We start from the raw sequence: 72,089 nt of genomic DNA, 5'->3' as shown, positions 1-72,089 counted from the left end.
ACATCTTGGAGAACTAACCCCAGTTCTTCTGTGGATTTAGGCACCCTCAGTTGCTTCTCTCTCTTCATGTAATCCCAGACAGACTCGATGATGTTGAGATCAGGGCTCTGTGGGGGCCATACCATCACTTCCAGGACTCCTTGTTCTTCTTTACACTGAAGATAGTTCTTAATGATGTTCGCTGTATGTTTGGGGTCATTGTCATGCTGCAGAATAAATTTGGGGCCAATCAGATGCCTCCCTGATGGTATTGCATGATGGATAAGTATCTGCCTGTACTTCTCAGCATTGAGGAGACCATTCATTCTGACCAAATCCCCAACATTTGCAGAAATGCAGCCCCAAACTTGCAAGGAACCTCCACCGTGCTTCACTGTTGCCTGCAGACACTCATTCGTGTACCGCTCTCCAGCCCTTCAGCGAACAAAATGCCTTCTGCTACAAACTTTGACTCATCAGTCCAGAGCACCTGCTGCCATTTTTCTGCACCCCAGTTCCTGTGTTTTCGTGCATAGTTGAGTCGCTTGGCCTTGTTTCCACGTTGGAGGTATGGCTTTTTGGCCGCAAGTCTTCCATGAAGGCCACTTCTGACCAGACTTCTCCGGACAGTAGATGGGTGTACCAGGGTCCCACTGTATGATGCGTCTTTCATCTCCTGCAGTAAGTTTCCTTGGCCGACCACTGTGTCTACGGTCCTCAACGTTGCCTGTTTCTTTGTGCTTCTTCAAAAGAGCTTGGACAGCACATCTGGAAACCCCTGTGTGACTTGAAATGTCTGCCTGGGAGAGACCTTGCTGATGCAGTATAACTGCCTTGTGTCTTGTTGCTGTGCTGAGTCTTGCCATGGTGTATGACTTTTGACCGTAAACTGTCTTCAGCAGCCTCACCTTGTTATCTAGGTTTGGCTGTTCCTCACCCAGTTTTCTTCCTCCTACACAGCTGTTTCTGTTTCAGTTAATGATTGTGTTTCAACCTACATATTGAATTGATGATCATTAGCACCTGTCTGGTATAATTGTTTAATCATACACCTGACTATGTGCCTACAAAATCCCTGACTGTGTGCAAGTGAACCTAGAAGAATTGATGCTGTTTTGAAGGCAAAGGGTGGTCACACAAATATGGATTTAATGTAGATTTTTCTTCTGTTCACTGTTGCTGGTGGTCTGAGTATTTCACAATCTGCTCAATTATTGGGATTTTCACGCACAACCATTTCTAGGGTTTACAAAGAATGGTGTGAAAAGGGAAAAACATCCAGTATGCGGCAGTCCTGTGGGCGAAAATGCCTTGTTGATGCTAGAGGTCAGAGGAGAATGGGCCGACTGATTCAAGCTGATAGAAGAGCAACTTTGACTGAAATAACCACTCGTTACAACCGAGGTATGCAGCAAAGCATTTGTGAAGCCACAACACGTACAACCTTGAGGCGGATGGGCTACAACAGCAGAAGACCCCACCGGGTACCACTCATCTCCACTACAAATAGGAAAAAGAGGCTACAATTTGCACAAGCTCACCAAAATTGGACAGTTGAAGACTGGAAAAATGTTGCCTGGTCTGATGAGTCTCGATTTCTGTTGAGACATTCAGATGGTAGAGTCAGAATTTGGCGTAAACAGAATGAGAACATGGATCCATCATGCCTTGTTACCACTGTGCAGGCTGGTGGTGGTGGTGTAATGGTGTGGGGGATGTTTTCTTGGCACACTTTAGGCCCCTTAGTGCCAATTGGGCATCGTTTAAATGCCACGGCCTACCTGAGCATTGTTTCTGACCATGTCCATCCCTTTATGACCACCATGTACCCATCCTCTGATGGCTACTTCCAGCAGGATAATGCACCATGTCACAAAGGTCGAATCATTTCAAATTGGTTTCTTGAACATGACAATGAGTTCACTGTACTAAACTGGCCCCCACAGTCACCAGATCTCAACCCAATAGAGCATCTTTGGGATGTGGTGGAACGGGAGCTTGGTGCCCTGGATGTGCATCCCACAAATCTCCATCAACTGCAAGATGCTATCCTATCAATATGGGCCAACATTTCTAAAGAATGCTTTCAGCACCTTGTTGAATCAATGCCACGTAGAATTAAGGCAGTTCTGAAGGCGAAAGGGGGTCAAACACAGTATTAGTATGGTGTTCCTAATAATCCTTTAGCTGAGTGTATATATATATATATATATATATATATGGTGCCAATAGGAAGTATTCACCCACAAGAGACTTTTTCTGCATTTTGTTGTCTTAAAATCTGAACTTTTGATGCATTTTTTTCCCTTTGATTAACACAACCTACTCAATACTTTGCAGAGACAAGATCATTTTTAATGTGTTCATGAAAAAAATGAATTGAAGTGTCTAGTTTAGATAAGTATTCACCTTAAAGTAAAAAATGTAAGAACATACGAAAGTTTACAAACAAGAGGTGGCCATTCAGCCCATCGTGCTCGTTTGGTGTCTATTAATAACTAAGTGATCCAAGGATCCTATCGAGTCTATTTTTGAATGCTCCCAAATTGTCACTTCAACCACATCACTGGGGAGTTTGTTCCAGATTGTGTCTCCTTTGAACCACCTTTGGTAAAAATTTAAATTGTGAGTTTTGTACATATTGATTGTGTGACTCTCAGTGCAATTAACAATTTTTCTTGTCGACATTGTTCTGGATGGTTCTGTAACTTCCACTTCTTAATGATTGACCTGACTATGCTCCAAGGGATATTCAGTGTCTTGGAAATATCTGTATATTCCTGAGTATTTTTATACATGATCTGTGCCTTTGTACAACTTTATCACAGAGTTGTTTTGAAAGCTCCTTGGTCTTCATGGTAGTATCTTTGATTTGAATGCAATGTGTTTAATCTGAAATCATGTGAACCACTTTAATTGCACACAGATGGACTCAATTTAACTTATCGTGTCAATTCGGATGGCAATCGGTTTCACCTGAGCTTATTTAGGAGTGTCATATCAAAAGGGGTGAATACTTATCTAATAAAGATTTTCAGTTTCAGAATTTATGCATCTTTTCACCCCCCCATTTTTCCAACACTGAAAGTGTGGAGTAGGTTGTGTAAACCAAATGGGAAAAACAATTCAGGTTGTAACACAACAAATGTGAAAAACTCCAAGGGATTGAATACATACACACACACACACACACACACACACACATCATTTACAGCATTACATTTAAGTGTCATGCTAATATCTAGTTTAGCTTTATACTAAGGTTCTATATTCTTTCCTCTGACAAATGTGGAGCAATACACTTCATTCTGTCCTGACTTTTTGTTTTTCTGTACCTTTGGTCATGGATGGATATCTGCAATAGAAGAGAAAAACAAAAATGCATTTTGAAAGAACCGCAAAGAACTTCTATATATGAATGATCATTAGCAATTATTTTGCTTGTGCACAGGATCGTTCTCTGTCTCTCTTGGAGCTAAAGCTGCACAGAGGTTTAATCATCCATACAGTAAATCACCACCCATTCAGTAGCTCGTGCATTTCATAGGATAACTGCCAGCGACAGCTTGGTTTATTATGTCACCCACATAACACTTTGGTACATATGTATTTTCATTATATACTGGTCTTCCACATTAACCGGAAAGGAATGTGGTATGTGGTCTTGACTAGAAAGAACACAATAATTATAATGTTTAGAAAAATAGGAGAACATATTGCTTTCATTAACTATCTCAGTTAAATTGATTTAGACTAAATAAACACTGGATGTTCTATTTTGCTTATGAATGATTGGTTTTACATTCAATTGTATGTATTCACAGTCAATTTACATAACAACACATATATCTACCGTCTTTCTGTAGTTTTCACTTATTCTTTGTGTTTAACTTGCTGTTATCATTTTGCTAATATAATAGAGTCACTGTCCAAAATTAATTGCCAGTCTAATCACTCCTGGGCAAATAAATAGTAAAAAGGGATTTAGTTTGGGGCCATATCAGCACAAAAACAGTGTCCACTGTTGTTATCATGAAAAGACATTTATTTTATTGAAAGATGTACATTTATTGTGTAGAAGCTGTAAGTGGACACTGGGAAACCTATGCAGATAGCGGGCTAAATAAGCCTGCTAGCATCCTCCCTTCTCCCTCAATTGAAACTGTAACTGAGCTGCCAGGGAGCGGCCATCAATCCCAAACACGACAGCTTAAGGGCCCTTCACAAATAACCGCATACGGCGAGGGCACTGACAGCTGTGGCAGAAGAATATGACAATAATGATTTTATCTACTGCAGTGAAAATAAAACTGTCAAACCTATTAGGATTTAATAGAGAGGGAGAGGACACAATGAGAGAGAGGGAAAGAGTGGAAAGCATCACAGAGGCTATGGGCTTTGAGAATTATTGATGATGCAAAAACAAAAGTGGATATAAAATAATCATTTGAGAAAAGCAGATTACTTACACACACACACACATACGCACAAATACCAACACACACACACTTACTAAAGCAGAGGAATTATAAAAAGCCAACCTGGCCTGTCTCATCAATGGTACACACCTGAAAAGTGAAGGGGCTGTAAAAACAGTGCGGCACACTACAGCGTCTACAGCTGGGTGACCAAATTGACTGCTGACACCTTTTCCCACTGACTGCAAATCAGTTAAAAGGAAGGAAAACCAGGCCCTTTCAGATTGCCAATCACAGTGATGAAGATACTGCAACGAAGCTGTTACTTTGCAGACCCATGATGGAAGCTATTGAGGGCTGATTTAATAAAAATGTTGGAGAATGAGTGCCATTCGACTGGCTGAACTTAGGCTGACTTTCGCAGCTCCGGTATGCAAATATTTACATCACACATTCATGAGTGTGTGCCTGCATCTGTAGTGTTGTCTGGAGCATATGCGTTAAGTCATGTTTTTGACAAGAACACAGTTCAGAGTGCTATGTTATTAATTGCACATGTTTTTGAGCATTAGGCTTTGCATTTTATTCCATTTCACTGCAAAAACTCTGGAACGTTAGTAGTGGGTTTATAGCTGAGAAATGGCAATAATCAGTTGCAAAGAAATATATTCAATTGAGTTTATTCCTCATTTTATAGCTACACCAGGAAGATGAAGACAGGTTAAAAATGTTACTGTGTTTTAAATCTGCTTTTGTATTAGAAGTGGAACACATGCCAACAGCCAAATAAAAAGTGAATTCATCAATTTTTTAAAAACAAGAACACAGTATTACTAGGAGAACAATAATAAATATCTACTGGCATTGTCTCCTTCTTTACAATGTTGAAATGAATGAAAGCACTGAGGAAAAAAAAAAACATCCCCTCAGATTCTTGACTTCTCTAAAATAATTCATAGAAAGAGAAAATGTCTTGGATTTTAATCCTTAGCTCAACAGGGTAGCCGGCAAATCTGTACTGCTATCTCCAAAGCTCTGTGTTGTCTAAATATCTTCAAATGCTTCTGTGGTTTCCATCACTATGGGAAGTTCTGCCATAACGTATTGTTAGAATTCCTTTAAGACAATAACCTTGAGCTTTCCAGAAATTGACTGTTTTCATACCACAATAAAAAACAAAATTCTGAAATCCACCCGAGAGACTCGAGCCTTGTGTTTCCTCATATATCTTTAGAAGTATTTTAGCATTTTAAACAACTATTAAACATGATGTATTCAAGAAAATCAGTAAATGACCTCCCACCCAACGAGCCCACCCCACTCCCACCCGTTCTGACACAGTGGAAATAAGTGGAAATGTCATAAACATTAAATAGATAATAGAAAATAGAGCTTCTGGCCATTTTATGAATCTTGTGTCTTCTATCAGCCTACACTGATAGAAGAAACAGGGAGAGGGTGTCCAATTAGTGCAAGCACATTCGGTTGAAGTTGAACTATACCACACCTTCTAATTAAATCAATACAATATAATTTTGTTCAACAAAATCCCCAAAGCTATGATTATATAATGGGCCAAAACAAACACAACACACACACACACACACCCACACAACAAAGTGTATATACTATAGTTTTTCAGATTCAGTGCTTTTCTCTGTATCCACTTTTCCTTTTTTGTATGGACACAGTAAATTACTCTGTCTGCCATATATGCATTTTAAAATGTTATTTTCTTCAAATCAAACACAAGATGGAATGTTTTCCTTTTTAGGTTAATACACACTGTCAGTTTGTAATAAAATTGCCCAAAGCGTATCATACATTTTTAAGAAAACAAAACAAAATGCTTTGCATATTTCATTACTCCGTTATGGGCTATTACTCTGTTTTGATCAACGCTGCGTTTTTAAACTAGAGAAATCATTAAAAGCCTCTCACTTCTAATACAGCATTTTTACATAATTCATGGATACCCTTTATCCACATCACCGAGTTTGTATTTCCATGCACAGCATTTCTTGAGCTCTTTAAAATGCAAAAATTGCTTGCCTGATTCAGTATGAGATGGTTTAGTATTGACAACTGAAACTTTGGATATTTAAATCCTCTAGGAATCTGCTTAATTCATTGCACTATTTAGTGTTAATGTCTGTGTATTATGTTTTTTTTTCATGGTAAATCACAAAATATTTATAACAAATGACAGCTGCAGGATACATGGACACACTGAAGAATGTATCGGTTTGGACTCTGGACAGTACTTTTCACAACTCTTTCAGTGTTTGCAGCTCTCTCTCTATAAGTGCAAATCTCAATGATAGATGAATGTCAGCCGAGTGGAAAAACATTACCAATACCTCATACGTTACATAAGCAAGATTAAAAGTCTTAAATGGGACATGGTATCAGAGAACCGTCAGAACTGTATTTGTCAGCTCCGTCTTTCATCTTCTGTGTTAAACTCTCCCACCAAAAACACACGCCATATCACTGGGTTTTATTTTCCAGCATCAAATGATATATCCCTTTACGACTGTGATACAGAAAACATTGCTTTAAGAGATTGTGTGTGATGTAGCTTTCTTATTACAGGCAATATGGTTGCGCGTTGTGAAGTGCCAGTTCAAATGGATGCTGATGGGTATTCAAGCCTCTTTGGGCTGTGAACATTAGTACAACTGAATCTTTTAAAACCAGTTTTAAAGCCACCTATCTGTAGCTGGATTACACAGGGACAAAGTTATTATTCTTTTGAAAAAGTGCCCTGGGATACTATGGTAAAGATTTCTATGAAAGAATGTGAAGTGTTGTGTGGTGTTGTATAACATCATTCTAAAGCACAGAAATTGTTTGTCTGGGTGAGACGAGAGGTAACTTTAACCGCACAATGCAGTGTTACCTTGGATACTTTACAATGCACCTGCATGCAGAAAAGAAAAAAAAGGACTTATGATCCTATTGTACAACCTGTGAAGTTATTCAAAACAAATTAAAATATGCATTTGGAGATTGTTGCGAGTTAGTCAATTGAAATAGGCATATATGACATTTTCCCTCAACAGAAAGATCATTTTCTGTACACAGGAGGAAATGTTCACTTGCCCCTTAGAGTTAGAGGAATTATTATAGAGTAATCTTTCTCTCTGATGTGTCGTTAAAGGTTGAAACCACACAGATAGATTTCAGTAGCAGGGTAAACTAATACAAATTCTAATGTGTGTTTGCTCTTGAGATTGAGGCCAATATAATCTGCCAGTCCCCCTCCCCACTCTAGCAAACGCACGCACACACAAACACACACACACATAGAAAAAAAGACATCAGTTGAGAGAGGAGCTTAAAATGTTTAAAGTTTAATAATCCCTGGATCCAGTGCAATAACACAAACATAAACATCCATTCCAGCTAATTTACAGCTATTAGATACATTCATCATTTCAGAAAATGGCAGTGCCTCTTGGATGCGTGCCAAGAAAGGGCTAAAAGCAAAACAGGGAGGCACAGTTTAATCATTTTATGTTTTTTGCTGAGGATAAACAATGGAGTGTTGCAGAGGAAGATAAATACATACAAAAGGTTTCTTAAAAAAAAAAAACGTCACATCTGCAACATAGTTAACCCTTCTTTTTAGGAATGCGTTTCAACAGTATAATTTACACACAGTGTTCCATTATTATAATTACTGTCAGTCAACAGATTTTACAACATGTCTATCAATTCTAAATATATCCTGAAAATGTTTTATACATTCCTATTCTGTGGAGGTTACCAATAAAATACACTTTTCTGAGATTTATTTTCAGAATTTGTATCTTTCTTCAACAGTTGCATATTTTAATTTGCTACATTAACCTTCAATGCCGAACCAACAGTAGAAAAATGACACTGAAGCTTTATAGTATAGATAACAGGGAAATAAATATATATTATGATTTAAAACAGACCATATAAACTACAACTTCTATGGAAAGGTGTATCATCACATATGTTAAATGCATCACTTGATTTACTGATAACTTCGTTAGGCAGTAATGAGGATATGGAAGTATTCTTGTGCTGCTGTTTCACTGAGAGCATCAGTACAATTTTATGCAACATTATTAATTTAAATGCAGTTGTATTAAACTAATTTATGGCATCTTAAAATGCCAATGTTTAAAATTCCAAAGGGATTTTTTAGGTTTAAAAGCTGCCGGGCTTTCATGATGATGCATGATTGTACAGTATAATTTGTTTGTTATTCCCTGAATTTACTATGAAACTCTATATGATAGCCTTCAGCATACCCCCTTTACTTGAAATCTATATTATTATTATTTTTTCTTCTGTAGATTTTCCCTATCTCCTGGAAGCCACGCAAGTCTTTAGTTTTAATTTATTTCCAACACTGAAATTTAGTTATTTAGAAAAGGAAACTCATGTGTACCATCATATTTTATAAAATTAATACAATTATTAGTAAAAACAATGGTTATATACACAATACATATACAGTTGTAGTCCAAAGTATTCACATCCGATTCATTTAGTTTATTTATATTCTTATCAATTATATATTAATTTCAATCAGCTGGAATTTTCTCAAGCTTTAAATACATAAATGATACATACGTATAGTGTCATGAACAATGATTTTGAATGGCCAACATATATTGTTTCAAAGGAGGGTTGTCAACAATTTTAACAACTGTACATGTATGTATGAGTATCGTGTGGCTTTCTGCCCTTCAATCTGAACATGCTTTAGTCGTGTCAAACCTGGAAAAATTGAGATCATACCAGCAGACCTCCACCTGACCTCATTCAGTTCTCACTCAGCTGGAGTTCATGGTTCAGACAGAAGCCATTCCACACAGCCCTTGGGATTACATAGGCCTTCCCCAAACTGTGGATCCTCAGATATGACTCAAGATATTTGATTTATCTAATGTAACGTTACCCTGATTGTCATGTATTGAATGCAGTCAATAGTAGACCACACGATTAATACTGCAATGGCTTAAATCCAAAGTAAATAAAGTATTAACCTATATGTTTTTTATTGAACTACTTCAATAGACTCTTAGAATTCACTTATATATATAAATATATATTGAATATAACGAGAAACTTCCTGGCATGTACAAGCCAGAAATTAATCTTCTGATGCAAAAGGAATCCTGAAACCAACGCACAAACTGACAGAACAACAGAGGCAGCTTGTTTTTGCCACCGCTCATTTTATTGGGGTTTTGCCTGGGCACTATCTGCATGCTAACTGCTGCAGGTTGGGTGTGTGAAGGATTTGTACGAACAGGCTTTAATCTTTATCCAGTGCAAACACAGCACTCTGACACATTAATGGAGTTTGCCCATTCCCCCCGAGACTCCCAGCACTCCAGTGTGGGAGTTTAACATTCACTCTGATCAGAAGAAAACAATTAGAGATTAGAAAAGTACAGGAAACAGCAGGGAGAATTATACGGGATGAGGAGCTGAACACCTCCATTAGGAAATGCTAGCAGCATCAGTAATGGGGAGAATCCAGAGGACACCGATGGCTCTGCTCTTCTAAGTGAAAATTGGGTCTATAGCCATTACAGGAAATGTTGATGATTTGATGAAACTGTACAATTTGTCCTTCTCTTTCCTTTACAGCTTTTGCATAATAAAAAGAAAGGAACTGGACACATTTAACTTCAATCTGTCAGCTTTTACATTGTGTTAAAGCCCAGAATTCAGTATTAAAATAGAGACACGGATGAAAATATAGAAGTAAAATGATCTTGCTGTATAGAGAGATATTCAGATATAAAAATCAGTATCTGAACAACTCATACGTGAGACTGAAAAATTATTTGTACGGTTGTTTTGGCAGGTTTTTTGCTACAGTTTCTCCACAACAACAACAAACAAAAATCTTAAAGAAGACCACATGGGTTTCCACCTGCATGCCAGAGAGAACCCCGCCTGGCACCCTGTGTCTATCGGTTAGACTTCGTTTGACCGTGACCCTGGACTGGATGAAGCCCTTGTTGAAAACAGATAGATGGATGGAATTCTACAGAACAATTTGAAAATGTTACTAAACCCAGCAGAGGGAAGAAAACTCCAGATACATCAAAGTGATATACTGTTCCTTGCCTTTTCTATTGTACCACACAGATATATAAATATACTGACTGTGATATATGGCAATGTAGTGTTCTACAATTCTCCACTATACGAGATGTTATTGATCTCAACAAGGCCCCCATGCACTTAATGAATCAAGCCCTTTTCCGCCTAATATGATTCATGACTAATTTCCGCAGTATCATCAAGTTGTAGGCTGTATAAAACAGGATTAACTGTTTCAGAAATAACTAAAACACACAGGCCTAAGTTACAACCTTTAAGCATCAACAAAACGTTTTCCTTAGCGCAATTGAGCCCCCGTTTCAAGATTTATCAGGATCTATTAAAGTAAGACCCAGTTACTCACGTAGTTCACATTTAAAAAATACTTTCCAGATTAAAACTCATTGAAACAGAACTTCCAGTTTGTACCTGAAATAAATTTGAATGGTTTTCCTTTTAGAATACTTAAGAGACAGACACCAAGATGCTCTTCTGGGATGCGATCATTTTACCCATTTGCAATCACGCTATAATGGAATATGAAGTTTCCTCTTTTTCCTCACAAGTATGGATGTGAGTGAAGCCCACAGGGAGTTGGTGCATCAGTGTTTTTCTTAATTGAACCACATTTCTGTAGTCTGCATGAAGAGCTCCATTAGATCTAAGTGGCTGTTTTCCGCTGAACCCATCTAGCTCTACTCAACCCCATGCTTCTGAAGGAACGGGCGCTGGAGGTTTGCACATTGCACAGTGTCAGAGGATCCCTTACCAGAGGAATAACACGCATGTTGTCTGGCATGACCCAGGCATACCACTTAGGAGAACTGTGGGGTGATCTGTATAAAGGTCTTGCTTTCCAACTGAGAAAATAACCCACTCACGTATACATACAACGATAGAACTACACATCAAATTTACTCTTAGTGAACCTGAGGTCCTATATCTGTCTGACAGACATCGAACGTGTGCATACACTCAATGAAAAAGCATGCAACATTTCTTTAAAAAAATGCATATTTATTAGTTGGTGTAGCAAATAGTTAAGTAAAGCCATGTGTTTTTAAACAGAATACTTTGTTAACACCAAGAAGAACACCTATAATAACAATAAAACTATTTTTAAGTTCTGATGTTGATTTGTATTGTTATTTTCCCCTGACCAATACATTTTCTGCATTCCTGTATACCTATATCACACCCTCCCCTGGGACCATGCTCAACTGAACATTTAGTAATAAGATTACCAGGGAAAAGCATGAAAAGTGATGCTTTGAAACTATACACCAGTCTAGAAAACGTCACATTTGCTGTTGAAAATAGCATTTGTTTTTTCTTATTTTTACACAGTGTAAATGCTTTACTGATAAAGAAGAGATGACCGGTTGTCTTGCACCAAAATGTTTAATAAGAAAATGGGAAGACAAAGCAAGTGTTAAGAAAGCAATAAAGTATTTTACAGGAAAGCAAACCGCAGTAAGAAAAAGCCTGGCTTCAAATGTGGGAAAAAAATGAAATAAAATACTGCTGAAAATAAAATGCTAGACATGACAATAATGAACTGTAAAGCATTCGTTGTCAAAAACAGACCAGCAGATCTCTAAGACACTTTATATTCTCTCCATGTTCGTGTCCTTTTACTTTTGGATGAACCTGCTCCAAGCCTACTGTGTACTAAAACAATAAAGCCATCGCAGAGATATTGAACTGCATTAATCACTGAAAACGCTCGAGTACAACCTTTCATTTTATCTTCATTAATGCCACCAGGAGCGAGATTATCTTTCACATAATCATCTTAACCTGTAGACTTGCATGTCCTTTCATTAAAGTTTGCTGTCAGAGTCCATCTAATCTGTCTAAATTAAATAAAATCTAGCAAAGCAAAGATCTCATTAATGGGCTCCCAGGATTGTGCGCAATAATCTGTATTAATATTTTAAAATGTCATACATTATTCATAAAAGGCTACACTTTGTACATTTTTTTGTGTGTGCGCTCTTGGACAGTCATTCAAAATAACTTTTTTCCTCATAATAGTGCCACATGAGTTCTGGGTAAATATTTAAACATACTTGTGATATTTATATGTAATTCATTAACTATGAAACCCAAAGAGAACAATGAAATCCCCCCTTTTATGAAAGGGGAATCAATCTCAAATTGTAGCTGTATATTCCAAAGGAGTCTGTACCTTCAAGGGTTTTTTATTAACTTCCTTATTAAATCAGGACATCAGTGCCATCACTAAGGTTTAGTTTTATGTTTGTTTGTATTGTTTTGTTTTGGCAGTTTATACATGAATAAAATATCCCATTTATTCTGTTTAACCAGATGGATACCCTTGTTTATACTCTAATTAAGACCGTAACAGTAACTATGGAAACTATTTCAAGGGACACATTGAAGGCATTCTGTGCCTCATCTGAATGATGAAAAAAGGGTAAAATAAAAGGGCATATATATATATATATACATACACACACACACACACACCTTCATACAGAGGCTGTCAGAATGTAAATCTTTCTGAAATAGAACTATGGAAGGAAAAAAACTAAAATTAAGTACAGTTAATACTGTCAAAATGCTTATGTTTATCTGAAATTTTAATACAAATAGTTCTTATCAATATATCCCACCATGCCTGACACAAAAGGGGAGAATTGTGTATCAAATTTTTAACACCTGTAGGTTGCCTTTCCTTCCTGATTTTGATTACGAGTTAGTCTGGCTGTTTGTTCAGTTTCTTATCTGGAGGCATGAGGCTGAAGAATAAAACTTTAGAGTGTCTTTAGAGTAATTCTAAAGCATTTTACACCGTATAACATTGATGCCACATTTACAAATGTCTGCCCAAATTTCAGGCCAGCATGGAAACTGTGGTAATACATAACACATCCTAAACTGACAAATACTCATGAATCTTATTTGAAAAAAATCATGATGCAGAAGCCACAGTGAAAAGTAAATAAATAAGCTAGAAAGTTTTTACCTGTTAGTAAATACTTCCTACAATGCACTGGTGTTAATAGGTTTTTGTTTTATATTTGGTCAAGTAGATTTGAGCCATAGTAAAATCTGTGAAGAGTAAACAACACATAAAACTTGCAGAAACCTTATTTTAAATGGTCTTTCATTTTAACATTCTGCTGTTTTGTCCATGGACACGGATGCAGATTTACATTTGAAGTTGAGTAGCTTGCGGTTGTGCAGTTATGTGTAAGGGGTGCATTATGGTAGTTTTATTCATGAGAGAGTCACTCCCCGGCCCCCTCTCTTTTCTTTTGATCTGTACCATTTTGGATAGGTCTCTGCTGTCTTAAAACCAGTTAAAAATGTATGTCTTCTCCAAGGCAAAAATGCTTTTCAAAGCACAGTTGGTAATTTCAACAGTATTTTTTTTTTTTTTTAATGGAAAATCTTCCTTTCCATTTCACTACCTAAGCATGTGAGGCAGCCAGTTTTAATCAATGACAACACGATTTACTAAAAACAGTAGCCATCGCTGACATAACGAGTGAAATGATCTGTTCCCAGTCAAGAACATTCAAGTCAGTGAAGAACATTTCTAAGGGGAAAAAAAGCCCAACACATCATAACTTATTTTCTTGGAAGTGTGGTTTTAAAGATAATGTACTAAATTTAGCCTCTTATGCATTCAAAATTACCAGTAGCAGTAGAACACTGCAAAAAATGTAAATGTCCAAAATACATGTGAAGCTTCATACTGGAAAAGAAAATCCTTCTGGTCTTACCACACTTCATTGTGTCAAAACTGTTTCCAAGTTTTACTTATATTGATTCTGTATAGTAATTTATAATCAGTGATTCAAAATCCACATAGTGCAGCTGACTAAACTGAAGACACTTTAAAATAGAGAAACCTTCTGTAGCACTGGAATTATTTAATCTTTAAAGACATGAATGATGTGAACATGGGTATAAAAAAAATGACAAACTGCTAAATAAACTGCAGATTGTTAAACCCCACACATAGAGCAACAGTAAGTATATGGTTTTAAAATGTTCATTTATTGCAGACTGCTGACCATCTGTCACAACAGAGCAGCTTGGGAACTGTACGTGTTGAATTTGCGGAATTGTGCTAAAACTCAAATAAACAATAAAGAGAATACCTTTGATTTATAAATATATTTGTCCCAGTGATTCTATTCCCCACATTTATGATGTACTTCCAAATGAAAATAGCCTGTTTAATTTTGTTTAGTGTTTTCATAATGTGCGTTGTTGGACTATCAGCTTAATTTGTTTCTGGTGGCTGTTACATGTACAGTATGTTGTAAGGTTTTAGACATGGAAATGTCTGTGAGATCAGATGGCACATACAACCTTGTGACCCTATCATATATCACAACAGGAAGGACCTGAAGAACGCAGACTGCGCACTGTCATTACTATGAAAATGATAACAATTGCTCTTTTGTCTCTGGTAGGATGTTTACACAGTTAAAACATAATTCAATTATTGGTGGTGGAAAGCTGTTTCTTTCTTGTTTCACCATATGTTGCAAAAAGACAAGTTTCTTTCATTCTATTGTTTCTTTCCAAATAGTCTGCCATCTACATGCAGTGTACAGCAGCCTTTAGAAATATTTTCTTGATATTTTTGCAATTGTGGAAATTTGATTTAGTATTAAACTACATCCGCTCATCCTACAGGAATCCAATCTATGGATAATTATATTTCACCTTCAAATAAATACTCACCCTGTTTAACTAATTTTGATGTTCACTTACATCCAGGAACTTAAAATAAAAAATGCAATGAAATGAGAGGTGCCGACCCTAAAGACAATGCATGTGTAAAGGCATGTCAACAAGTTCACTAATCTAAACTCTTAGGGTCCAGCTTTAAGCTCAACCACAGCGTGTGCCAACCTTCACTGCAGTCTCCACAGAAAGACAATGGAGGCATGAAACTAGCTGTCCCCTTAAGGGTCAAAAGTTACAAAATACAAGTAGATAGGGAAAAGATACCAATTTTTACCAGCAGGATTCTAGATCAGGGTGAAACTTAAATGTGGATATTGCATAGGTTTGATCATTATTGAAGTGGTCAGCTTAGTTTGAAATAGTTATCACTGATGTTGATTCACAAGAGACTTATTATTATTATCATCATCATCATCTTCATCATCATGATAAAAGTCCCTAGGCATACAGAGAATATAAATATACTCTGCAAATTTGTGTAAGCTTGCATGACAGGAGACTTCTGATATTATATTAAACTCTTTTACAGGATTAGGGGATTCAGCACATTTCACTGAAATAATTATATTTTTATTCACCTCGCTGTGAATAGAAAGAGGTTTCCAAATCAGCGTCAGTGTTGAAGAGTTTATGGCCCTAAATAAGTTGTACAAACTAAATGTAACTGAAGTAAATGATGCATCACACAACTGAAAAAAGTGACAGACTGACAACATAACTTTGCAGCCCCGAGCCTGGAATGAGCATTGTAGTAAAATCACAGAGAAATAAAACCACAGAACCATGAATGCCATAGAGCGGTGGTTATCAAATGCTTTTGTTTACAGGTGACCTGAATCCTGAGCGAGATGACACAAACTGCATAATATTCTAAATATCCACATGCTTACCGTTATATAGTTTAATCTGCTGGGTGAAGTTTTAAACAATGGTTTTATATATATATATATATATATATATATATATATATATATATATATATATATATATATATATATATATATAGAGAGAGAGAGAGAGAGAGAGAGAGAGAGAGAGAAAGAGGTAACACTTTACAATAAGTCTCCCTAGTTAGTGTATTTAAGAATTAAAATGCATAATTACATAACATTGTAATCATGCATTATTACAATGTACTTAATGTGTAAGATTGATTAACAGTGTATGTAAGTACACAGTTGTAAATACATTTTTAACTACGTTTTTTGTTTTGTTTTTTCTAATTAGCCTACATGTAAAACTGTTCTCAATTTTCCATTTCAAAATAGCTAAATATGTTTTGAGAATGAGTGACTATGGTTGTGCAGGGGTTACAAACATAGTTATAAATGTAGCTACAATTGTGTACCTACATATACATTAATCATTTTTAAACAGTAAGTACATTGTAATAATTCATAATAACACTGTACTCATGAGTAACTACAGATGTAGATTTAGTTACTGAGTACCTACTATGTAAACTAGTGAGACTTTTTGTGTTACCTAAATATAATATAAATACACTATAATTAGGAAGACTTATTGTAAATCTTTACCTACACACACACACCCTCAACCTGTGTTTATCAAAAATAACACCATACCAAAGCCCAAGCCCAAGCTGACTTCTATAGATTCAAAATTCTGTATGAAGTTTCAAAAGTTGATCAATTTGGCGTATAACAATCTTATGCCATATGAACACCCAGATGGCACATAGATGATAATGAATATACAAAAAAAATAAGATTAATATATATGTTGTTGTTTTTTATGTGGAGGTGGCAGTAAATCTTTGAATTCCCCAAACCATGTCACACTGAATATTTTTCTAAGAATTCTGAACTCAGACGGAAAGTAGAAAACAGCTCTTGTGTTGGATTAGCTTCTGGTTTGGTGTATAAGGCTTTAATCACTCCAGCGTCTGACTTTCAATACACCTCTGGCTCTGCTTCTCCTATTGATCAGCCTGCTGTACAGCCAATAAGGCCATTTTTTTTTGTCTTTAACACAATTTTAATTAACGCCTTTTGCAAGTTACGCATTACGTGAACTGACTTATAAGGAAACCAGAAACCAGACCCCGGTTTTGATTCCTGTATTTAGTGGATGGTGACCTTTAGGAAGTCTTTGTTCTAAGGTGTGCATGAAAACCATGTGTAAACGCAGTGCAAGTCAGCTGTCCCTCTGTATCACTGCAGATTTGTTAAGTGGTTTCCATTAACATCTGGCCATTCATATTCATGTGGCAGCAAATCAAATCGAATTTTTTTTAATACAGAGGAGCAAATGTTTATAGAAGTAAAAAAATGTATATTATTCATGAGCTCTGCTCCCTATTATGCCCTAAATGTATTTGTTATTTAGAAATAAGAAATGGATGCAGAATTCTAAAATATATTTGCTGTCATCTTTGGATTCAAACACACAAAACGTTGCTCTTTGCACCTTAGAGATCTTTTCACCTTATACTTTGCTTTCCAGAAATACAAAATACACAATACAAATAATCCACAAATAATTCACTCACTCTTTTGTACAATAAAGGAAAAACAAAAACATAAAATGCAAAATTTTTAGTTGTTAGGTTTGAGGACAGACCTGAAAAATGGTTTGTTTCTTTTGTTTTGTGCTCTTAAGATACACATTTGAAAAGTTTTGTCAGAACAAGTAATCAGAAATAACTCAATGAAACAGTACCATACATTTAAACTGTCTGAATGGAAATCTAGAGCTTACTAGACATGAAAGAGTAATCATCCACGGTTTGTATTACTAACTTGCATCCAAAAGTATAATTAGTAACAGCTCTTAAACTGTATCACTATGTAAATAGATGTAATTTCATGTTATTGCAGTTTTAATACACATAAATATATGGTCATTTTAGCAGATTTGGACTACCATTTACATCAGCTACACTAGGTATATGGCCAAATAATATGATAACACAATAAAACGATTCCTTAATGTAATTATAATTGCAGTATATATCTACAGAGATTGCATTACAAGCCGAATTGTATTGCAAACTCAATATAAACTAATTATTTTCCAATTTCTAAATGAATGTAGTGATCTAAGGAAATGTTTTATTTATCCTTCTGATTCAGTCTTTTAAAATGGCGTGACAATGCTGCTCAGTTATAATTTAGTGACACAGAAGCAAACAGAGCACAATTCCCAGCTTGTTAGACAGTCATCATAATAAACCGATCCTTAAAGCTGTAATAGCTTAAAGAAGGCAATAGCAGATTCTTGTTAACATGTCTGAATTCACTATACAGGGAATGCATCAAGACATTAACTCATATGCAGAATACTGTCAATAGTGTAACAGTTATACAGTGAGGGAAAAAAGTATTTGATCCCCTGCTGATTTTGTACGTTTGCCATTGACAAAGAAATGATCAGTCTATAATTTTAATGGTAGGTGTATTTTAACAGTGAGAGACAGAATAACAACAAACAAATCCAGAAAAACACATTTCAAAAAAGGTGATTTGCATGTTAATGAGGGAAATAAGTATTTGACCCCTTCGACTTAGTACTTGGTGGCAAAACCCTTGTTGGCAATCACAGAGGTCAGACGTTTCCTGTAGTTGGCCACCAGGTTTGCACACATCTCAGGAGGGATTTTGTCCCACTCCTCTTTGCAGATCCTCTCCAAGTCATTAAGGTTTCGAGGCTGACGTTTGGCAACTCGAACCTTCAGCTCCCTCCACAGATTTTCTATGGGATTAAGGTCTGGAGACTGGCTAGGCCACTCCAGGACCTTAATGTGCTTCTTCTTGAGCCACTCCTTTGTTGCCTTGGCTGTGTGTTTTGGGTCATTGTCATGCTGGAATACCCATCCACGACCCATTTTCAATGCCCTGGCTGAGGGAAGGAGGTTCTCACCCAAGATTTGACGGTACATGGCCCCGTCCATCGTCCCTTTGATGCGGTGCAGTTGTCCTGTCCCCTTAGCAGAAAAACACCCCCAAAGCATAATGTTTCCACCTCCATGTTTGACGGTGGGGATGGTGTTCTTGGGGTCATTCCTCGTCCTCCAAACACGGCGAGTTGAGTTGATGCCAAAGAGCTCGATTTTGGTCTCATCTGACCACAACACTTTCACCCAGTTCTCCTCTGAATCATTCAGATGTTCATTGGCAAACTTCAGACGGGCCTGTACATGTGCTTTCTTGAGCAGGGGGACCTTGCGGGCGCTGCAGGATTTCAGTCCTTCACGGCATAGTGTGTTACCAATTGTTTTCTTGGTGACTATGGTCCCAGCTGCCTTGAGATCATTAACAAGATCCTCCCGTGTAGTTCTGGGCTGATTCCTCACCGTTCTCATGATCATTGAAACTCCACGAGGTGAGATCTTGCATGGAGCCCCAGACCGAGGGAGACTGACAGTTATTTTGTGTTTCTTCCATTTGCGAATAATCGCACCAACTGTTGTCACCTTCTCATCAAGCTGCTTGGCGATGGTCTTGTAGCCCATTCCAGCCTTGTGTAGGTCTACAATCTTGTACCTGACATCCTTGGACAGCTCTTTGGTCTTGGCCATGGTGGAGAGTTTGGAATCTGATTGATTGATTGCTTCTGTGGACAGGTGTCTTTTATACAGGTAACGAGCTGAGATTAGGAGCACTCCCTTTAAGAGAGTCCTCCTAATCTCAGCTCGTTACCTGTATAAAAGACACCTGGGAGCCAGAAATCTTGATGATTGATAGGGGATCAAATACTTATTTCCCTCATTAATATGCAAATCAATTTATAACTTTTTTGAAATGCGTTTTTCTGTTTTTTTTGTTGTTATTCTGTCTCTCACATCTAAAATACACCTACCATTAAAATTATAGACTGATCATTTCTTTGTCAGTGGGCAAACGTACAAAATCAGCAGGGGATCAAATACTTTTTTCCCTCACTGTAAGTCACTAAAAACCATCCTAGCATCTAGCATCTTGAGCATTTAGTTCTATAAATGAAGACGTAGAGGAAATTAGAAGTGAACGTTGGCCTTGTGTCCCAGTGTGCTGAGCATTGTAGACTGAAAGAGGTTGTGAAACACTCTCACTCTTTCTCTATATACACACACACACACACACACACACTATATGATTATGTATATTATGATAACTTCAGATGAAATCTATATCTGTGGCTAAATCTGCGCTACAAGAATGAGACCACTATCTCTCAGAATATATGTGAAACTGTGTTAGATTAACTGTTTTGGGAACTTGGAAAATTGGTTCTTGTTTATTGAATTATTGCATATCAAGTAACGGTAATTGTTGGGTAGCATCTGTGAAAGCCGCTTCTTGGTAGTTTCATTATGGAAAAATAAATACATACAAATAAACTGCATGTCCAAAATGTCACAGAGTTGTGGGAAAATCTCAACAGGAATCTGTGCTGCAATATTTTGGAATCGGCAGTAACAAGAATAGAAAGAAAATGACTGTAGTTTGTGTACTTCAGGGAAAGGTGCGAGTCAATGATGGTAGTCTGTGTACCTGTGTCAGCCTGAGTGCCTTGAAGTGGCTGATGTTTCCCCAGGGCTGAGTTATCAACCAAAGGGTCAATTTTGGCTTGTCTTTTGGAAATACCACACTTACAGTCTAGGTTCATCATATTCGAGCAGCTTCCATCTGTTAGTCACATTTTCCCTTTAGATTTGAAAAGATAAAAACCACTCGCATGACCAAGTTATTTTGGGCTGGAGAACAAGAAATGTGAAATAGATGACAATACATGTTTCACTAATGAGTAAGAAAAAGTGATGGTAAAGTGAATGTCTCCTTTGTTTTCCCTGCCAATTAAAAAATAATAACTACTTACATCGTTTCAGGGCAACATTTTGACAAACTCTTACAGAAGAAAGGGAGAAAATTAAATAAATCATCCCCTCTTTCTTCTCTCCCACTTGAGCCCAGAGTACTGGCCTAGATTAGTTTATTGATGGTGGTTTTGGCACTCCTCCGAAACCCCCAGTTCAGAAAAAGCAGTCTGTGATTGTTCCCCTAAATTAGTTGGAAGAGAAGCTGACACAGCTAGAAAGTGTGTGAATGGGAAAGATGGCTGAGAGAAAAGCAAGTGCATAGCACAGGGATGTGTGGAGGGAATGTTTAGTTGTGTATTTGTTGAAAACTGGTGAAGAAACTACAGATGTCTACAGAAACTACAGAGTCTTTCTTTTCAGACATATTTGTGTTGTTCTTGATTTGCTTTTTTGTATATGATTGTGAAGGAAATTAAAAATAAAAACTGACTTGCAGTGCAAGAGTGCAGATGGGGGGCATTCACAGATACAAACAATGTATTTTAAACTGAAGAAGTGCATCTGTCACAACTGGAAACATTAGATAGGTGTCAGCTACATTAAACAATATTTAATAATGGTGCATTGGCAACTTTTATTCTCTAACAAAAAAGAAAGGAATTAATATATATTTCCATCAACCTTTTTCAATATGTCGCTCTTTAACATTATGAATAAAAGGAAGCTGAGCAAACTTTTGTGTGTTCAACAGCAGTGTTTATAAGATTTCTCCAATTAAAAAGAAATATATTATAATTAGTCTCCAAACAAAACAGAACCATTTACAGAACTGCAACTTGTGCATATTTGACTGGAAGTTGCACATATTGAGTTTGGGCTTCAAATCGCTTGAACCCCTGATGACAACCCAACAACTTTCCAACTGCTCTCCAACTCTGCAACTACAGAGAAATCATTTTGTCACTCATGTCACATATCACCATCCCACAGAAATCAAAACTACCGCCTACCCACCACTAATCACTAATTCCAAGCACTATACTTTGATGGCACCTTTCCACTGTGCAAACGCAAGAAAGCATCTGGCAACGAGAAACACGCCATCAAATGCAACGTGTAGAATTGGAAGATGGTGCGTGGGTCAATGGTTTTTATTTAACCTAAGTCTTCATTTGAAAAGTAACATACATAGGGGAAGGAAACTCACACTACCTCTCTTCTCAGAACAGTCAAGTTCCTGCCAAACTGCGTCTACAGTACAGTGCTCATTCATTACAACACTTCAATATGTTGTGTTTATTCATCTTCACACCAGATTGTGATTTGAAACTCGATCAAAACAGAAATGACACTGCTGCATTTGAACTTACCACCATATAGAGATCTATTTATATGCACAACTTATCCAGACAGTACAAACAATAGGAGGATCTAATACACTTCTGAACTATTCTATCTGTTTCTCCATCTATCTATCTATGTATACATAGTGGCACCGTGGGGGGATGGACTGGGACTCTACAAGGTGGGGTTTAGGTCAACAGATGCAAGATATGGTGCAAACTGATTTATTATATACAGTGCTCAGTGCAATCTCTAAACATATACTACTAAATTACATCACAAGAAACACAGCAACCTGCCCAGTCCATGATCCAAATCATAATCAAAGTTCAAAGCCACAAACAATGTTCAATACCATAATCCTTGTTTGTTTGTTTGTTTGTTTCTTCTCTCTCTCTACCCAGTCTCTCCTCCTGCCTCACCCCAACAGAAAGCAGTCCGCTTCCCATTTGAAGCCATTCATGGGGTCAGGTGCTTCCCCTCATTAATTCACCTGCAGCAGGGTCTGGGGAGGGGTAGTGGCTCATGGTAGCAACTCATACACACACACACACACACACGTTCATACATTTTTCAAGTAAGTTCTTATTCTGAGCATGAGAACATTGTGCATGACAGCGCTTCTTTTACACAGCATTTCAGTCAAGGCTCTTAAAATCCTTGAGGATGAACTGCTTTTAACTACAACAACAGTGTGTGCATGCATGAACAAAGCACAATCAATTCTCTCACTTTGGAAATCATCAGATACAAGCTTTGTGTAATTTATGCCATTATACCATGCAATTCCACAACATATTTGCACTCAGTCTCTTTATATCAGCCTAACAATTGTAAAGAGGACAATGCCAGAAATTGCCAAACCCATTCCATATGACACTCTTGTCTGGTGTTTATGGACGCTACCTTTTCCAGATAGAATTCCTGTTCACCAGGGTGGGGGATTGAGGGATGCAGTAATATTTAAAATATCATGCATTAGTATGTATGTATGCACATATATGTGTGTGTGTACTTTTTTATTTATGAGGAGACATTAACAATTATGTTCTAGGTTATGTCCCAGACAGTATCAATTAATAATAACACAACATCAAAATAAAGTAGGCCAGATTTGTAGTGTGACAAACTTTGGTACCACCACAATCTACTAATGCTTAAGTGCATGTTATTACCCAACTGTACATTGTCCCCATATGTTCACACTTCATGAATGTATAATCTTGCTAGGTTAGTTTATTAATCATTCATAAAATTACATTTGCAACCCTTAAACTAAAGTGTTACCAGTTAATTTATTAAATCCTGGATATGGTGTTCATTTGCCATGTCTTACTAGTAGTATTAACATAGTAAAATTACCTGTCACACAAAGAACTATATTCATTTAACCATACACAATCATCTATTTTACATTAAAATAGCCAACCTACCTCACTCTGATGCTTTTCCCCATGTTCTGCATGTTGTAATAGGTCAACATGTTTAGACTGCTTACTGCCGCACCAACAATCTCCACTGATGACCAGGAACTTGTTCTGGAAATGAGCAGGAAATGTAAGTTAGAAGACAGCATTTATTAGAAAGATTCAAGATTACTTTTACACTTATGTTTTGGAAATATACAATATCTTCATCAATTATTCAGACAGTCAAACATGTCTGATATACCTGTAATTTTATATATGAAAGTTGCAAATAAAAGCATTCTTATTGATGTTCAGTAGAAATTAAATCATCTTGTCAAATATGTCTGCTTGTATTACCCATTTTGAAAACAAAGAGTAATGCTACATGCAGTCAACAAATTACTCAGGCTAAGTCTCTCAAATGTTGTCACGTGAGTTTTTAATGACAGATTTCAATGGGTATGGCTTTATTACAGCTGCAATGTTACTGACAAAAGACATCGCATATTTGCATTTGTATTTTTTTTATACTTGACATTTGGATTTACAAATGTAACATTCCAGGAAGAGGAAGTTGTTGCATTTTAATTATTTGACACATCTAACATGAATAAAGTAATTTAACAAAAAACAGCTAGCAGCTATGTGAAATCTTAACAAAATAAATAAAAAGACTGATTGAAGAGGGTTCACTCACATTTAGTACTTAGACATATTATCAATATTTTTGTATATGAAGTAGTATCACACTTTCAGCAGTGCCAAATGGATACTTGACTGTACATTTTCACTTTGAAGTACTTTGAGGACCCTTCAGTTCTGTGTATACATCTAGCCTCAGAAGGATATCTGGAGAGTAAGAGAACTTTCTGAAATCATCTGGCCTTGCCATTGAATAAAATTAAAGAAAAAATAAAATAAAACTAATTGCAGTACATCAGCAAATAAACAAATATCTCATTCAGCTCAAATTAGATTATTCTTGGTGAAAAGCATTTTAAATCAAATGTAAGCAGAGAGAACACAATATAAAAATGACTGCAAACCAGACACTTCATCAAAGTCCCATTCAGGTGTTAGCCGCATTCTGATCCATCAAAAATAAATTAATTGTTTTGACGTCAAAATGTCTTAATCCACCAGACAATGTTACCTACTATTTGATCCTGATTGCAAAAAAAACACACAGAAAACATTTCACATCCAACCTTCTAAACGTAACCTTGCCAGGCATCCATCACAATACAATAACATTTGATGAAAACTGTGAATTAATTAGCAAAAAATAAAATAAAAGCCCTTGCATATTTTTAGTAGGAATAACCTACCACTTCTATGCTGATGATGCCCAGATCTTCCTGTCTTTTCCCTCTTCTGACCCTCTCATCCCCTCACGCATCTCTTCCTGCTTGTCTGCTATTTCCGCCTGGATGCACTCGCACCACCTCATGCTCAACCTCTCCAAATCGGATCTCCTGTTTTTCCCCCACTCTTCCTCACATTCTGCTGACCTCCCCATCTCGATCCCCTTGGAATCCACCACACTCTCTCCTTCTTCTTCCACTAGAAACCTAGGAGTCACCCTCAATCCTGCACTCTCCTACACCCAGCACATCACCACACTGACACGCACCTGTACATTCTTCCTGAGCAACATACGCCGGATCCGTCCCTTCCTCACCGACTACTCGACTCAGCTGCTCGTCCAGTCACTGGTCCTCTCCCGCCTGGACTACTGCAACTCCCTCCTGGCTGGCCTGCCTGCAACTACTACCCGCCGCTCCAGCTCATCCAGAACTCTGCGGCTCACCTGGTATTCTCTCTACCCCAATTCGCACACGCTACTCCACTGCTCCGCTCCCAGTTCAAGACTTTGACCCTCACCTACCGCTGTCTCGACCACACTGCAACAAGCTACCTTCAGTCACTCGTCTCTCCATACATCCCCTCCAGACCACTGCGCTCCTCCAGTGCCAGAAGACTAACTCTGCCTCCTCTCCACTCTCCTTCCTCCAGAGCCGCTCCTTCTCATCCCTGGCCCCCAAATGGTAGAACGACCTGCCCACCGAAGTCAAAATGGCAGAGTCCTTGACCTCATTCCGGCGCTTACTCAAGACGCATCTCTTCCGACAGCACTTGTAATATTAGTCCTCTATCCCTGCTTGATATCACTTCACAGTTTTATTACGCTTCTCGCGTTCTTGATTGTTTTCCTCCTTGCTCCCTTTCCCGTAGCCCTTGTCTGTAACCCTACATCTTGACAGCACTTAGCTTTCACCGTCCAGGATGTAGGAAGTCACTTACTGTACTTGTGTAAATTGTAAATTGGAATTTGTAAAATGCATTTTGAATTGCTGTTTTAGCCAAATTGAATTTGTAATGATTGATTCCTTGTACTTCTCTGTATTTTTGCACTTTGTTTGCACTTATGTTGTAAGTCGCCCTGGATAAAGGCATCTGCCAAGAAATAAAAATAATAATAATAAAAAACAGAAGAGAGAAACATGAATAAACTAACCTTATGCTAGCTTTGCCACCTGGCAAAATATATTATGCTGTGAGAAGTATCACCTAGTCTTCTCTGTAATTGGAGAAGTACTCATTTTGAAACCTATGCCCAATTAATTCAGTGTATTTATAATTCTGTTTAGCACAAATTTAATTTAGCATGAATTGCTCAGGAACCTCTCTCGTGCAAAGCAGGGCATACCTGTAATAGTAATAGAAAACCTCACACACACTAGGGTTATGCTACATAGCAAAGGTCCTTGGTAGTAAAGTGTATCTATTTAATATAGGCCTAAGCATCAAAATAATATATTATAATATAGTATGCACAATTAATATATACATGGATCATAAAAAATCCTAAACATTTTGATAAGATACAAAGAGGGGTCTGTAATTGTGCTTTCCATTAGTATACACACTTTTTTTAAATCAGCTTTCCAGACAAAAAAAATATGTACATTAAAGATGTAAATGATGTAATATTAAAATCTATCTTCTTTTATAGAGGTCACAAGTCATCATAAAATCTTAATTTCACTATAAAAGGTAGGAGAATGGGTTATTCCTAGGGCATTATCTAGGACGATAACATTTTACACTTAAACTAAGTAGTAAGACTCATGTATACCTTTTTAACTAAACAAATGTTAATTCAGGCAAAACTATCAGAGCTGATTGTGTTGGCTTTCACATGATGAGCTGTTTGCTGGAAGCAGAGCAGGAAAATATCGCATACAGAAGGCTGACAGACAACTTGGACTGGTTTTACAAAAGCATTGTGTATATCCTATATAATATAGTGTATATTGTGTTAACTCTAACATGCAGATATGTGTTAACTATCATGCAAACAGACTTCCATCACTCGCCTACCTTTGCAGGATGCCAGTTGGCAAGTTCACTTTCTCACGTTTTAATTTTGCTAAAGCAAATCATCTCAAATATTATTAACACACACATGGCAAAGCACAGAGGGAGACCGCGTGTGTGAAGCCAGCAGCGAGGAAGAGGAGAGAAACATGTTTTCCACATCTTACTCATATCCTGCTCTCTTTTTCACTCTGCATGGCATGTTTAATGTAACAAATAAACTGAATGTTTATAAGGCATTGAAATAATTATTCATTGAGCATATGCTTTGAATCCAATGTGACTTCGACTCTATTGGATGAACTACTAGTTCTACTTACAAATAGGCCATCACTTGTGTGTCCCACTGAATGGAAACTGCAGAAGTCACTGATTTAGGATGACACCTCCTGGTAGACCATTGAGCCTCCATACACATTGATAAAAATCACAGCTCTGTAACTATGGCAAGCCGTTGTGACATTTAATCCATAATTGCTGATATCAATAATACAATTGTTGATATCAGCATTTCATGACATGCTGTTGTGACATTTAATCCTTAACCAGATGTTAATTAGTATGCATTTTTGATATCAAGAATACAATTTTTGATATCAGAAATACAACTCTTGATATCAGAAATACGATTGCTGATATCAATAATTAACTGCCAATTGTTATCAACAAATGTATTTTTGATATCAAAAATTGTATTCTTGAAATCAACAACTCTATTTTTGATATCAGAAATGCATACTAATTAGAATCTGGTTCTTTTTTTATATCAAAAATGCATACTAATTAACATCTGGTGCCGTGAAACTTAACCCTTTACACATTATTTTCAGATCATCGTAGAAATAAATTGTATGTTTATCAAAACTACAAAATATGCTATAGACTAGAGAAACTAGAGACCGGGAGCTTTCAAACGATGTCTGACTCATGTATGTAGGTCTTCCTGGCCTGAGCTACAGGCTTGCCCAATCGGCCATTTCTCAGAGTGTACAGGACTAATTTACATATGCTAGAGTTTTTGTTTGCACTCTGTAAGCCGATTAGCCCTAATACGAAAGGCCATAACTTGTTCTTTCTTGTGATGTAAGAGAAATGCATATGGCACAAACTATCAAGGAGAAACATACAAATAAACATGAAAAAGTGCCAGTAGAGAATGGCTAAGGCTGAGGTTGTTCAACAGTGAACAGGGCAGTGTCAGACATTAACAACGAGAGGATGGACTTTGCGAGTGCTCTGAGTTAGTAACATCTACTGGGGGACTCTTCCAAAGAAGGGAAGTAACTATAACACTGAAAGCAGCTGAAACCGGATGTTAATTAGTATGCATTTTTGATATCAAAAATTAAATTTCTGATATCAAAAATACAATGGTTGATATCAAAAACAGCAGATCATTCTTGATATCAACAATTGTATTTCTGATTTCAGAAATTGAATTTTTGATATGAGCAATTATGGATTAAATGTCACAACGGCTTGCCATACATAACCTCTTGGATAACAAGCATTCAATAACGCATCTCAGAATTTTTTTTTACAAAACAAAAGACTCCCACTCAATGGCGATGGTGTACTTCTCAATTATAAATGGTTTCTACCTCTGGTGCATTGGGACCCTCATTCTAAGATCACTCGTGGATTAAGCATGACTTCAATAATTAATCAAAAATTCTAATGTAATATACATATAGATTTTACTTGTACCCACTCAAATTTCATTTATATGACCAGATTTAATTTTAATTGAGCCACTCAAATTAAGCAAAAGCATGTATTTAATGTTAAATATTTCTGTTTTGCTTCACAACCCCCATTAATTGCAAATATGACTTTCTAAATGGAATCTAGGCATACTAATAAAGTCGTGTGTCTTCTGCAATCCTCACATTAGATCACAGATAATTTTTGGGAGATCTTAAAAGAGTTAGGTTTGTTTGATTGACTTGTTTTCAGGCCCTTGCCACATTAAGTAATTTACACAAAATACAAATACACAGGGAGATTTTGACCCCACCCTCCAATAGCAACATAGAAACCTTGCACCTGATGACTTGTTTCTGTTGGGTGGAGGGAAGAAGCCTCTGTCACACAAAAGCAACCACTGAGTACAGTTTGCAATTTAAAAGTAAATGCTATTTTTGATTTAATGTGGGCCTTGGCCAGACAGCACTTGAGCATCAAAAAGGAAACAATCAACTTTGTGCTGAAATTCCCCTCAGCCACATCACAGCTACCCGGAGAGAGTGTCACATCAGATCAGCGAGCTAATCAAACTAGAAAAATACTTCAAAATCTGCTTGACCAGCTCCAGACATCCACACATCCCTGTCGTTTCCAAATCATAGCTGGACTTTTATAGATTTAAAATACAGTAGGGGGGAAAGGGAATACAATTATGATTTTGAATGCATTCACTATATATATGTTAAATAATGTGACCTGAAAAAGAGATAGAGAGAATGTATGCATCTGGAGAGATCATCACTACTCTTATACACATTGGAACTGTGCTCTTTCTACTTATGATGGGGTTTTAGATTTTGTGAAAATTTGGAATACGTTCCATGAGCAAGTTAAACCATTATTTTATTAAAATATGTTCATCATTATTTCAGTACAATGAAATAGGGTCATGAAATACATTTTTTCCCCCTGGCCTTTGGCACTATTAAACCTTCCATGTCTGTTCAGGCAGAATCAGTTTAAGAGACGATTGCTTTGTTTTTTATTATGTATTTGAATGTGAAATTATTAAAATTATACTTTATTAACAATATCCAAAGGCTGTGAGTTTTAATATGAAGTTCAGTTTCGTCTTCAAAGTAAATGCAATTAAATTTAAATATTTGCATATTTCCTTTTTCATAATTGTAAGTTTGAAAGTAAACCAGTCACACTGCCACACAGGTGAAGCATGTGTCAGTTTTGTATGTGATATTGTAAAGTGCTTTAAGCAAATATATAAAACAATATGCAAAAATATGACAATTATTTTTACTAAATTGTTTTTACTCCCACTGTATTATTGGCACTATAACCAAGTAAATATCTCACATAGTTTCAAGCATTAGCCAAAATAATTTACTTAAGAGACATTTTAAATGTATATTAAATGTATATTCTCCTTTGCTAAATGCTAATAATAATAACTGTAAATAACATTGCTTCTACACCTACTTCAGCTTATATTAACAAAAACAACTACTACAGCAATATCATAACAGTTTAGTTTCACAAAAGTATGCAATTATTGTACTTTTTTTCCCCCCTGCTCTCAGACATGACTTGATCCTCATGCTTTGATCCCTCGGGTCTTTAAGAGATTTTGACCTTCTAGTTCCAGCACGGAAAAAGGCAAATAGAATCAGACATGGTTCAGAAAGAAAGAACTGAGGATTACAAGACAGCACCCAATGGCTTTGGACAAGAAGTGAAGAATTAACGGAAAGATAGCAATAGACTTTAAATTATTCTCTGCTATCAGGAACAAGCAGAAAGTTGTACAAAGACACCCAGGCTTGTCAGTCTAGTAAGAGCTTCTGGCATGCTTGAACTCTATGACATACAGGTTTTCAGATTTAATAATATTATAGCTTACAGTTATTTATTTTTTATCAGGATTGGAGACGGAATGAGGTAAAGCGCACGAAGGCTTGCAGTATAGTATTACTTTTAATTATTCATATTAAAAAAATACCAATAAGAAACTATAATCTGCTCAGAAGGAAAAAGATTTAAGTCTGTTTTTCTGTGAAAGGGGATATCAGTTTTGACTAGAGTGATTTATCACTGTAGTCATATCTCCCTGAAAAATAAAACTACCACTGTTCCACATGGTGTATACTAAGACATAAAACACAATTGACAAGCCTGTGGTGATCTACCATAAGAAGTTATTTAAAGCTCTGAGGTGTTTATTTCCACACTTTCAGGTGAAACACAGTCTTAGAAAGAAAAAAAGACATTTATTCACCAATAAGATTTCAAATTTAAACTAATAATTCATGATTGGTATTTTGTTTTTAGTGTGACTATCTGTATTTGACTGGATATAGTAGTATGTGAAGGATACAAATAGTTTGGGACAAATGTGCTGAAACAAAACTGTCAATGTGCTATAGCCTTTGGAAAGACATCAATAATTTTGGCCGCCAAGTCGGCAGACAATATCAATTCAGTTCACAACTTAGATGTTGGGAGAAGATACAGTACAGAAAGAGAAAATGTATAATTCCCTTACTCTCATTCCAAGACACATTTGAAGTACTTTTGCTGCAGTAGAGTTAGGAAGTTCATATTGACATAATTTTAAGTGTCTTCTGGATAATTAGCTTTATGCATAAATAAGCTTTCAGCAACTTGCACAAAAGCTGAAATATGGGCAATATTTCAAAAGATTATAATGTGAACACCTGAGAAATTATGCCAGATCTAACAATCTGACTAAAGTTGGACTCAAGCCAGTTACCTATGCTAAAACATTACACTCCTCTTAAAAATGTATTTTGTTTTTCCTTCTGCTGAGTACACATAACCTCAGTTTTACCACTTAATGCAACAGACAGAATTTTAACAGCATTTCTTCTAACATGTTAAATGTACGTGACGGGTAAAATTATCTACTGCAAACAGATTTTTTTTTTGGTATTATATATTTTTTTTATTATAATTGTCTGTCTCATCCGCAAAGAGAGCCTGAGGTTTCCCAAAATCCCATTAAAATGGAACTGCAGGTGATGGTGAATAGCTAAGCATTAATAATGACTTTTGTCATTGTTTTGCATAGACAAGTATATATGTGTGTGTGTATTTTATTAATGATTTTAAAGCTGAGATTTTAATCAGACCTTCTTTGATTTTTCAAGCAGAGTGGCACTTTTGGTTTTGTTAATTATTATTATTTAATGCCTCTTAATCTGTGCATTAGGGATGTCCAAGCTATGGTTCTTAGGGACCAAAATGCTTCTATTTCTTGGATTCAACTAAACTGCTCAAAATTACCATCCTTCCCTTGTTGCATCCAGTGATGGATGAATGAGACCTATAAACCCTGCAGATTCTGGCCCTCTTAGCAGTAATTCCTGGCCCTTGAGCTACAGATAGATAAAAAGCGTGTAATACACAATCTCGACCCTCGAGGCCATTGGCAGTGGCCGTGCCCCTTGGTTTGGGGCAGTTATAACTGCAGGTGGGGAATACAGATTGCCTTACCCCTAACCTCCTTTGTCTGTGTGTGTCAAGAAGGCTCTCAAGACTGCAAATGTTTGATCCTAAAGACAGTGCTGCACATTTTCAGTGGCCATGTTAGGTTTACCTACCCGCCTTTAAAACGTTTCCAGACAGCACTGGTTCTTTATCTCATGAAATATACAGTCATCCAATGCAGAACCTAAAGAAGTCTGAGAAATATGAAACGTGTTACACTGATAAAAGATAATTATAGTTCAAGCGATTCTAAATAAGAAAAGAAAACATGAAATGAGTGCAGAAAACTAGAGGCAATCTTTACACGTACTTGCCCTCAATGTTACTTATGTTTGCAGGGCATGTCTGTGTCTCTTAACTATAGGAGCTATAGGAACAGACAGACAAAAAGTACATTAATATAACAAATATTCTGTCAAATGTCCTTTTCCCTTCTCCAAAACTCAGTGGGAGGCTTGCCAGCAAACCAAGAGGCCTGATAACAACCCCATCCCCCTACCTCGGCAGAAAAAACTTTCACACCATCAGCTAATGTTACTTTGTACACATTATGCAAGCAGTATTAGGCCTGTGCTGTAGTCTGCATAGGGCGCCAATTTAATCTGCTCTGTTTTGAATAAACAGGTCAGTTTACCAGCTCCTTGGTTTGCAACAGTATAACACCCCTGAAAGGCTGAAAAGGAGCAGCCTCAGTTAATGAATCTCGCTCTCCATCTGAGAAAAATATGCAAAAAACATATTTAATATCCATGGATTTTCACATAAGATGGAGACCTAGAAATGTTACAAATATCAATGGTCTGCTCAGTCAAATGTTTTCTCTTGGTCTACAGAGTATAGATCCGTTTTCAAACCAGAGACTTTGCAGGCTGTTCTTACGGTTGATTAAGAAATACATTATTGGAGATTGATCGGCCAAGAACACACTACGCTGGATCAGAATTAGGACTTTGCTCAAGCCAAACCAACAGGATCTTGTGGCTGAACACAAACAACACAACACACGAACACAAATTCAAGCAAGTGCCCTTAATTGGCAGCAAAGTCAATACTGCTCAACCACTGCAATCCCACAATGCGCTCCACACAAAAAAAAAAAGTCCAACAGGTCTCTTACACATGAAATCTAGAGAGTTTTATTCCGTTCCACCTGTCATTGATCAATCCTTGGTGTTTTGGCAAGAATTAATGGCTGCCAGCTCCTGAAACACTGGCTCCCTCTACAGCTGATCTCTCGCCTGTTTCGAAACCAGGGCCAGAACCTGGTGCAGCTGCTGTATGACTCCTCAGGCATGACCACTGCCTCCATAACCGGGAAGAACTGCTCCCAGCAACAGGCTCCCACAATACCTACACTTTACCTGACATATTGTTACAGGTAGAAGTCGTTTTTTTGTACTGTACCATCATTTAAAAAAAATAAATAATAATAAATAAATAAAAATGTTGTTTAAAAGTCAGTAGGTTGCCTGGACACTTAAGGGGAACATATTTTATTTTACAAATAGCTTGAAAATTTTACATACATCAAGTGGAGCTAGACAGATGTGTTCCGCAATCCTCTTATAATGGGTATACTCTCCATTACCTGGGTCCGTTGTTCTCCACAATTGAGTTAATGAGCTCATTGAGTGAGTCCCGGCTGTTTCTATGTAGCCAGTGAGCTGTACAGTTCAAATCACCTCATAATAAAACTACGTTTTCAGGGAGATTCTGCACTAAAACTTCATTATGAGCCTGAAAGAATTGCACATAACTCTCTCCCATCATTTGGTGCCCAGAAATTAATAAACACTCAAGCCCTGTTCTCTACACAGATTTAGCCAGCATCCTTTAACAACCTCAATCACTGTTAAGGAATCATGCTTAAATGATTCCGAAAAAAGAATTGCAATTCCAATTCTACAATTAGTGTCAGGACTAATAATAACCTCTCCCTCCCATTCATGAACCCAGACCGATTTATTATTCCTGCCCGTATCTATCTCTTGGAGCAGAGCAATGCAATTTTTCTTTCGCATGAGGTATTCAAACACAGCTACCCTACATTTGTGCCCTTGTTTAAGTTTCAAATTCTCACATCATAAGTGTACATTTTAGAATTAGAACAAGACACACACAAAACAGGACAGGCAATTGTAAACAGGTAGGGAAATGGATATTTTGGTGACCTTATTGCGTTTATAACCTTATTGTGTTTGAGAGGCACAAGCTTTACCTTTTGTCCATTCTCAGCACGGACATGCTGCATTTCACTTACTGTGTGGAATTTATTAACGGCTGTCAATCACAAAAGTTTTCAGTTACTTCTGCCCTTTATATTTTCTTAAATTGCCAAAATGCTTTTTTCACTGTAACCCTCTCTTGCTCGATGAGTAAAAGACAATTCAGACCCACTTAAAACTCAGTATTGCCACCTGTCTGCATTTCCAGTACACTATTCTACACTGGCTCACTTCGTTGCTTATCATTGAACCATTTCTGCCCTTACAGACGCTCTGGGCCCTCACAGTATGGGTGTTTCCACTAACAAATACCCAAGCCGAGCCAGAACCAAACCTTGAAACTCTGATCTCATAACTTAACATCGGCTCACCTTGCTGTAGTCTAAATGTGAGCCCAGTGTGCCAAACCATAGCAGGCTGGCACGGTTCCACCCCAGCACGGCTCGGGTATGGCAGTATAAACCCAGCATTACTGTCTTAGTACTACTAAGAAGCAGAACAGCTTCTCGCCTTGCTATTAGTTTCAAATGATGACTCTATCCACTCATGCTGTTGCATCTCCACTTTAAACCAAATCAGTAGCTTATGTCTATAAAGTTCAGCCCATCACCTTCACCCTCTCTCTTGCCTTTTAGCTCTTCAAACATTGTGCGGAGATGCAGTATCTCTCACAACTCTCTAGAGGCCAGTCTCTGACCTCGTACTAACCCTGGGGATCTCCTCCCACTCGCTGACATATAGTGGTTTCAGTTTAGGGGGTTTACTTCCCCGTGGCCACCATCGGGACCTCTGGCATTACTTATGTATGATGGTCTCAGTTCTCTCTGTAGGAGTTTGGGGGATAGAAATGGATGGTTTATTAACAGGAAGAGCAATAACGATTACCATAAATCAATCTTAGTCAAGCATTATTCCCACTGTATGACTTCCTCAACCTTCTCTTTAGTGCTCAGCAACAGCTTTGTTCAGACAATAACCCGATTTGATGTCCTCACATGCAACTACTTTTCTTAATTCACCAGATGATGAATCCTTCCACAACTCGCATTCTTTCTGAGTTTGAGGAGGAACCCTCAGCTGTAAAATGTCAGCTTTAAAATAAACAATGTTTAGATCTAATCAGCAGGAACTATCTGTAAATTACAAAAACATAAGGAAGGGGAAAATGAAAAGCTAATAAAACAGCCAGCCACTCTGAACTCAATGTTTACACCCACAACTGAAACACCGTGACAGACAAACAGAGACAGTCAGAGAGATAAAATAATGAAGCTACACACACGCACACTACAGGACAATCTTTTTCAGGTGATATCTATGGCTTACCTTTGGTACCAATGAGGTAATTCCACAGGCACTTTCTATAGAGGCCACAGACTATTCTGTGTTTAAATTTGGATGATTTAACTATGAACTTCGGCCCCCAGTATCAGTCTTTATAGGACTGTTCCTAAGTGGTCCAGGCATCAGAAAACACAATTAGTATAAAAATAACTTCCTCAGGGGGCAATGTAAGATGTGATTGTCTAGACAGGAGAAGCATACCTGTACAGGATTTTTTTTTCAAATGAAGGATAATGAGGGCACTATGAATATGTCCTCTACGATGATACTAAGACATCTAGGTACAGTAAGGATGATCTCAAGAGACAGGTTAATGCACTGACCTCATTCAGGATCTAAGATTCAGATCATATAATGAAGCAGAACAAAATACCAATTAAAAAAAATATGGGATCTCTCATTATAACACACAATTACCATTTAACAGGTAACCCACTCAGTGAAGACCACTACTGAGGCTATTCATGGATGTTTTAATACATTGTGGTCTCTATTTATTTCAACCAGGTGTGGCTTTAATGAGGATCTGAGCTTAATAGTGAAGCATTTACGGTCTGAATGAATGAACTGTTGCAAAAATGTTAATGCTGTATATAACAATGTGAGAGAAGTGGAAAGAGCTTTTAAGATCCATTATAGTGCTAGGGCTTTAGGCTTTGGCCTCTAGTAACAGCTGCAGGGCAAAAAGTCTTTTTTTGTCAGCCATTACATGAACCTATGAAAACATAGGGGAGAGAGGGGAAAAACATAATATAACAATGTTCCAAATTTACATGCAATTTTAGCCCCCAAGGTGTTTATAAAAAATATAATCTAGCTGAATGTGTTTCTCCACGGGGCCACACAGTGAAAACCAAGTGATATTAACCATGGTGTGTAGTATAATATAAGTCCACAGCACTGGAAACTTTAAATCTGGAGTCAGTTTGCTTCTTAGAAGTCTCTCTCATCTGACTCTGACAAAGGTGATAGATTGTAAAGGTAAATTATGTTGTCTCATCGACTAAGAGGACATTTTTGGAGTCACACTGATTTGATTTAAAGTGACTTGATAAAAGTCTACAGAGGGTCTTACTGGCGCTCCTACGAGAAAGGTAGAACTTTCTCTGTGTAACTGACAGATGAAATCCTACCGCTGAGGATGACGACAGCTACAACTTGTGTGACAATTTATTCAGAAAAGGAAAGGAAAAAAAATCCTTTACATTTCCAAGCTGAAGCACTACTCCTAGTTTAACTTATATTTTCAACCAAAATTAGTGCAAGGACGTTTTTTTTCTTTTTTGGTCTGGAAAATAATCAAAAGATGTCACTGTCAAAAGCATTTGCATCACAAGCGCTTCATGGGAAGCAGAAATGCAAGTACCAAGAGGTAATATCATCATGGGGGAAACAGCTTTTGTGTAAGAATCCTCGGTGAAAGAAAGTGACAACACTGGGATGACAATACATTTACATCAAGTACAAAATTTAATTATGACATAAGGTAAGGACCAGTAAATAAAAACGCACTGATAATAACCTCCTTGAAAGGACTGCAGTAAAATAACAGATAATTGCCGGGGAAGATTGTTCTAAATCAATATAATTTATATGGTCATTAGCATGAGAATAAAAGCAGTTTTAACATAATGGTGACTGATACAAGATTAGTTAGGCTTCATCCACCCATTTCATTTAACAACTACCCCCTCGATCTCCAAGAGTGAATTGGCAGTTTTTATTCCACTGCAAAATAGTCATCTTTATGCCCTTTTCTTTATTACAGTTGAGAGCATTATAATTTTCTGACAGATCACATACATTATTTATGCACTTTTTGTGTCAGATTTTATGATGAGCATTGCTGCATAGTTTTATATACCACCCAATGCTTCCAACTGCTGTGCTGTACTGCCACCTTGTGGGTGTTACGCTATAGCTCTTGCTGACTGGGATCCGTTAAACTGGAAAGACATTCAACTTCATTAGTACATTTAGCTCAAAGATGCATAATAACCCTGCCATCTCACATCATTCCATTTAATAGCTCCCTAAAGTAATGAATTCAATGTTGTATAAAAAAAAGTGACAAACTATTCATTGTACAACAATATAATAGGTAATATGGAACCATAATGAATATACTTCAGCTACACATAACCAAAGTACAGAAGAAAATAAGCAAACCCATGTGCTATCTCTCAAAGAAAGACCTTGTAAGTCTTTGAGTGTTAGGAATGTCATTGAGCTTCATCACCTTTCAAGCTGGAGAACTTTCAAACACAAGAATGCACACTAATTTCCATTACAGATGCAGCAAAAATTAATTGCCACCTATATTCAAAAACAACCATGAGAGATCTTATGCATACATTTTTTTTATTTTATTTTTTTACATATAGGCATTTTTAAAACAGAAAACGTATCAGAACAGGTTTCTGCCCTGCCGTTATCGCAAAAGAGAATTATTGTGCATATATAATAAAGCTCTCAATCTGCATGTACAAAATCATCCCCCATTCACACTCTCTCTCTCTCTCTCTCTCTCTCATATTAATTGCTTCTGCCTTACACATCCAGCTTTCTGAAGGAGAGTGCACCCGAATGGTCAACTGCCATAGCAATGTTACTTACCTTCACAAAACACTGCACTGTTCAACAGGACTGTAGTCTTTTTAGGACAAGACTGCTTAGGAAGTATTTCCCGGTCACAGGTAGGACCTTTCATAGAAGCACATACTATTTTGTTTTTCTGTCCTAGAGAATGCTTTTGTCCCCAAAACTCACCATTGACAAACCCCTGCACAGCTGATATACACTCACCTAAAGGATTATTAGGAACACCATACTAATACTGTGTTTGACCCCCTTTCGCCTTCAGAACTGCCTTAATTCTACGTGGCATTGATTCAACAAGGTGCTGAAAGCATTCTTTAGAAATGTTGGCCCATATTGATAGGATAGCATCTTGCAGTTGATGGAGATTTGTGGGATGCACATCCAGGGCACAAAGCTCCCGTTCCACCACATCCCAAAGATGCTCTATTGGGTTGAGATCTGGTGACTGTGGGGGCCAGTTTAGTACAGTGAACTCATTGTCATGTTCAAGAAACCAATTTGAAATGATTCGACCTTTGTGACATGGTGCATTATCCTGCTGGAAGTAGCCATCAGAGGATGGGTACATGGTGGTCATAAAGGGATGAACATGGTCAGAAACAATGCTCAGGTAGGCCGTGGCATTTAAACGATGCCCAATTGGCACTAAGGGGCCTAAAGTGTGTCAAGAAAACATCCCCCACACCATTACACCACCACCACCAGCCTGCACAGTGGTAACAAGGCATGATGGATCCATGTTCTCATTCTGTTTACGCCAAATTCTGACTCTACCATCTGAATGTCTCAACAGAAATCGAGACTCATCAGACCAGGCAACATTTTTCCAGTCTTCAACTGTCCAATTTTGGTGAGCTTGTGCAAATTGTAGCCTCTTTTTCCTATTTGTAGTGGAGATGAGTGGTACCCGGTGGGGTCTTCTGCTGTTGTAGCCCATCCGCCTCAAGGTTGTACGTGTTGTGGCTTCACAAATGCTTTGCTGCATACCTCGGTTGTAACGAGTGGTTATTTCAGTCAAAGTTGCTCTTCTATCAGCTTGAATCAGTCGACCCATTCTCCTCTAACCTCTAGCATCAACAAGGCATTTTCGCCCACAGGACTGCCGCATACTGGATGTTTTTCCCTTTTCACACCATTCTTTGTAAACAATATAAATGGTTGTGCGTGAAAATCCCAGTAACTGAGCAGATTGTGAAATACTCAGACCGGCCCGTCTGGCACCAACAACCATGCCACGCTCAAAATTGCTTAAATCACCTTTCTTTCCCATTCAGACATTCAGTTTGGAGTTCAGGAGATTGTCTTGACCAGGACCACACCCCTAAATGCATTGAAGCAACTGCCATGTGATTGGTTGGTTAGATAATTGCATTAATGAGAAATTGAACAGGTGTTCCTAATAATCCTTTAGGTGAGTGTATATTCTTTAGCTTGTAATCAAACATACAGATAAAATGGGGGATTCCTTAAATGTGTCAACAAATTTGACACACTACAACACAGAAAAGACCTACTGAGTCCAGCTGCATACTGCAGTTCATATCTGAAGATGTTGGAAACAAAGTCTATTACAATGTGTTCTGCAGTTCTGTTTCCCCCTTGACAGCAATGTTAATGCAGTGGTTTCTCACACAAAGAATGAAAATCAGAATAAATTACCAAACCTTACTGGATTCTAAAATATTTCTAGTTTGTGCTAAGGGGCCTGATAATTATGGGTCCCCAAGTATTCGACTCTTTCCCATGAACTGGTTCCTCATGGTATTTACTGTATTCATTGCTAACTGCCTTAGGTGATGGAGCCATCTCTTGTGTCCTTCTGAAAAACTAGTGTATAAAGAAGCTTAGAAATGTACCAGCTGTGAGTCATTTTCACAGAACAGGTCACACAATGGATTATCTATCAAGTTGTTTGGTAATATCTGGAAAGAAAAGCTTTCTGGCATCGCGACTTGAAACGTTCATTAATAAAATTGGCAAGGCGAGGTCTTTTCTAAGTAAAATTCTAAAGAGATCGTTGATAAATATCACGCACAGCAAACTTCCCGAGCCAAGTGCTCTGCTTGTAAACAGACGCAGCAGATTCTATGTCTCACCCTAAAGCTGCTAAATAGGAAGTAACATCTAATTAAACAACAATGCTTGCAGAGGCTTTGACAATCGCTGAGGCTGAGGGTTCCATGCAGCCTCAAAAACAGCATAACACAATCAAAAGTTGTTTTCAGTCCTTGTTTATCTGGAGACAATGCATCGTCCACTGCTGCCAAAATTACACTTGCCAATTTGCACCAATAAGAGGAGTTCAGAGATGTGATTGGACATATTTAAATGAGTAGAAAAGTAGAGTAATTGATGTTTATGACTCAGTTTAGGAATGTTCCCCTGTAACTCACAGCCAGATATGTTATTTAACCAGCTAAAGTTCTCTATTCCCAGAGTGGGAAACAAGGTGAAAAAAAGTCCTACAGTAACCTAACAGAAATAGAAATAGTTGGGCTATTGTAAGCTTGTTCAACCTGGCAGTTATTCTTGCCACAGGGTATTTTAAAGTAAGGGTATCACATATATTTTCCATTAGTTGTAATGACATAGCACCAGCCACTGGAATATGCTTTTTTATTTTTTGTTTTGGTTTCCTCTTTGACATCTTCGTTGACTGACAGCTAACGGCACAACAGGCAGAATATTTCACAGAAACAGAACTGACCCTTAATTTAATACCAATTATTATTTTCAAAATCTCAGAAAATTCACAAATAAGCTATGCAGCATGTATAAACAACAGTTTAATTATTAATTTCAAAGACCAACCTTCATCCCTAAGCGCTAAACCTAGACCTTCATAGACACTTGACTTTCTGTTCATCAGGGAGAGATTATAAAACTTTAATGAGCTTTCTGAAAGAAACCAAGCAACGGAGATTTATGTATTATGATTTTTGTTAAAATAGCATATTTAGATAAATATGCATTGTCTTTTAAACCTAAATATATGTTTACAGTAATTCCAAACTTAATGGTCTAAATGCTCAATCTTTCTGAAATAAACTTGATTTTTGGTACCTTTATGTTTGAAGATACGCAAAGATAAATGTCCACCATCCACCCCCTTGTAATAAAAATCCCAAATGAGCTCAGGTGTAACCAATCACCTTCAATCACACACCAAGTTAAGTGGCCTCCACCTGTGTTAAACAGTAGTGATTCACACAATTTCAGGATAAACTCAGCAGTTCCTGTAGGTTCTCTCTGCTGGGTAGTCCAAAGCAAAGACTCAACCATGAGCATCAAGGAGCTTTCAAAAGAACTCCAGGACAAAGTTGTGAAAAGGCACATATTAGGCCTTGAATATACATGGTCAAGGTGATTATTAGGAAGTGGAAGGTGTGCGGCACCACCAAGACCCTGCCTAGATCAGGCTGTCTCTGGATGACCAAGCAACAAAGGAACTGATCAGAGAGGATAACAAGAGGCCAATTGCAACTCTGCAAGAGCTACAGGCTTTATGGCCAAGACTGGTCTAAGTGTGGATGTGACAACAATATCCCAAGAGCTGCACAAATCTGGCCCGTTTGGTACCACTTTTAATCCTGAATCCTGCAAGTATGCAAAAACAACAAGGAGAATATCAGGAGATTCTGAAGACATGTGGCAAAAAGGTTTTTGGTCTGATTAAGCTATAAGAACACAATTCCTGTGAACCATGGTGGTGCAGCATCATGTTATGGGGGTGTTTCTCATGGGGCTAGGGCATTTGTCAGGATTGAAGGGAACATGAATGGAGCAAAGTACAGAAAAGACCGTGAGGAAAACCTGCTGCCCTCTGCAAGAAAGCTGAAACTGGGAAGGAAGTTCACGTTACAGCAGGACAATGACCTGAAGCACACAGCCAAAACTACACTGAAGTGGCTAAGAAACAAAAAAGGCATATTGCTTGAGTGACCCAGTCAGAGCCCTGACCTAAATCCAACCAAATATGTGTGGCATGACGTGAAGATTGTTTTGCACAATAAAAACATTTACCTCTTCAGTATAAAGTATGGTGTGTAGATAAGTGGAAACAAATCCTCATATAAATGCTCTGAGGAACTGACAACAAAATGTGTGAATAGTTCAAGGGAGTGTAGACCTAATAGCACTGTATGCAGACATTGTATGTGAAATAGTCTGATTAATATGGCATATCTGATAAACTGATTAAATATCTACAAGTACAGGGTATAAAACAAAAATATATATAACATGTTACTAATTATATAGTATAGTGTAATATTATATTATAAAGTACTAATCTTACCTTCCTACTTCCTTCAAAACTAATTTCCCTCTTTTGCTTTTTCAAATCTACAAGGTAGTTGGGGGTGGGACCTTGGAGGCTGAGAATCATGATTAGTTAAAGCATCCCCTTCTTCTTTGCAATTTGATTATGTAATATCGTAATTGGAAAGAAATCATAACCAAACCAAAAATAGGCTATACTGTAGGTAGGCTAATGTATGTTTGTTGGCTCAAATAAATCAGATAGTGTATGATTTTTAATGTTCCTTGCCTCAGAAGAATATGAATCTGGATTTGAAACCGATAGTGATGGAATCGGTGCCCGAATTCGACATCCCATGGGGGATTGAGACCTTTTTAGTTTGAGTGATTGTACATTTTGAAGATAAACAAACTCCACGGTCTTGTAGATGTAGTGTTTTCTGCTATCCTGCAAGTACTGAAACGTCACATCCTGAATTACCCAAAAGCCCTCCTTTGGGGGAATTGACAGTAAATATGATTGTGATAAGTTCATTAAAATAACATAATGGAACAGAAAAAAACAGATACTTTACTTATGCAGTCCTAATAACACACAAGTACATATAAACCAATCAATATAACATGAGATGAACACATAGCAAACCTGTGGGTTCTTTAAACCAATGACACAAATCAAGTATGTTCTCGTCCACATTGATCTGGAGTTTCTTAAAGAACTGTATGGTATTGCAGTTCTTAAATAAATAAATATGGTTATTGGTGTGGAACGGGAATAAAGCCCAGAAGACTGATGAAGAGGACTATCATTAAATCCTAGAGACTCAATATGCAAACAAACTGTTTACCGACACTATGGGACACAGAGTTGCAAAGCAATTTATACTGCGATTGAAACGGAAACAATTATACGGTTCCAATGACATGATTGTTAAAAAAAAACATTGTGCGTGTAGAGTCTGTTACACTAAATAAACAAGCAAATAAATAAATAAATACGTTTTCAAAAGCAAGAAAATAACCTCCAGGTTTGGTGTGAAGTTGTTTTGCCTTTTTGGGAAGCAGTGCCGTTGGAAGTATTTGTCAGAGGTAACTGTCTGAGGAATACTTTCAACAAGATGCAGGGGCAAGGTTTCCATATTAAAACATTGCAGATCCCGGGGCCCAGTTATTTGCTCAGTGTGATCTCCAGTCATGTCACTAAGGGCATTCATGAAATTCATAAGTAAAAAAAAAAAAAAAAAGAAAAAAGAAACATGAAACAATAGATACAGCAGCATTACTTTTTTATGGCATAATGTTGTTTCCTAAGGTTAGATGAACACATTTCCCAAGGTTTATATTAAATTAAAATTCAAACATACATTCTTCACTTTGCCAATATGCTGGAGAAACCATCGAGGAACCAATCTCCAGGCACACAGTACTCTACCTTTTACAGTGTATACTATACAAGGGGAGAGGGTTGGTGCGTTTTCCGCACAACAGTGAAAAGGACAAGTGTGTATGCCATCAAAAAACAATAATTCACATGATTGACTGCTTTGTTCTTTTTTGTTTGTTTGTTTTGTATTATTGATGATTAAGTTTACAATGTGTTTACTGTGGAGTCGGGCCTGTTCATGGTAACCGCTTCCTATAATTCTGTGTCTTACTGCTGCTTTGTGTTTTCATTTTGATTTGCGGTGAAGGTCGATAGCAAAATTGTCTTTCAATAGTCATATAATTTCCATGGAATCAAATGGATTTTTCGAACACTGACATTTTTCTCACATGTTTCTAATGGGCATGTAACAGTTTGTCAGCAGTGCTAGATGATCTTTCCCCCAACGCATAGACCTGATTATGACATTTGTTTCACAGTGATTTCGCGTTTTACGAGGCTTTACAATTATGATACTGCTCACTCATTTGGTATTCCCCAAGGGCTCTCATGGTGTTGGCCATGCTCTAAAAGACACAGTTCTGCTCTATTGTTCTTCCATGACACTTGGATACTGTATAGTCACACAATTCAAGGCAGTTTGGGGGAAAAGAATACTGACTACTCTCATATATATCACTAGTAGTAGAACGCATGCATGTGCTTCATTAAAACAAAGCATTCATTTAGTTGAATACATAGTTAATCTATACGTATTTACCAATTCAATATCTTTGTTGGATATTGAACATTCTGCCTACAGAAAATCGTATAGATTGAACAGAGTTAAGATTTTGGGCTTGCACTGAATTAAAATAAATCCAGAAATATGTAAATATGTATGTATCTGTCATCATGCTCTGTGATTTGCTTCACTGGTGAGCTGTGTATATATACAGTGAGGGAAAAAAGTATTTGATCCCCTGCTGATTTTGTACGTTTGCCCACTGACAAAGAAATGATCCGTCTATAATTTTAATGGTAGGTGTATTTTAACAGTGAGAGACAGAATAACAACAAAAAAATCCTGAAAAACGCAAATCAATTTATAACTTTTTTGAAATGCATGTTAATGAGGGAAATAAGTATTTGACCCCTTCGACTTAGTACTTGGTGGCAAAACCCTTGCTGGCAATCACAGAGGTCAGGCGTTTCTTGTAGTTGGCCACCAGGTTTGCACACATCTCAGGAGGGATTTTGTCCCACTCCTCTTTGCAGATCCTCTCCAAGTCATTAAGGTTTCGAGGCTGACGTTTGGCAACTCGAACCTTCAGCTCCCTCCACAGATTTTCTATGGGATTAAGGTCTGGAGACTGGCTAGGCCACTCCAGGACCTTAATGTGCTTCTTCTTGAGCCACTCCTTTGTTGCCTTGGCTGTGTGTCTTGGGTTATTGTCATGCTGGAATACCCATCCACGACCCATTTTCAATGCCCTGGCTGAGGGAAGGAGGTTCTCACCCAAGATTTGACGGTACATGGCCCCGTCCATCGTCCCTTTGATGCGGTGCAGTTGTCCTGTCCCCTTAGCAGAAAAACACCCCCAAAGCATAATGTTTCCACCTCCATGTTTGACGGTGGGGATGGTGTTCTTGGGGTCATTCCTCCTCCTCCAAACACGGCGAGTTGAGTTGATGCCAAAGAGCTCGATTTTGGTCTCATCTGACCACAACACTTTCACCCAGTTCTCCTCTAAATCATTCAGATGTTCATTGGCAAACTTCAGACGGGCCTGTACATGTGCTTTCTTGAGCAGGGGGACCTTGCGGGCGCTGCAGGATTTCAGTCCTTCACGCCGTAGTGTGTTACCAATTGTTTTCTTGGTGACTATGGTCCCAGGTGCCTTGAGATCATTAACAAGATCCTCCCGTGTAGTTCTGGGCTGATTCCTCACCGTTCTCATGATCATTGAAACTCCACGAGGTGAGATCTTGCATGGAGCCCCAGACCGAGGGAGACTGACAGTTATTTTGTGTTTCTTCCATTTGCGAATAATCGCACCAACTGTGTCACCTTCTCACCAAGCTGCTTGGCGATGGTCTTGTAGCCCATTCCAGCCTTGTGTAGGTCTACAATCTTGTCCCTGACATCCTTGGACAGCTCTTTGGTCTTGGCCATGGTGGAGAGTTTGGAATCTGATTGATTGATTCCTTCTGTGGACAGGTGTCTTTTATACAGGTAACGAGCTGAGATTAGGAGCACTCCCTTTAAGAGAGTGCTCCTAATCTCAGCTCGTTACCTGTATAAAAGACACCTGGGAGCCAGAAATCTTGCTGATTGATAGGGGATTAAATACTTATTTCCCTCATTAATATGCAAATCAATTTATAACTTTTTTGAAATGTGTGTGTGTGTGTGTGTGTGTGCTGGAGAGAGTAATATCATATAAAGTTTATTGAACTATGCTAAACAGGAACAAAATGCTTGTTGTCCTACTGATTAAACATTGATAAGTTAAAGCGCAAAAAAGCATTGCAAGTATAAGATAGAGGGTTATGCATTTTCTTAAAACAAATGGAGCTGTGAACACAATTGGCTCAAAGTTTGTATTCATCTGCTGAGAACTTTGGAATACAAAGAACCAATAGCTTAATATAAATTACATTATTACTTGGAATTTATAAATATATATATATTGCTCATTGCGTACAAAAATGGGGGGGGGGGGGGGGTGAACAGCTCATTATACAAAACAGCTAGAATGTCCATATGTCATATAATCCCAATTAGGGTTTTTGTGATTTTGTACAGCAGTGCCTGAATCCTATATATGCAATAAGCAATTATATGTGAGTGATCAGAAGAGAAAAATAACATCTTGTACCTGTTCATTACTATGATTAGCTTTAGATCATGCTTCTCAGAATTGTTCTGCAACATGGTTTGTTCTCCAGAAGCGTGAAAGTCAGTGTGTATGTTACAGAATAAATAGTTGTTAATAACATACAATAGTGCACGTATGTATCTATATATGTGTATTTATTGAATAGTCTGACACAGATGTACCTAAATTCTCTAACATGACACTTGTCTTAATAGCACTCTCATGAGTGATTAGCTATGCATTTTATATAAACTTGCATGTACTCAATCACAGCTCTGCTCTGAGGTACATTTAAAATCTTATAATCTCCTCTGAACAACATGTTTTACAGACCATGAAGTACTGGTATTCAGATGTGCCTTAAAATATGATTGCCTTATACCACATTTACATACAAGCAAGGGTCACAGTTCATAAGCGTTATGATTTTCAAATGGAATGATATGACACACTTGTGTAGTTTGATCTTCATCGCGGAAATCTGTGCCTCCAGAAAATGCAGACTTTGGAAAAACTAAATAAAACATAAAAATAGGATGTCACATTGTAGAGACAAGAAGTTGACTGACCAATTAAAATATAATACTAATAACAAATATAATACTTATCAACGTACTTATTTTCAGTCTTTTCCAAAACTTTATTGTTTGATTATTTATTAAAGCAACACAGGTTTCTAGACTTGGATATTATATAAATTATTTAATTGACAAAGAAGAAATACATTCTCAACATATATCAAATAAGTATAGAAATAAGAAGTAAAGTAAAGTATATCATACAGCCAGGTGAGCTACCATTCAAATATCAGTAAAGAAGATGGGCTTTTTTTGTAGATTTACACACAAGCACCATGGATAAAAGTGAGCTGCTGAAACCCAGAGGGAAGTTCCTGCTGGGGACTGTTGATGACACAAACTCACACTCTTATTCACAGCACCAAAGTCTGTGGAGTTGCTCTGTCTCAAATAGCCTTCAGCACATTATATTAGACAAAGTCTGTCCAGCTCTGGGCACACTCTCTGGGTGACATGTATCCCTTCATCCTTAACCCACTCCACATCAAATTGAGTTTTCTCTACAGGGCTGCCCTTTGTCAAGTTTGAAACTTTCATAGAATTTACAAAATAACTGGGAAAGGTGCATTCAATGTATGTAAATGCAGTTAGATTACTTTCTGTAATGCAAAAGAGAGGGACATCAAAAAAAGTAGCACCCTGATAGAGCACGCTCTCTTCCTAATGGTAAAGTTCTCTATTTCAATTGCAATCGTGATGAGATGGTGTAACACGATGTATTATAAAATGAAAATCCTTAATTAGGATTTACTTCAAGTTACACCTCTGGACCTTTAAAGATGTTGTTCCGTGAAGCTGTGAGCTTAGATATTTATAGAATATAATCAGTTTTTTATGCACTTAGCTTCTGTTAATTATCAAAGTAAATGGTATGAAAAGGCCACATGTCAGTTTGAATGTTGACTCCTCTGCTCTACTTCTGTGAGGACTGTATAATATCGTTGTGTTTTAGGTTGTAGGCAGTAGTTAGTTAGAGGCACATACTTTATAATATTCAGCCTCTGTTATACTTAACTAAATACATACTTATTAAAAAAAAAAAAAACACCAGGTAAATGCAGAACTAAATCAACTTCTCTGTCTATAACAACAATATATATATACTTTTCTATTGATAAAAGAGAAGGTTAAAGCAGTGCAGTGTCTACTGTTACATTATTTTTTGACAAGGAATTTCGGAGCTATTCTACAAAGACTCTGTGACATTGGTCTATAATGGAAGCTTCAGCTCCTGACTTGACCATTACCAGTCACTTCAATATTACATCAGACACATGTGGATATAGCCAAAAGCTGTCAAATAACCATTGTGTTTCAAGGCTTACAATTGACAGTGGCAACATCAAAAGGAAAAGTGCATTTGTCGGCTTCATTTTTATTACACAAAGTTGCTCCTTTTCCTTTTTCCATCAGTACATTTTCTTTATTTAATAACAGACCGTAACATAAAGGGGCCTTTAATATTTGTATTTCTGAAAACAATAAAGTGTTTTTTTCCTCCCTTTCGTAACATGATTGCAACTCCATACAAAACACAGCACAATATTGTGAGGCTTCTGTATTTGCCATAGGAAGAATCAATTAGTGTTTGCATCTTTCAAAAATGACTGACATAAATTATTTTATTGAATGTTATCATTTATAGCAAAATGCTACACACAGGATGGCATAATATTAACAGAGAAAATCATTAGCTATAGGCCTAGGGCACTGCATTATACGCAACCAACTTTCTTCAAATTTATCGCTGTAGGCCTATAAATTGTTCTGGGAATCCATGCTGGATTTTTTTTTTTTTATACTTTTGCTGACAAATTATGTGTTCCTACTAGTATAGTGAAACATTTAAATTATTGATTTACTCATTCTAAGAAATATTGAATTATGACATATCAGAAATAAAGGGAAGCATGACTAAATAAATGTCTGTAGCTGCTGCAGCTTAATCAACACACCACAGCATGTTAATATGACTAATTGAGATGTTTAAAAAAAATAGAGAGATTATTAATCAATAAGTGCATCTTAAGAAAGCTGGTCATGTAAAACACTGGTCCGTACATATAGCATGTCATCCTATTTAAAATGCAGTATGTGTGTCTGTGTGTTTATAGCATGCAATAATATGACACTGCTGAACCAAATCAGTTAAAGAGACAAGTAGTGTCACCATATTCGATGTTTCTAGTTGTTCAGCTGCTGGACCATGTCTACATTACTCAATTTTTTGATTTTAAAAGCAAATAACTAAATAAATAAATTCAAGTTGTTGGATTGATTGTTTTCATATCAAACTAAACACACTTGGATTCAGAATGTGAAAATATTTGCAATTAGGAGTGGGCAAAAATCCCCCTATGGATCTGCTTTCCACGTTATGAATCAATGCCTTCGTCTGCATCTGATTGGTTTCCTTGAAGAGAATATTCTATACTTAGCATAGGGGAAGCAGAGCTGCAGCCACTGCCTTCTGATATGTTGCTCACGTTAGCCTTTACTGAGGTAAAAAAACGTATTTTGTTATCAAGCTTTTATCTGGAGGAATACTAGGTCCAGATGAAATTTAAATGCATTTAAGCGTTACCTTTATCAGCACTTAATAGAATATAAATGTGTTCAAAATTCATTTTGCCTGTGGCTGATAAAACCATCTGATGTTTCTTGCAGTACCCGTGTGTGAACGTACTGAATGTATAATTTAAGATGGTTTAAATTCAATATATTTACGCTGCCAGCCTAAATAAAAAAATGTATTTCAGCCCTGTTGTGTTCCGTTCTCTTTAATGTGCTGCATTTGTGTACTGTATGTTTGTCCCTTTCAATATAATGAGCTGTGTATATGTACTAATACTCACTTTGCTCTCTTAACTGAATTGATGTGATACTGTTATGATACCCTTGCTGAATACCAGATGAGATTCCACAGTTTTGTATGTGAAAAATACATTTGTTAATAAATAAGTAATGATAAGTATTATTAGCAATATCTGCCGAGAGCAGGAGGGTACATGTATCGCATGAGAAATTAAATAGAAAAACTTCTGACTACAAATGGGGAAACTATTGGAAAACCCGCACACGTTTCCACCTACATATTCTATATATTTTGTCCAATCCATCTGCATTACCTCAGCATTTAGTTTCCGTGTTGATGGTTCTGACAAAAGAGACACAGCTGTCACTTTCCATCACCTTGGTTCAAAGCAGATAAAAAGGAATTTAATGCACTGATGTGATAGAAAAAGCAAAGATTTGTTTCGCAATTGCTTTCTGTGAAACAAAGTGAAAGTGGCATTTAGTAAAAATAAAAATTAGAAAACCACAGTAGTTTTATATTTCAAACAGAAATAACCAATTGGGTTTCATTAGTTTTAAGAAATCCCTTCTAACAGCTAACATAGTTCCCTAAACTGCTGTATTAATATTTTTAAATGCCTACAATGACAATAATATGATTAGACAGCTACTCTACAGTAAGGTAAAGGTTGTATACTTTGATGTTGTCAGAATTAAAAAGGTATACCGTAGGAGAAAAAATATAGCAGGTTAAAATACGTTTGCCAGTGAGGTAAACTGCACTGCTGCCCAACTTCATGAACATAAAAATAAGTAAATAAAATGTGTTCAAAATTTACCAGGATTCCCACCGCTGTCTGGCAGTCCTTCAGTCCAACCCACCACTCAGAGACCGAGCACAGTGACAATGCAACCAGACACACAATCAACACAACCAAGGCAAGCACATGACAGACGCACACAGACCTTTTTAACAACCGGTCTCCTCCCAGTACAAGTCAACTACAAGGAACAGCAGTTCCTCCTCCTTATATAGTAGCACATCGACAATAGTAGGAGCGTATTTAACTACCACAATATTACATTCCTGTGACCATTTCAAGGATGATTGGAGAAAATTAACATGTACTAATTGCAGGTTTTCGAACCACAGTAATTTTCCAATCTGAAATGTATCTTTACGGGCTTGCAGAATATCCCTGAAATGTGTTCTGTATAAGGAGAGTCCTGGGACCCGGATATCTAGATAAAAACAGTTGCAGGCTGTGGCATACAGTTAGTTCTATGCTTTTTTTTTTAACTCAACAAATTGGTAATAAGGGTAAAATGGACAGGCACTTGACAAGAAGGACAGTGAAGTCAGTGTCAGGGGAGGTAATGTCAAGAATTTCTTTCAGAGCTGTTTCACAGTAACTGGGGGTGGACAGATACATGGTGATGCTCCTCATTTTGGATCATTATTTATTCATGGTGCCAACATGGCCCTTTGTTAGGAGAAATGTTTGTTAACTTTAGGTTGTTTATCATTCTGGGACACAATTCTCACATTAACTTTAAAAAGGAATGGATTTGGTGTGCAGTACATACTTTGTAATTTACCCACTGTATCACCCTGGATTTTATTTTTTTACTACAAAACACTACACAAGGAATATCTCAGGATCTCCTTTAAAATAACCTACACTTCCTTTGATTTACTGAAAACTCTTTTTATTATGTCCCATTTAATCCTAAAATGTGTTATGGTACTCATCTTAGGCATCCCTTTGTTCAAGCTGTGGGCAAATTGCCCCTGTAATGCATTTCAGAAAATTGAGAGATACAGGATAAATTCTCTTATACCTTTTTTGGCATTAGATATTGATATTCTTTTTTTTTTTTTTTACTCATGGTGGGTGTTAAATCAGGTATCCATAAAAAAAAAAAAAAAAAAATTTGCTTGCCATTGAAATATTCATGATTTTCTTATTCTGCTGCTGTATAGCATTTTGCTGAATAATGCTGAAAATGTCACCTAGATTTAATGAGACCTCAGTTGAGATAGTCTGGGATTAGTTAAGTAGTTTTGACATATTTTTGATAATTCAGGTATTTGTTTAATTTCATGGCTGTTTGGATTCTGAAAGTGCATATGTTTAATGAACACTTTTCTAAGTCTAATCAGAAATGGAAATCCTTGGATTTTTACACTTCAGTATAATTTAATATATATCATGTTTTATGAGAGATATATCAGTTTCTGGGGAAATTAAACCTGCTAAAGAAGCATATTTGTTTAATAATGTCCTGTGGCTTTTGAAGTCATAGGAATTAGCCTTAACAAAATCTGAAGCTAGTTTTATTTAAATATTGTTAATAGTGATTAGAATATGAATATAAACTCAGCAAAAAAAAGAAATGCCCTCTGACTTTCAACTGCTTTTATTTTCAGCAAACTTAACGTGTAAATAATGTATGAACATAAAAAGATTCAACAACTAAGACATAAACTGAACAAGTTTCACAGACATGTGACTAACAGAAATGAAATAATGTGACCCTGAACAAAGGGGGGGTCAAAATCAAGTAACAGTCAGTATCTGCTGTGGCCCCCAGCTGCATTAAGTCCTGCAGTGCATCTCCTCCTCATGGACTGCACCAGATTTACCAGTTCTTGCTGTGAGATGTTACCCCACTCTTCCACCAAGGCACCTGCAAGTTCCCAGACATTTCTGGGGTGAATGGCCCTAGCCCGCACCCTCCGATTCAACAGGTCCCAGACGCGCTCAATGGGATTGAGATCCGGGCTCTTCGCTGGCCATGGCAGAACACTGACATTCCGGTCTTGCAGGAAATCACGTCCAGCGAGGGTGGGTTTGTGTCCATAGGCGACGTTGTTGCCGGTCATGTCTGGTAAGGACCTGCCTTACAACAGGCCTACAAGCCCTCAGTCCAGCCTCTCTCGGCCTATTGCGGACAGTCTGAGCACTAATTGAGGGATTGTGCTTTCCTGGTGTAACTCGGGCAGTTATTGTTGCCATCCTGTACCTGTCCTGCAGGTGTGATATTCGGATGAACCAATCCTGTGCAGGTGTTGTTACACGTGGTCTGCCACTGCGAGGACGATCAGCTGTCCTCCCCATCTCCCTGTAGCGCTGTCTTAGGCATCTCACAGTATGGACATTGCAATTTATTGCCCTGGCCACATCTGCAGTCCTCATGCCTCCTTGCAGCATGCCTAAGGCACGTTCACACAGATGAGCAGGGACCCTGGGCATCTTTCTTAGTCAGTAGAAAGGTCTCTTCAGTGTCCTACGTTTTTATAACTGTGACTTTAATTGCCTACCGTCTGTAAGCTGTTAGTGTCTTAATGACCGTTCCACAGGTGCAAGTTCATTAATTGTTTATGGTTCATTGAATAAGCTTGGAAAACATTGTTTAAACTCTTTACAATAAAGATCTGTAAAGTTATTTGGATTTTTACAAAATTATCTTTAAAATACAGTGTCCTGAAAAAGGGACGTTTCTTTTTTTTGCCGAGTATATATATATATATATATATACACACACACACACAGAAAAAGACAAAGAAGCAAGAACAATAGGTATGCTTGGAATAACAAAAAGTGAAAAAGAAATGAATGGATCTGAGAACTAACTAAAATATGAAACAGTGAAAATATTTAAATGGCAATGGGCCGGACACATTGCAAGAAGAACAAATTAAAGACATACAAAGGAAGCTACTGAATGGATACCAACCGATGAAAAAGACTTAGAAGACGACCACTTAAAAGATGGGAAGATGAATTAATAAACTATGCAGGCGTGAAATGGAGAATGGAAGCTGTAGATCAAAGCAAGTGGAAACATCTTGGGGAGGCCATCATCCAGCAGTGGATCCATAGACTATTGCTGATGATGATAATATATACTTTTCCATTTTTAATTCATATTAAGTATCTGATTTTGCTTTGAAGGTGTAGAGTGGGTTGTGTATATTACATATTCCTACTTCAAAGTGTCATTACTGCAAGCTTTAAAGCAACATGTGAAAACTGTTAAAGGGTGTGAAAACTTTAGCAGAGGCACTCTATATGTATGCATACATAGAAGGAAATGTCAACTGCATTATTACTTTATACATTTCAGGCCAATTACAGTTGTGCCCAGTTTTGTCTGTCGATTGCGCTTTATCGGGTGGTTGTGGTTACCAAGGGGTCACTGGTCTGATTCCACTGGCTGCTGGTGACTGAAACTCATTTCCATCTGATATGCATTTAGCGGATTATGGAGGATGTGTTCTGGTTGGGTTAGCAATGTGTTGATCACAAAACCACAAACCAAACAGGCACTAATTGCCAACATTGATGTCACTCAGACACATTTGGGAGTAAAGTATTAAAAGCTTTGTATTTAAAATAGTAAGCAAAGAGATAAAATAAACAATAAGCACATTAGTATAGACTACTGTATAAAATATAGAATTTTAATGTAAAAACAACACTGAAATTATTAATTTTATGCAGTGATTGAGAATTGTAGTCCTCCGAGTAATACGGATTTAACAACTGGCACATTTTAGATTTTTGGTTATTAATCCCAAAATTGTATCAGCCATTTCTAGAAGAAATTTGGGGAGTATGTGTGGATGGTGAACTTGTTCCAGGTGGAAGTGTGTATAAACTAGTTATGACATTGTAACAAGCTTATTTACACAATGAGACAGCCCCCATGACTTTAAGCCTCATGTTATCAGTCCTAAAAACACAATCTCAAATGGTCTACTGGAATATAGAAGAGTCTACAAACACTTCTCCCAAGAGTATGTGTGTTTTTTTATGAACCACTGTTTCTCTTCTTAATGGTACCCATTTCACAACATGTATTATGCTTTTATATCCCTGAACTACTAATTGTAACATTGTTGAAAATATATTGGTAACATCATAAACATATTTCTGTATACGGTTTTGTTCTAGTTTAAGTGTGGGATTAAAAGTGATGAGTTGAAAATAAATTCTCAGTTATGAGAGTTATAGACTCCCTGTTGAACACTGAAATCACATTTTTCTTTTGAGTATTACATGCGAAATAGAAAAGCTGCCATAAAGCTTCTTGTTCGGAAAATATTTTAGCAAGTTATTCATAGTCAATACACTAAATACAATAAATGCTAAAGACAATCTTCTTTTAGCAATGTGGCATTTGTAGTAAGCATCCAAACCATTCAAAACACTTGGTTTAGTTCCAGTTTAATGACAGAACCATAAATCAAAGAAGCTTCGTACATTAGTCTACTTAAAATAAAAAAGGCACTTTATTTTGCTTTTTGTAAGTGAACAGTCTGTACATTGATGAAACAAATGTCTGCATCTTTCTTGAATAATCAACCTACACACCTTTGTGTGAACTAATTAAAAAGTATCATGGACAGTAAATTACACAGTTATATGTGAAATTATTCACATTGCTCATAAGAACACACAGAATAGGTTTCATTCTTGCATAAACTAAAACATTAATCATCTTTTGAATTAAAAGTGAAGTTCTGCTTAATCAATAAGTATTTCTTCTTTAGTGTGTGTTCACAATACTAACAAACAGTTCACTGAACAGAAATTAATGCACTGCACTCATCATATATTCAGATATATTCTAATTGCTTCTACCTTGTGCTACATTTTGTATAGAACCATTTTTAATACAGATTTGTCTGGCGTGTAAGTAATGCTGAGCTTTGTTGATCGCTGAATGAATGTTGTAGCAGGGTGAGCAGAAGATTAAACTGAAGCACACATGATTATAAAGGAGCTGTTCACATACTTCAGATCAAAGATGAGACAGACCTGTCAATTTGATTTTCTGGAAATAGGTAATGACAATGGAGACCAGATGAACAGGGTTTTAGCCAGCTTGTTAATTTGTTTTGCCATCTTGTGAAATTATGACTGTTAAAGGGGGTGAGCATGATAAATTTAATTTTGAACACTAGGCTTGTGCTAATGCTTTTATTTTCCGATACATTCAATGACTTTTACAAGTTTGTAATTAAACTGAGGCCCCTGGAGGGCAATTGTCACAATTAAGTGTGACAAAAGGATAACTCATGCAAACTGAGATGGAATGACATTTAGAGAAATGGCTTCTTACCATATCCATATCCATAGTGAAACATATTAATATAGGTGATCTGAAAAGGCATTTTTAATTTGTCTGGCTTTTGGGATCTTGCAGTACTGGCTTTCTACACTTCGTGATTAAACAGGTATCTGTAAGGTGAGGGTCATGTCATATCTGTGAATGGTTTATGTTAAACTGCATACTTTTTGTGCATCTCTGTTCGTAATGGATTTGTTCTCGTCCATTTTTCCCCAGAACAGCTATAATGAGTTTGGTTTGCAAAAAGCTGCATGAAAATAATTTTTTAAACAAGCTTCAGATGATTATGGTCTTCTGAGAAATACATAATGTTGGATTATTTATTTATGGAATTATTTGTAATTTTTGTAGAATTTCAGTGTAACCATGCTCTAGCCGTTGAAACAGTTGCTTCCTCATGGACAGACATTTTCACTACAAATATTGGGTCACCTAGATCCTCAACCAATGCTTTCCCAAACTCTGCACATGCGATAGCCTGGATTCATACCCGAAAGCCCCAGCCCATAGCAATCCAGGCAGAGCCTTTCACTGGACGAGCCACTTGGGAGCTCTGGATTAATATATTGAATCCAAATGAGGATTGCAACAATAAATATAATTACATGAATTTGAAAAGCTCTCCCAATGATCAGTCCTTTTCTCTGCACTATGTATTCAATAGTTTAATTAGTCTGGCACTGGGGAGAACAAAGTCCCCCACATCTAGCCTGCAGCTCCCTAAATCAGGAACTTAAAAGGGAAGAAGCAACACACAACCAAAGGTGGTGCATTTTGTTTCCATCTACTCCTGTCCTATAAAGTATATGTACAAATGCTGTGCAGAATGTGGTTGCTGTGGTCTGTAGCACTTTGTTTTCTATAAGATTTAAACCTACTGTGACTATGTATTACATCTCGTTATCACCATCTACCTGAAATTATACGGGTGTTTGTTTCTGTTTGTTGATACAAGACAAGCAAAATAACTACGTTTTTGCATTTGAAAACAAAATATATTTCTCCTCCTGGATATTGCAGTACCGACACTGAAAGTTAACCTGAGACTTTAAATAATAATACACTTGAAGATGGGTTATTAAATATATAAGGAGATGAAAACAACCTAACATATACATATATTGTTCAATGAAAATAACATACTTGTAGTAACACAGGGGTGGGGCGGGGGTTGCTGGTGGACATGTTGTTGTATTTCTGTTATTTGCAATGTAAGCGTTGTACCGCTGTGTTTACAGTCCTGTTAGAAGGAACTAGGTGCAGATTGATTGTTATGATCCAGCCGTTTATTTTTTATTTTATTTCCGTTTTGTTTAATGTTGTGCTTTGTGTGCAGAGCTCCGCTAGGAGCACACAAGCGCGGCCGCAGCACACTTGGATCTTCCTAAATTCCCACGTTAGTAGGGGGAAAGGAATTGGATCTGATATTGCATAGTGGTAATAATTGAGCAGGGTAATTATATTAAGGTACATTACTTTCTTATATTAGTTGAGTTATTATACTTTCACTGTAAGGTAACTGATTAATGTTATAGACAAGAGTTTGTTTAATTGTGACTTAATGCCATCTTTCCACACTTACCACCCTTCACGTACTTCACCCCTTGCTCCATGACAATTAAAAAAAAAAAAACATTCAGATGCTTGTGGAGAAATGAAATGCATGCATGTTAACATGCATTACATTTTATATCAAAAAGAGACCACTAAACTGCCCTGTACCTCTCCGGCCCCCAGGGAGGTCAATTACCAGGGGGAACACCTGACCCGCTGTTCCCTCCATAACTGGCATCCCTCCTCAATAAAACAAGGAGGAGAATCAGAGTGAGTGAGAATCAAGAACTGGATTATGGTAATGGACTAATTTACAGACTTTGCTCTTAATTACGGATTGTGGACTTGGACTGGTTGCGGTTTGTGTTTATGGTTAGTTATACGTTTAGAGGGACTGTTTTGCACATTTAATTAGCCTTGAATAAGAGCTAGGTTTTTGTTTCATTTTGATCACAGAGCACTATAAATAAACCTACATTTTTTCACCATAACCCATGCCTTAGGGTTTCCTAAACCTTACCTTAAGAGCCCTGACACTTTGTTTAACCCCTCACAACATCTATATATAGTGCTTTATCTTATGAAGCGCATTCCAATCACACAAACTAATGATCACCTAATTTACATATCTTTAACATGTACACACAGTTATTTATATTTTTAAAGCAATTATAAAAATATAATGTGCATGTGTTTTGATTGAAGGCAATTTTAAATTACATGAAATGAAAAAAAAAAAAAAAAAAATCTACTATCCTAACCATCAGTTTATACTTCAGTTATAATTTAAAAGAGCATTGTATTTCTGTTTTTTAATTTAGAGTTTTAATTGTATTAAACTTGAAGAGCCTCTAACAGGACATCGATGTGTGGAAGATCTAGCCTTCCACTGTTTTTTCTCCTGTCAGTGTACATGGAAATAAGGGACATGTCGAGACACAGAGCTGCTGTCTTCAGCATACGCAAATGAAAACGGCTCAGCAGCTAAACAGAAGGAGTATTCGTTATGCAAATAAATTGAGGGTGCTCAAACAGGTGCAAAATCAATGCAGACAGAAAGCCATGGAAGAAGGAACCTCGGCCGATTCGAAGAAGTGCATCTGTACAGATTCTTTACTATTACATACCTTATTATTATTGTCATCAGTAACACAGGGCTCGGACTTAATAAATAGTGTAAGTCACTTGGGCTATGTTTTATTAATACACAGATTTTTAACAAAAGCACATTCAGAAAATAAGCATGTCCAAGTATGTGTCCAATTTTAATCTTCAGGATCAAGTCTGCTTTGACTTCAAATAAAACCTTCACAGTTAATATTCTCAGAAGAGCAGAACCATTTGGAGAAGGCCATTAACTGACTTCAACCAAAGCACTGGAGCCATGCAGTGGACACAATCGAAATGAGGGCTCAGATCGTGGCAAGCAATCACAAAGTAATCACATCAACATAAACATCCATTTCAAGTCACGTGCTGAAAGCCCTGCGGTATAAAATAACTATTTAAAAGTCAGACAATGGAAACTTAATTCTGATTGCCACAAAGGAGAAATTACTTCACGTTGCAGCAACTCGAAAAATCAACCATAATCAGTGATGGTAATCAAATCAATCCGGTCAGCCTCACAGAAACTGATCAGGAGCAGGCTGGTTTTGAATGCACCTCGAAAGAAAACAATTCTCTCATGCTTGATTTAAAAAATCTTCGACACTGAAAAAACAAAACATAGGATTTCTGAAAGGGAACCTCCAAATGTCCCTTTACGTCCAATATAGCAACTGCCAGATCTAGCACGCTTCCAAATGCTTGCCTCTTCAAAGCAACATGCTGAGACCCTTCAGACTGTGTTCCTAGTATCAGCATATGGCAGACGGCTGTTTTTAATTCCTGCACCTCTCAATGTCATGAGGGAAAGTCAGCAGTATGTACTAGAAAGTAAGTTACAAACAAATTATCTGCATTGTATATGATAAAAACATGTATTTCAGAGTATATAAAGATGCACAAACTACATTGTTTAAAATTTCCGAGCCATTATTAATCCCTTTGGCTTTTACATGAGGGACTAAGCTGTTATCCTTTATCAGTTTTGATCATCTTTCATAAAACACATGATAAAGAGAAAGACTAACAGCTGCCTACCCAGATGTGATCCTGTCAATCCACGAGGAGAGATCATGCAAAAAAGGCACTCTTTCCCCCCTGTGAAAATAACTGTATGGCTTGCATTCTTAATAGCAATGCATTCCAATGCGTCTCATTCCTTGCAGATGAAAAGGGATGTTACAGATCCCTTACAGATTATATATATACACACACACATTAATAGAAGGAAAGTGAGATAACTTGCAAACACAGCAATAAGTAAGCATGGTTTCACGTGCACATCAGATTAATGTTTTTTTAGGTTTTTGTTTTATTGCAGATGTGGCAAGTATAGTACTCTCTGTAATTCTGAATGTCTTCGAAAGCTTTATGATGCTTATTTCAGGGGGAACAGACAAAGTCTTCAACTAATATATCTTTTATAAAGCTTGAAGAAGTGATATAGACACATTCTGGTAATAGTATTCTTTACCATTGACAATACCGAGATCACTCTGTCATCTTTACTCATTTAGGACAAATACTGCTTGTGTTAAAAGTACAATACAGCAACACAAAATTGCTAAGAAATACCTGTGAGCAGATATTACGACAAAGCCCCTTTAATGAACGTTGGAATGACACGTTTAAGGCACATACAAGTGAAAGCTATGTGACACGAAGGCTTGCATTCACACATTCAGACTTTTTGAGTGCATTGTAACTGCTTCAGCTCCTTGAACAGTAGTTCGACAAACCAAACATGCACATCATGCCACTCTAGATTTATTCATAATCATAATGGGTATAGTACAGTAGGAATAAAATAATCGGTTCCTATGGGACTTATTTGGTAAAAACTTCTGGCCAGAACTCAGGTAAAGCTCCAGTGTAGTTACAGAGGTTTGAAGCCCTGTAATTGTGTGCAGTGTTTATGCAGAGAAGCGCCTTGCCTTCCAGCTGGCATATAAGCTTGACTGTTTCCATCCCAGCAGTTTGAAAAGAGGCAGCTGTCTCAGCGACTCCATCTCTGAGGAAAGCATATCTGACTATTCTTCCCACATGTCGGAACAGGAATGTGGCAGCGAAACGGGTTCAATAGCAGGTAGCTTGTCCCTGTTGTAAATTGTGTGAATGGCGAAAAACTGGGGAATGTATAGGATATAATATCCGAAATGAAAATGAATACATTTTTCAGAGTTCCCTGTATATCATACAATTATTAATAAGTATTTAAATAAATCTCAAACCGGCAAAGAACAAATGACAAGTACTACAACTAGTAATAAATGATTAAGCTTATAAGCTTCTTATTTAAAATGTCAAGTGAAGAAAGCAATGCATATAGATAAAGATACAACAATGGTTGGAACACAGATCTCCATTTCACTGAAACTGAATACATTTCGATTCATCTGTGCGTCTGTGTTGTAGTCTTAACACAGTGACCAGAGATCAGTGCTTCAACACAGGACACTGTTCTCGTTTACAAATAATGAGGACAGTTTGAGAAATTTCTGTCACCGTTTGTACAGAGGAGAAATAACGTACTAATTAGCTTCATGCGTCGGGCTGTCAAATGGAAGCAGGCAACGGGAACAAATCTCATTCGGGCTGCGCTTGAAATAAATCCGCTCTGATCGGCGCCTTATGGGGCTTGCGGAGCTCAGGAACAAAACAGTCATTTTCATATAAAGAACTTAATGATGTTAAAATAATTAAATAAATTAGCAAGTGAAACCAGACATCTGGTAGTGTGCAGAGCCCTGGGAAATGTGCTGGTAATGTTTTAATAGTAAATGAGGTCCTATTTGTAAAAACTCAGCATGCTTGTTAGCAGAGAGTTGTTAACACTGTCATGTTGGCAAGGATGTTAACCCTCTCAGTCAGGTAATTGGAAACTCCCTTTATGATTAATTAAAAGGCAGCACTGGGTTTTGGTGTACAAGCAAACGGCGTCGGTTGAAACTGACAAAAATATGCCCAATCCATGACTACGTACATCCATATCCCTAACAGAAAGCCAAGTGTTCTGGGGAATCTGTCCTGAACAATGAAAACCGGTTACAAAAAGATAGTCTTACTCATTTGCTTGTTAGTGGCTTTTCCCAGAATCTCTTCCAGCAGTTGTTTGAAGGGTCTCTGGGAACCAGCTTTCATGGCGGGGAGTTTGAGAAACCAATCTCTGTGTAAACAAAAGCATGAAACTGCTCTTACTTCATTTGGTAAACTGTGTCTTTAGCAAGGAGAGGGTATGAAGATGTAGCCGACTTTTTTGATAGAAGCCATTTGGGGAACTGATTGAGATTGTCATTCCTGAATGGATCGTTTTCATCCGTTTGAAATCTAAGCTTCTCCTGGTAATTATCTCTGGAACAGCCACAGGTTGTTTTTCTCAGCCAGGATCGAGACTGACGTATTTATTTGCTTAATATGAGTTTCTAGCAAAGTCTTTTGTTTAAACTATATAAAGCAACCACCTTAAGATGTTTACTTTTTTCAGACCTGATCCCAAACTAAAATTGTACTGAAGTCAGCGTGACACTGAGCAGTGAGAAGGCACACAGCATGGCAGGGACACTCATGATACACGAGAGTAATTATTAAAAGGATTCCAAATTTGACAGTTTGCTACACAATATATCACTTTGGGTAGACTTCATATGGGCCATTTCCATCGTATATTTTAATGAGCAGAAAGACCAAAAAAAAAAAAACCCTGCTGTAGTCAGATACTATATAAATTGGAATACAATTGTGCACAGTTCGGACTAAATACCTGTGCAGAGCTTGACACATCTTTGTGGACAACCTGACTCCTAATCTGCATTTTTAAATGGCCTTTGGGATGATTGATTGCACTGTGTCCTGTCTGTGGGCCTCTGTCCGTCAGGCGTTGTCATCTGCCTGTCACTTCAGTGTCTTCCAAGCGGAGGAAAAATGTTGACATGGTACATCCTGTCAATTTAAGAAACCGATTAACAAGAACCTTTCAGTAGGAACTAGTCTGTTGCAGCCAGCAAAGTGGCACGGTTTAATTTGCTGGAGAAAAAATAAAAATAAAATAAACCAAGAAGCTCCTTAGCAAAGATTTCTGCTTGGTATTCAATCCAAATTTGACATTTCAGGCAGCTATTAAGAATACATGCAAATAGGCTCATCTCCATTAATATGGGATTTACAAAATCTGTTCCTGATTTGACAACCAGAACAAATGCTTTGGTGTACATAGAGCAGGTGCTGCTGGATCGAGGATATCTTAAGGTTCAGTCAAACTTACAGCAAGTTCTGCATACATTCAAGTGCCTATTTGGAAAAAAAAAAAGTTTGTTTTAAATTAATTCTTGTCGTTTTGTCTTTTTTGTAAAATGCATAGTACTGCAGTAATTGGGCCATTCTCACATTATGTATAACAATTTGAAAATGTTTCTACAAGTAAATTACTACTTTGAACTATTCGTAAAAATCATGTTTTTGTTTTTTTAAATATGAAAAAATTAATGTACGTTTTTGTTTTTGACATTGACAACATTTATGTAATTTATGAATAGCGGCAAATGCTCTGGTGAACATGGATACAATTGACAACCCAACAAAAACATAACAATATTAATAACAACCAGGGCACAAAGTGACGGTTGAAAGGTTTTATAAATAGCCTCCTATGAAATAATTGAGCATCTCAACAGGAACTGTTACCAAGCTGGAAGTGCAATGCATTTAAAATTAATAGTATAAAGTGATATATGAAGTGTGTGTAGCCTGGCTATAGCCATAGTAGTATTATGACAATAAAGCATATACAGCCCAACTGCAGCACAGAGTCAATCCATATGGGAGCAAACGCGAGAAAAGACGGAAACACAACTACGATGCAAGAGCCAAGAGAAATCACACTAAAACAGCCGACTTTTATGAAGTTGGAAAAGTAACGTTTAATTATTCTACTTACAACGCAAACTGAATGGCAAAATAGCAACCCGAAGAGCGCACTTACCGTGAGTCATGTTGTCGTCCATGTAGCCGATACAACCGCTACCCACACACGCACACAGCGCCCTCACTGCGGCTGCGTGAAGAAACTCACTGCGGGTTCAGGACAGTGTCTGATGCGTGAAGAAACTCACTGCGGGTTCAGGACAGTGTCTGATGCGTGAAGAAACTCACTGCGGGTTCAGGACAGTGTCTGATGCGTGAAGAAACTCACTGCGGGTTCAGGACAGTGTCTGATATCGAGACACCAGTGTTTCCTCCGGCGTGGGCACCGCTGCGCTGACGTCATCAGTGCGAGTCCCTCACCGCCCTGACTGCGGCGCACCTGCGCCCGTGACGTCATCGCTGGCCGCCTTATTCACAGACACGCCCACGGGGAGACGTCAGAGACGCGCGGATTAGAGGCCAATTTGCCAATTGCCCATGCGCCAATTAGCGGCCGATGGATGTGAGCGCTACAGCGTGGCCCCTGAGCCTCTCCATGAAAATCCAGATGGAGGCCCAGGCGGGGATCGGGCTTCTGATGGGGTGAGATTCGGTGGCGGTCGGTTCTCTACCACGTTGGCTGATTTTGGGGGATCACCTGTGATATATATAGATATAGATATAGATATAGATATAGATATATATGTATGTATGTATGTATGTATGTATGTTAAAAACAACAGATATTCTGTATGACAAATAACAATGTACTGCTTTACAACTTTTACCTTCAGCTCCCAATTTGTAATTTTCAGTTTTATTGTTCTAGGTCTCGTTGATTATCTAAATCACTGAGCACTCTTGGATTTGATGTTGCCTGAGTGTTAACACTACAGTGTGTTATATATATATATATATATATATATATATATATATATATATATATATATATACACTGATCAGCCATAACATTATGACCACCTGCCTAATATTGTGTAGGTCCCCCTTTTGCCACTTAGACAAACCGCCAGCCCCCCCCTCCCCCATCAGTACAAGCATTGCGTATGATGATCAACTGCCCAGTGTGACATCACAGTGGTTCCAGAGTTCTAAACCACCTTCCTTATGCCAAGCATTCCACTGCTGTTCTTACCTGAGAGAGAACGGACGTGTTTTGACTTTGTGCAAACATTGTTAGACGATCCACTATCCTCTATATAGCGAAAGCCTTTCTTTATTGTTATCTGTTCTTTGAGTATCTGTTCTGTTAAGGAGAAGCGAGAGACAGACAGACAGAGAGTCAGAGAGAGAGACGGAGGCCCGGTGGGGTGCCATCGGGCCTCAGACTCCCCCGGAGACAGAGATTCCAGCGTAGATGGAGTTTAGGTCATTCCTGCCCTACGCATTACCTGGACTGCTGGCGGTCATAGGCTGGTGGTGGTGGCTGTCACGGAAGAACAAACCCGACGCCAATCACATCTCTGCCGACGTTAACCACGTCGATGCCAACGCCTGCCACGTCGAAGCCGACCCTTGCCACGTTGAAGCCGACACCAGCCACGGCGACTTCCAATGCCTTGCTGTCCTGGGTCAGGGGACATTTGGAAAGGTATATCCCAGTGACCCGAGTCATAGTCATTATAATGTCGGGCAGCTCCAAGCGATCGGTAATTCAGTCGAGGATGTGGAGAATAGATATTTGCTCGACACCAGTTTTCCAAAAACATATTTGTGGACACTTTAGAACTGACGTCCACTTTCTAACCTGTAACAGAAACATTGTCTGTGACTTGTAAGTGCAATCAGTGAGGACGTATTTCTAAATGCTTGTGTTGTGAGTGTCGCTCCTGGGCTCAAGAGCGGAGTTTGCCCATCTTGAATCTGTCTTGCTTTGACAGGTGCTGCTTGCCAAGGCCAGAGACACTGGAGAGAAGTACGCCATTAAAGCACTGAAGAAGGCAGACTACCTTGGCAGTGAAGATTTTGGCAGGTATGGCTTTCTTTTGGCTCTAGTGAAGCTTCTGGGTTTCTCAGCATAACAAAGATAAATAAACCTCCTCATGGTTTAAATGTTTTATACCAAGGGACCACATTAGCAAGGACTTCATTGACTTTTTTAACTGTCTTACTCTGCAGAAAAGCTGCCATTTTGTTGCATCTGTGGACTTTGTCACCCAAGCTGTTGATAAATGTATTTTCAGCTGCTGTCTGTCTTTTGTCTCTCCCAGCCTCATGTGTGAAAGGCGCGTCTTTGAGATGTTAAACAGTGAGCAGCACCCGTTCCTGGTGAACTACTTTGGCGCCTTCCAGACCAGCGGGCACGTGTGCCTCAAAATGGAGTATGTGGTTGGGGGAGACCTGAAGATGGACCCAGACGCGGACGCAGTTCCTGAGCCCCGGGCCGTGTGAGTGAAACACTGAGCTGCATGGCGTCTCAGTAGAGAAGCTCGCTCTGCCAACAGTAATGATGTTCAACTGTGTACCTATATAATCAGAATTGATTGCAAATGATATTTTATCTGAGCTTTCTTGTTGTTGGTCTCTTTTCTTGAACAGATTTACTGCTGCCTGTGTGGTGTTGGGTTTGGAGCATCTACACAGCCACAAGATAGCTCACAGGTAAGGTCTCACACATCAGCACTTTTTACAACATACAGAAAAGACAAACCCCACCACAACTATTCTCCCATTTCATTTAATTTCTGATAGATGTTGTAAATGATTGATTGTGACTCATAAGAGAAGCCACATCCTAATATCAGTGCAGACATGAACCTGAATGCACACAGTGTGAGACGTGTGTGTTTCCTTTAATGGCTGACAGTGAAACAGTCCTCGTGATCCGGGCATGTCCTCTCTCTATTCTGCTACCATGTGATTATACTGTATTTTTATTGCAGGGACCTGAAGCTGGACAACCTGTTGCTGGACAGAGACGGCCTCATTAAAATTGCCGACTTTGGGATATGCAAAGAAGGTAAATTACAAAAACAATAGTGTTGATTTCCTTGTTTAGCACTATGTATAATTTCCATTTTTACTCCAGTGTGTTGTTCCCGACTCCTCTTCGTTGTTCTTGCCAGGCATGGGTGCCAGTGATCGCACCGGCACATTCATTGGCACACCCGACTTCCTTGCCCCCGAAGCCCTTACAGAGGAGACCTACACCAGAGCTGTGGACTGGTGGGCACTGGGGGTGCTGCTATATGAAATGCTCATCGGCAAGGTGGGTATTCTAACACAACTTCATTAAACCTGTTGATTTTGCAAATGCCCATCTAAAGGAAAATGTAAACTAATAACTCTAAAAGCTGAAACACAAGCCAGTGTTTAATCTCATACAGTTCTCTCGTGCACACAGAACCGAAAGCACACGCCTGCATTGCCACTTTGTCCAACAGGTTTGGTTCTCGGGAGGATTGTGGTTTCTGCGCAGATTAATTTCACTTCCTATTCTATAAATGATCTGCTTTAATAAGTCATGTCTCAGGTGTGAATTGACCAATTGGTTGCGCAGTTTACACTATTGGTGTCCGTGTGGCTTTTGCAGTCCTGGGCTCAGATTGTGAATAATTCAAAGGCTCGGTCTGGAGTCACCCTTCAATGCGCTCTCCTGTCTTTCTCCTTGTGCCCGTAGCGTCACTGGCAATGATGAGGACGCCATGTTCGAGAGCATCATCAGAGACCCAGTGCAGTTCCCCAGCCACCTCTCCACAGAAGCCACCTCCATCATCACAGGGGTTCGTGTGCCATGTTTTTTCCTCTAGATTGTGCCTCGGTATCCCACTTCCCAACCATAATGAACGCATGTCACTGTTATTGAAATGTGACGGGATTCCTCTCCAGCATCACGTTTCAGCTTTAAGTCCATTGCTGGTGAATAACGTGCCTCTCCTTCTTATATTGAATCATCTGCAGCTGTTGGAGAAAGACCCAGAGTGGCGGCTGGGCGCCGGGGAGCGCGGAGTGGAGGACGTCAAGGCCCACCCCTTCTTCAGGGTACGTGGCACACACAACCGTTTTAGGGCTCTGTCCCATGAAGGCGGCACCCCCTTATCCTTCTTTTCTTCTCTCTCGTTTCAGAGTGTGGATTGGCCAGCGCTGCTTGACAAGAGAGTGACGCCTCCCTTCATCCCCACAATCAGCGAGCGGGAGGCCCTGTGCAACTCCGCGGCCCCTGTGTTCACTCTGCCCCACAAGCGCAGGGCCCTGACTGAAGAGGAGCAAGAGCTCTTCAAGGACTTTGAATATGTGGCTGACTGGTTCTAGTGCCAGCGCTGGGGAAAAGAGACAGTCACACAGAGAGAGAGACAGTCACACCGAAAGAGATAGACAAACATTGAGAGCAACATCAGAACATCAGCTCTCCCCTTCCCCTCCCCTCCCCCTCTCTCCCCTGACATGAACACACGTACACTCACGCACACACACGCACGCGCACACACACACACGCACTCACACTAATTGAAGGATGTAAGACTGAGAGGATCCTGCAGCTGTTGTGATGGATATGGCTGTGGGACATTTGACACTTGAAAACCGGCCTTCAACTCCAGACGGACCTGCTGAAATCACGTGTTCCTCCTCACACTGCTGACTAAATAAAAACCAACAACAATCACTTTCAAAGATGCCTCCTTGTGTTTGGACTTCTTGACTGTAAAACAGGGAACTGATCTCCTGTGCCACTGTGGATCTTCAAAGGTCACGTCATTTTCTCATCGGTTGAAGGCAAATGAGCATTAATATGTACTATGACTCACACAGTTAACATCCTAAGTATTATTATTTATACATATGTGCAGTAAACATGGTTAAAGGAAACATGACCCAACTGCATGCCAAATATTTAAAGTCTCAAATATGATTAAAATACACAAATCCCTCTGAATCACAGAAAACAAAAGTTTGCTGCAACACCAAATCCTATACAATGAAACCAGATAATATGTAAAATATCTGATGTTTATGGCTTGCAGTCTCTGGAACATGTCAAATTTAATGAATAAAATGAAATCAATACACTCCTGACACGGGTCTTGAAAGTGGTTTCCTCATGGCAGTGAATACTTGATGGCAATCATGTTTTTCTTCGCCACGCCACACAGGCTCCCACAAGCATTGAGTCCATCTGTAAACTCTGATCTCATGTCCGCAGTCATCAAGAACAATGTTAATTAAAGATCAGTATAAATAAAGGGCATGACGCACTGTACAGACCGACTCCAGAAGAAACCTCTATCTGTGGTGCTCTCTCCACAGGTGACACTAAATGTGACAGATTACAATTAGTTTCAAAAGGTGTAAATATTATATATTAAATATATATTTTATAAATTGTGCAACCTCCAAACCATGTGTAATAGTTTAGAATGAGTGAAATGTAAGTGCCCTACAATACTTCACTGACAGCCGCTAAGGCATTTTGTTCTAATTGTGCTGTTAACAGACAAACCAGTTCAAGATTGTTGTTGCTTCTTACCTTTATAAATCATTTTAAGATATTTATTACCTTGGACATGGTTTGCAGATGATGTAGTTCCTTCTTTAATGAAACAGGGGATATTGCGATCCCAGTGCTACACCAATAAATAAATAAAATGAATACAACAACATAATTATCATGGTGGGCAAAATAAGGAGGTTGTTTGAATGGCACTGATTAATAAGCAGGAGGATTGGAGATGAACTTGTCAACATACAAAGTGCTAGCCTTCCTTCTTTGCATTGTCATAAGCAAAATACTCATTATGCATATGGAGCAAAAACAATTGAATGTGTCCCACAATTAAAAGCCTTCTCTTGAGTTTAATAAAAAAAAACTGCATTGATTCACTACGTTTTAACACTACGTAGGCAGGTCAAAAATAAATGACAAACCCTTTTAATAATAAACTATGGCTGCATGGTAAATGGTGCAATGCCATTAACATCTTTGATGGTTCCTCATCCTAAAAAGAAAAAACTACTACAGTTTCTCATTGTTTTTATTTGCAGAGGGAGTTCTGTTCAGTCTAATGGACTGCTTTAAACTGACCTGCCACCTGAAGGGAATAATTGAAAGTATTTCTCAACAATGGAAGATCGATGCCTAATTTCTTTATTATTAATAGTAGTAGTAGTAGTATGCTTTTTTGCATTCAAAATGTATTTAAGCTCTTCCTGCAAATGAGGAGCACAATCAGGGGAAAAAAAAACTAAGGACTGTGAGACTTTACCCAACATGGACATCAAGCTGCTGCAAGAATGATGGCGTCCGTATTTCTCTACTATATTAGGCTCAGAAGATCTCAGACTGCCTTTTATACCGAAACTGATTTAATGTGCTGCTTTAGTAGGTAGACTGCATGTTTGGTTAATTTTCTCACCTGTTATGTGGCATATTAAAGGATTGCATTTTGAAAGCACATAATCCCTTTACAGATAGTCAGAATCCCAAGTCCTTAGTGGCACATTTATCCCCTTTTAATTGTCATAATTCTGTTCTCCAAAGATGCTCTAATTGGAGGATCAGTTATCTATCTAAATTCATTTTCCAAATTAGTGGATTAAGGAGGCCAGTGGTCCCTGCTGTGTAAACTGTTGATGCCATGCTTGGAACCAGGTATGTCAGTTCATGGTTTGTCAAGTTGTAATTTCAATAACTCAGAGATAAACTATTTAGGCATTAGAAAGGCACTGATGGTCCGTCCCAGACTGACTGCCAGGTCTTTGAACTTGAGAAATGGATTTTGAAAGGCTGTTCGAATGCATTAACGTATCATTAGGACATTTGATTGTTTTGGTCTCCGACTGCGGCGCTTGCCTGTACTGCACATCAGTGACAGGCAAACATGTTGGAAATACCAAACTTTGTTATACTGCCTGCAATTCTAAAACCTCTTCAGAGGGTTTGTTCACTTAGAATTTTACCAAGCCATGTCTTGAACGGTACTTGTGAATCTTCAAATACGGTGACTTTGCATACGCCCACATCGCATATAGAAACTCCTTCTTCTTGTGAATTTTTCCTTCCCTCGATTCCAAGGTACACCCTCAGGTCACAGACTGTGCTGAGACTGATGTACAGATTAGTTTATAATTCCCTTTCATGATTTCGGAGACCTTATTTTACTTTCCCTCAACTTCTATTGGTTAAAAAGGTCCAAGTGATATTATTTAATATAACATTGAATTGTATTGACCTGCAAATCATTGTGAAATAATTAAAGATTCCAATTGCCAAACATGTTGGTTAATATATATTTTTTTTTTGTAAAAAAACAAGTTCCAAGAATGCATTCAACTTTTACTATAGAAATGACAGACCACAAAGATAATAGAGAAAATGTCTAATCGCCTGAAATGTATGCATATGTTCAATTCTTTATTAAAGGGAAGAACAAGACGAGATTGTACCCTGTAGTGCTTGATGCTTTGATATCACATAATTCTCAAGGTCAAACTTTTCAATTGGACTGCTTAGTATTCAGTGTTTCTGAATAGCAGTTTTATATTATTATTTTTTTATATCTAACTAATTCATGAAGATTAATGCTCAATTATTGAAGCTTGGAAGTTATTAAAGGTCGCTTTTATTTAATCAAACCCTCCCACATATCATGTAGAACGGACTCGGATTTCTCGCTTATCTGCTGTTTTTCAAAACTTAGGGGAAAAGTTATTCCCTCTCACATTGGGAGACAAACTGTACAGCAGTGACTGAGCCAGGCGGTCAGATTTGTAGTGAACATTTCATTATGATTCAAGGGGGACAAAGATAGCAATATAATTTGCATTTACAGGGATTAAGTTTGTTAGATTAAGGTTCTGAACTGGAAATTAAAACACAGAAAGGTCTCATTTTCAGTTTTGGGGTTTGGAATCAGAAGAAGGTGGAATTTGTGAATTCCAATGCACTTTCTGCTTCACTGGTTTATGTGCCAGTAGTACCATGAATCAATAATTGCATTCAATAATTAATTATTACCTTTATTGTAGTGGTGAACTACTCTCTGTTAAAG

General features: G+C 37.9%; 1 protein-coding gene across 1 annotated transcript; it reads left to right on the top strand.

The window, feature by feature from the left end:
- The first annotated feature begins 65,461 nt into the window (after positions 1-65,461).
- Positions 65,462-68,355, top strand: LOC136762702 (serine/threonine-protein kinase N2-like). Its single transcript, XM_066716266.1, has 10 exons — positions 65,462-65,695; positions 65,985-66,076; positions 66,315-66,491; positions 66,643-66,705; positions 66,987-67,063; positions 67,170-67,316; positions 67,448-67,487; positions 67,724-67,826; positions 68,005-68,085; positions 68,170-68,355. The coding sequence occupies exons 1-10, from the start codon at positions 65,462-65,464 to the stop codon at positions 68,353-68,355; spliced, it is 1,200 nt and encodes a 399-aa protein (XP_066572363.1).
- Positions 68,356-72,089: the final 3,734 nt, after the last annotated feature.

The sequence above is a fragment of the Amia ocellicauda genome, chromosome 11 (genome assembly GCF_036373705.1).
Source record: "Amia ocellicauda isolate fAmiCal2 chromosome 11, fAmiCal2.hap1, whole genome shotgun sequence".
Classification (NCBI taxonomy): Eukaryota; Metazoa; Chordata; class Actinopteri; order Amiiformes; family Amiidae; genus Amia; species Amia ocellicauda.
This window is presented reverse-complemented; position numbering and strand designations above follow the sequence as displayed.

Coding starts and splice junctions, on each gene's coding strand:
- LOC136762702 (XM_066716266.1), top strand. CDS start 65,462: ATGGAGTTTAGGTCATTCCTGCCCTACGCATTACCTGGACTGCTGGCG. Junction 67,317..67,447: donor AATGCTCATCGGCAAGGTGG/GTATTCTAACAC, acceptor TCGTGCACACAG/AACCGAAAGCACACGCCTGC. Junction 67,827..68,004: donor CCACCTCCATCATCACAGGG/GTTCGTGTGCCA, acceptor AATCATCTGCAG/CTGTTGGAGAAAGACCCAGA.